This window comes from Mobula hypostoma, chromosome 12, assembly GCF_963921235.1.
Source record: "Mobula hypostoma chromosome 12, sMobHyp1.1, whole genome shotgun sequence".
In the NCBI taxonomy this organism is placed as follows: Eukaryota; Metazoa; Chordata; class Chondrichthyes; order Myliobatiformes; family Myliobatidae; genus Mobula; species Mobula hypostoma.
In genome coordinates this window covers 62402252-62474340 of record NC_086108.1, presented here as the reverse complement: position 1 = coordinate 62474340, position 72089 = coordinate 62402252, and the positions used below count along the sequence as shown (strand labels likewise).

Here is a 72089-nt window from a genome sequence, read left to right as displayed (position 1 = left end):
AGTGGCAAATGAATTTTAATACAGAGAAGTGTGCAGAGATAGATTTTGAAAGTCAAACCAGAGTAGGGCTTGTACTATGAATGGCAGGGCAAAAGAGACTGTAATGGAATTGATGAATTAAGTGGTCCAAGCACATAGCTCGCTGAAAGCAGAGTCCCAACTAGGCAGAGTGGTGGAAAGGGTGTTTAGTACACTGTCCTTCAGCAGTCGGGACACTTATATTGGAGTTGGAACATTATGTTGCAGTTGTATAAGTCCTTGATAGGGCCACACTTGGAGTACAGTTTTTGTCACTGCACTACAGGAAAGATGTGGTTAAACTGTAAACAATGCAGAAAGGACTTATGGTGATGTTGCCAGGATTAGAAGGCCTGAGTTATAGGGAGAGGTTGGTCAGACTAACTCTTTATTCTGTGGAATGTACAAGAACAGTGGGGGTGGGGCAACCTCAAAAATATTTAAAATTATGGAAGGTGTACAGTATCAGTCTTTTCCCCTGGGTAAGGGAGTTCAAGTCTTGAGGGCATAGATTTAAGCTTCAAGAGGAAGAATTTAAATGGGGCTTGAGGGGGAACTGTTTCATGCAGAGGGAGGTGAGACTGTGGAATGAGCTGCCAAAGGAAGTAGTTGAGGCAGGTTCAAGAGCATCATTTACAAAGCAATTGGATAGGTACACGGAAGGGAGGGACCTGGAGGAATAAGTGTTGAACACAGAAAAGTGGGACTAGCTAGGTGCAGAACACGGTCAGTATGGACTTATTGGGTGGAAGGGTTTATATCTGTGCTGCACTACTATGTGACTATGAATCTATTTGAAGCACTGGAACCTCAACATCCCCCTGGTCAATCTAGGATCTATCTAGCTCTCCTTCCTAGCAGACAGAATTTGCATTCCTCTTGTCAGCCTCTGATGCGGCATGTACCTTTAAGGATTACCATCCTCTTGGTATTGCTGTGCAAGCAATCATTTGCAAGTGCAGTACATTGGTTGAGGTCTCTGTAGGTCCTGTTTTAAAACTTGTTGACAAGTGCATACCATCCCAGACATTTTTTATAGCTGTTTTTAGTCGATTTTGTTATACATTGCTGGTGAACTAATTGGGCATTAACAAAATTCAGTGCATATAGAACTCTAAATATGAGTGAAATCCAATTTCTAGCAAACATATCCTTAATGGGTTAATGCTGTTAGCCATCAGGAGTGATAGGAGCAAGCTATCATTATATTACAGACCAGTAAATCATTAGTATATATTGGTGACAGTTCCAAGCAAAAGCACTTAAAGCATTGCTCTCAGTTCATCGTGTACTCATACTGCTCATTTGGACCTGATCTATTCTGGGATCAAGTCCAAATTGGCTTTATTTGTTAACTGAAGTCTTTGTTCAGATGGGAATTATTTGCATCTAGGCCCATAAACAGAAGGAGTGGATACCAGCCAATCTTGCCGAGCTTTTCTTCCCTTATACTTTCCTTCTTTATCTTTAACTTATGTTTGCTTTCAAAACCACTGATTCTGTTCCTTAGGCACTAGCTGCAGAACAGAGGTGACACTAAGGTTCTGGCAGTTTACTGGTATCTTTACTTTAGCATTGAATCTCTCCCCATCTCATAACAAATTGCCACCAAGCTTGAATGGATCGTAATAGGAATGGGAACCCCAAAGGAATCTTTCACTTCGTGCTCAGGAGCACAGTGAAGCTGCTTTATGTGCTTTATGCCAGTTAGTATTGCAGACTGGAAGATTGATTCCAAAATTTACTTTTCCATCCTAATAATTAAGAAATCAACAGCAACTAAAATAAATAAAGAGAAAGTATTGGACAATATCCCATTGGTCAAATGGTGCCTGCACATTTTGAGATTGTATTGGCAGATTTTTTTATTGGTGCTTATGGAGAAAGCTTTGATTGCACTTGCATGTCCAAATGATCAGGAAGCGGTAGCTATATACAGAATTTTGAATATCTCTTTTAACAAAATCTGCATCTACTCTTCAAAAGGTTCAAAGGTTCATTTTATTGTCAAAGTATGCATGTACGACACAACTCTGATATTTGTCTACTCCAAGTAGCCATGAAATACAGAAAGACCATGGGTGTTGATGAAAGAAAAGACATCAACTCCTCTCCCCAACATGAAAAAGAAAAGAACCAATACTTGGAGACCCCAAAAGGGTTTAATGATTTGGACAAAAGGTTAAATGATTATTGAAGTTTGATCTTCACATTTAAAGTTTGCTTGGGTGAAAGACCTTGCTGTCTACATAATAAAATTCTAGGCCTTTGGATCAGATTGGTAAACATAGAACATAGAATAGTACAGCACAGTACAGGCCCTTCGGCCCACAATGTTGTGCCAACCCTCAAACCCTGCCTCCCATATAAGCCCCCACCTTAGATTCCTCCATATACCTGTCTAGTAGTCTCTTAAACTTCACTAGTGTATCTGCCTCCACCACTGACTCAGACAATGCATTCCATGCACCAACCACTCTCTGAGTAAAAAACCTTCCTCTAATATCCCCCTTGAACTTCCCACCTCTTACCTTAAAGCCATGTCCTCTTGTATTGAGCAGTGGTGCCCTGGGGAAGAGGCGCTGGCTATCCACTCTTATCTATTCCTCTTATTATCTTGTACACCTCCATCATGTCTCCTCTCATCCTCCTTCTCTCCAAAGAGTAAAGCCCTAGCTCCCTTAATCTCTGATCATAATGCATACTCTCTAAAACAGGCAGCATCCTGGTAAATCTCCTCTGTACCCTTTCCAATGCTTCCACATCCTTCCTATAGTGAGGCGACCAGAACTGGACACAGTACTCCAAGTGTGGCCTAACCAGAGTTTTGTAGAGCTGCATCATTACATCGTGACTCTTAAACTCTATCCCTCGACTTATGAAAGCCAACACCCCATAAGCTTTCTTAACTACCCTATCCACCTGTGAGGCAACTTTCAGGGATCTGTGGACATGTACCCTGAGATCCCTCTGCTCCTCCACACTACCAAGTATCCTGCCATTTACTTTGTACTCTGCCTTGGAGTTTGTCCTTCCAAAGTGTACCACCTCACATTTCTCCGGGTTGAACTCCATCTGCCACTTCTCAGCCCACTTCTGCATCCTATCAATGTCTCTCTGCAATCTTTGACAATCCTCTACACTATCTACAACACCACCAACCTTTGTGTCATCTGCAAACTTGCCAACCCACCCTTCTACCCCAACATCCAAGTCGTTAATAAAAATCACGAAAAGTAGAGGTCCCAGAACAGATCCTTGTGGGACACCACTAGTCACAATCCTCCAATCTGAATGTACTCCCTCCACCACCACCCTCTGCCTTCTGCAGGCAAGCCAATTCTGAATCCACCTGGCCAAACTTCCCTGGATCCCATGCCTTCTAACTTTCTGAATAAGCCTACCGTGTGGAACCTTGTCAAATGCCTTACTAAAATCCATATAGATCACATCCACTGCACTACCCTCATCTATATGCCTGGTCACCTCCTCAAAGAACTCTATCAGGCTTGTTAGACACGATCTGCCCTTCACAAAGCCATGCTGATTGTCCCTGATCAGACCATGATTCTCTAAACGCCTATAGATCCTATCTCTAAGAATCTTTTCCAACAGCTTTCCCACCACAGACATAAGGCTCACTGGGTCTATAATTACCCGGACTATCCCTACTACCTTTTTTGAACAAAGGAACAACATTCGCCTCCCTCCAATCTTCCGGTACCATTCCCGTGGACAACAAGGACATAAAGATCCTAGCCGGAGGCTCAGCAATCTCTTCTCTCGCCTTGTGGAGCAGCCTGGGGAATATTCCGTCAGGCCCTGGGGACTTATCTGTCCTAATGTATTTTAACAACTCCAACACCTCCTCTCCCTTAATATCAACATGCTTCAGAACATCAACCTCACTCATATTGTCCTCACCGTCATCAAGTTCCCTCTCGTTAGTGAATACCGAAGAGAAGTATTCATTGAGGACCTCATTCACTTCCACAGCCTCCAGGCACATCTTCCCACCTTTATCTCTAATCGGTCCTACCTTCACACCTGTCATCCTTTTGTTCTTCACAAAATTGAAGAATGCCTTGGGGTTTTCATTTACCCTACTCGCCAAGGCCTTCTCATGCCCCCTCCTTGCTCTTCTCAGCCCCTTCTTAAGCTCCTTTCTTGCTTCCCTATAGTCCTCAATAGACACATCTGATCCTTGCTTCCTAAACCTCATGTATGCTGCCTTCTTCCACCTGACTAGATTTTCCACCTCACTTGTCACCCATGGTTCCTTCACCCTACCATTCTTTATCTTCCTCACCGGGACAAATTTATCTCTTGCATCCCGCAGGAGATCTCTAAACATCGACCACATGTCCATAGTACATTTCCCTGCAAAATCATCATCCCAATTCACACCCACATGTTCTAGCCTTATAGCCTCATAATTTGCCTTTCCCCAATTAAAAATTTTCCTGTCCTCTTTGATTCTATCCTTTTCCATGATAATTATAAAGGCCAGGGAGCGGTGGTCACTGTCCCCCAGATGCTCACCCACTGAGAGATCTGTGACCTGACCCAGTTCATTACCTAGTACTAGATCTAGTATGGCATTCCCCCTAGTCGGCCTGTACACATACTGTGACAGGAATCCACCCTGGACACACTCAACAAACTCTGCCCCATCTAAACCCTTGGAACTAATCAGGTGCCAATCAATGTTAGGGAAGTTAAAGTCACCCATGATAACAACCCTGTTATTTTTGCACCTTTCCAAAATCTGCCTCCCAATCTGCTCCTCTGTATCTCTGCTGCTACCAGGGGGCCTATAGAATACCCCCAGTATAGTAACTGCTCCCTTCCTGTTCCTGACTTCCACCCATATTGACTCAAAAGAGGATCCTGCTACATTCCCCACCCTTTCTGTAGCTGTAATAGTATCCCTGACCAGTAATGCCACCCCTCCTCCCCTTTTTCCGCCCTCTCTATCCCTTTTAAAGCACTGAAATCCAGGAATATTGAGAATCCATTCCTACCCTGGTGCCAGCCAAGTCTCTGTAATGGCAACTACATCATAATTCCATGTATGTATCCAAGCTCTCAGTTCATCACCTTTGTTCCTGATGCTTCTTGCATTGAGGTACACACATTTCAGCCCTTCTACCTTACTGTCTTTACACTGTTTATTCTGCTTCTCTTTCCTCAAAGCCTCTCTGTAGGTTAGATCTGGCTTTACTCCATGCAGTTCTTTCACTGCTCTATCGATCTGGGTCCCACTCCCCTCGCAAATTAGTTTAAACCCTCCCGAACCATGCTAGCAAACCTACCTGCAAAGGAACAGATAAGTTCCCTTAAGTATCTGACTGCCTTTCTGTCAGGTTTCCGCCAGGTTAAAATGCAACTGTTGTCCCAGCTGATCACATTTGGAGAATATTTTCTGAACAGCAACTTCCTTTCCTGCAAGTTTTCCAGCAGTCAATGCAAACATTCTCCTCGCCTTTCCTGACAATGCCTCTGGATCAAGGATAACTAGCCTCCATTCTAGTTTTATGAGACTTGAGCTAATTTGAGTGCCACAGTAGCATAGCAGTTAATGAAATACTCTTACAGATCTAAATTCAATTCAGGCGCTGTCCATAAGGAGTTTGTATGTTCTCATATTGAGCCACATGGGCTTCCTCCAAGTGCTCCCGTTTCCACCAACAGTCCAAAGACATACTGTTAGTAGGTAAATTGATCATTGTAAATTGCTCTGTGATTAGGCTAGTGTTAAATAGGTGGGTTGATAGGTGGTAAGACTCGGTAGGCTAGAAGGCATTGTTCTACACTGTATCTCTAAATAAGCACTGTAGGCTCTTTATAGAAGAGGCAGTAGATGTCTGTTGGGTTGGGCATATAAGAGATTGTTCATTCCTTCTGCCACTGATATGGGGATCTGTTGCTCCCAATGCATGGACTTGAAGTTCTTAATCCAGCCCAACTACGCCTTCTCCATGTCCAATATCATAGGTCAGTGATTTGTGATAGTCAATGGACGAAAAATCATGAAAAGTGTTGGGAGCAAAGATATAGCCTGTTTAACACCACTGGGATTGGTTCTGTTGCATTTAATTGGTAAATATCATGACTTGTGTGTCATCCTGAAGACAATTTTCTAAGGACAGCTGAATCTGAAGAGGATGTTCCATAGCCGATTCTATTTGGAGTTTAAGGCTTTAATGAGGCCTAGTCTGTGGTGGCTAGTGCTATCACGATTGCTGTTGTGTGCTGGGGCAGCAGGCTGAGGGTAGCAGACACCAACAGAATCAACAAACTCATTCGTAAGGCCAGTGATGTCGAGGGGATGGAACTGGACTCTCTGACAGTGGTGTCTGAAAAGAGGATGCTGTCCAAGTTGCATGCCATCTTGGTCAATGTCTCCCATCCACTACATAATGTACTGGTTGGGCACAGGAATACATTCAGCCAGAGACTCATTCCACCGAGATGCAGCACTGAGCGTCATAGGAAGTCATTCCTGCCTATGGCCATCAAACTTTACAACTCCTCCCTTGGTGGGTCAGACACCCTGAGCCACTAGGCTGGTCCTGGACTGATTTCCTGGCATAATATACATATTACTATTTAATTATTTATGGTTTTATTACTATTTATTATTTATGGTGCAACTGTAACAAAAACCAATTTCCCTCGGGATCAATAAAGTATGACTATGACTATAGTAAGACGTGTGGCTTCCTGAAATGTCTTTGGAGCTGTCACAGAGTCCACAATGCCTCTAGATGGATGGTTTATGCACTAATGACCATATAGTGTGTTAGTTCTATGATAGAGTGAGACAAATGGTCAGATGATGTTCAATAATTCTACAGGGGGAGTCACTGAACTGCCAGACCAGCTTATTCTGGACAGTGAAACACACTCTTAGACGGTGATGTTCGTCTTCCAGTTAATGGCTCCAGAACAAAGTGTACACACTTGTTATTTAAACTGACCATCTCCAGCCCAGCACTCACTCAGTGGATCAAGACTGGTGTCAAGATGTCTGTTGTCCCAAGCAATGAGCAGTTATGCTATATTTGAATACGAGTGGATCCCAGATTGGGAGATACATTACAGTCCACGTGCATCATTGCAACATTGAAATTCCTCTAAGTCAAACTATTCTTAAATACAAGTGATTGAAAGGAAACCATGCCTAGTAAATATATTTTGTGTATGTAGGCAATATTTTACATATTGCTTATGGACGTTGAAACTGAATCCAAAAATTTAGCCAAAAATAATTATGACTAATGTTTTCTACTTTTAGCTTTCAGTCTGCTTTACAGTAGATTTAACTGAAGAATAATTTAACTGAAATTACAACATAAAAATGCTGCGACCCAAATTAAATTTACAGAAATTGCCTGTATTATGTATCTGGCAAAAACATCAAAATAGCTAGTTCTCTTTTTCCCAGCACTCCCTTGCACCACATGGAATTAGTAAGTTGTGCTGAAATATAGTTCCATCAGCAGCACAGGCCTCTGTTATCTCACCTGAAACTATTGTCCACCAGTAGGCAATCTGTTTAGTAAACATTAACAGCCCTTTCAAGTGCAAGTTGAATCATAGCTGAAATGAATTCTTTGCACATCAAATGCTCAAGTAAATGCGACTTCCCAGTGTATGAGCAATTGCTCTGGCAATTCTGATTTCTGGTGCTCTCAGTGTGGAGTTTGTATGTTTTCCCTGTGAATATGAGGGTTTCCCTGGATGATCCAGTTTCCTTCCATTTTCCAAGGATGTGCTGGCAGGTTAATTGGCAAATAGAAACCATCTCTATTGACTCATATGGCGTACCTGGAGAAGGACTAAAGACCTGTGCTGATCAACTAGCTGGAGTGTTCACTGATATCTTTAACCTCTTGCTCCAGCAGTCTGAGGTACCCACCTGCTTCAAGCTGGCTTCAATTATACTGGTGTCCAAGAAGAACGCGGTGACCTACCTCAATGACCATCACCCAGTAGCACTTACATCCACAGTGATGAACTGTTTTGAGAGGTTGGTGATGAAACATATCAACTCCTGCCTAAGTAGCAACTTGGGTCCACTCCAATTTTCCTACCAGAACAACAAGTCCACAGCAGATACTTTCTCATTGGCTTTTCACTCAACCCTAGAACATCTGGACAGCAAAGATGCATACATCAGGATGCCCTTTATCAACTACAGCTCAGTATTCAGTACCATCGTCCCATCAAAACTAATCATTAAGCTTCAAGGCCTTGGCCTCAATACCTCCTTGTGCAATTGGTTCCTCAATTACCTCACTTGCAAACCCCAGTCAATTCAGATTGGCAACAACATCTCCACAATTTCCATCAGCACAAGTGCATCACAAGGCTGAGTGTTTAGCCCCCCGCTCTACTCACTTTACACTTATGACTGTGAGGTTAAGCACAGTTCCAATGCCATTTTTAAGTTTGCTGATGACAACTTTGTCACAGGCCAAATCTAAGGTGGTGATGAGCCAGCATATAGGAGGGAGATTGAAAATCTGACTGAGTGTTGCTATAACAACCACCTCTTACTCAATGTCAGCAAGACCAGCGAGCTGATTATTGACTTTGGGAGAAGGAAACCAGAGATCCATGACCCAGTCTTCATCAGAAGATCAGAGGTGGAAAGGGTCAGCAACTTTAAACTCCTCAATTTCAGAGGACCTGTCCTGGGCCCAGCAAAGAAAGCACATCATTGCTTGTACCTCCTTAGGAGTTTGCAAAGATTTGGCAAGACATCTAAAACTTTCACAAACTTCCATTGGTGTGTAGTGGAGAGTATATGGATTGGCTGCATCAGAGCCTGGTATGGAAACACCACAAGACCATAAGACAAAGGAGCAGAAGTAGGCCATTCGGCCCATTGAGTCTGCTCTGCAGACTATAACACCAATGCCCTTTAATGGAAAACCCTACAAAAAGTAGCAGATGATTCAGTCCATCATGGGTAAATCCCTCCTCACCACTGAGCACCTCTACATGAAGCGGCCCAGGAAAACAGTGTCTATCATCAGGGACCCCCATCACCCAGGTCATACTCTCTTCTCGCTGCTTCCATCAGGAGCCTTCAAACTCACACCACCAGATTCAGGAATAGTTATTACCCCCCAACCATCGGGCGCTTGAACTAAACAAGATAACTTCACTCAGCTCCACTTGCGCCATCACCGAGACTTTCCCACCACCTATGATCTCACTTTCAAAGACTCTTCATCTCGTGTTCTCAATACGTATTGTTTATTATTATTATTGTTTCTTTCTTTTTGTATTTGCACAGTTCGTTGGTTTGTGCACATTGCTTGAATGCCCAAGTTGGTCCGGTCTTCCATTGATTCTGTCATGGTTATTATTTAATTTATTGAGTATGCCTGCAAAAAAAACAAACCTCAGGGTTGTATATGGTGAAACATATGTAGTTTGATAATAAATTTCCTTTGAATGTTGAACTTTGTAAGCTATTGGCAAAAAAGAGTCAAAAGGGGAGATGTGAATATAAGAGGGAATATATATATAGGCATCCGTTAGTCTTGTGAGACCATGGATTTGCACCTTGGAAGGTTTCCAGGGCGCAGGCCTGGGCAAGGTTGTATGGAAGACTGGCAGTTGCCCATGCTGCAAGTCTCCCCTCTCCACACACCAAGGAAAGGCACTAGGGCCAATACAGCTTGGCACCAGCGTCGTCACAGAAAAATGTGTGGTTAAGTGCCTTACTCAGGGACACAACACGCTGCCTCAGCTGAGGCTCGAACCAGCAACCTTCAGATCACTGGACCAACGCCTTAACCACTTGGCCACGCACCAACACAAGAGGGAGTAAGATGCTGAGCTAAAGAGAAAATAAAGAGAAGATGATTGAGATTGCTCTTCTGGGACCAAATGGGCTTAATGGCTGCTTTCCCTGCTGCAGTCAGTTGAACTTCTACTGGTAAATCTTCAGCTGAGCTTATGTGGCCTGCATCACAGTGATAAAGTTCTGTTCGGATACAAATTTGCTCAGCAGTCTGTATGTATATATTTCTGTCACTGAACAAAACCCAATCTAATTACAAGTCCTGAGATCTGAACATTAACCTTCAGACAGTAAAACTGCCTTTGGGAATTCCAGGCAGACAAGACAGCAAATTGGCTAAATTTCTCCAAAGCTGATCAGTATCATTAAAAGCTTCTCAGGTAGAATTATGCTTCAATGCAATTTTGGTGCAGGGTTCCAAACAAAGAATAACCTGCATAAGGTATAGAAAGAAGCCAGCCTCAAATCAGCATCCTTACAACAAGAAAAGGGGAAAATAACAAAATCATAACAATAGAAAGTCTAATAACTCTTCCACTAAAATCAATGTTTTGAGCTTCTGCTCTTACCGAAGTTATCTATCAGTATTTTTTGGTTATGGTAAATCTCTGCTTTCTCCCATCACTGAATGACTGGACTGAGAAATATTGACTGAAATGCTCATGATAACATGTGCAGCAAAATATTTTCTTTCACTGAAGCCAAGGCAACTTGCCTCCGTGCATTCAGTTAGGCCTTATCAGGGTGGCCGGATGCTAGATTCAAATCATAAGCCATCGGTGGCTATGCTGCCAGAATTTACATTGGGTATGGGGCTCCTTTCTCTGTAAGCATGCATATCAGGGTCACTTGGTACAAAGAAGAATCAAATGAAAACAAACCTTGACATATTTGTAGAAACAGTTGCCACCTGGCACCAGCTTTATCTACTGGCATTTCTCAGAACCGCTTAACACAGCTCTCTGTGGCTGGCTGTACTCCTGAACTGATACACTAATGCTTTTTTTTCACAAAGCTCCCTTGTGTAATCTTTTGAACCTTTCAGTAGCATTTCCGAGTAAATAGTTTAATGGTGCAGAGATAAGCCAGTTTACTCATTCCTCAGGACTCATAGCTCATCCATATCAGTAAAGAACTGGAAACCATCATAACTACATTCTCCTCCTTAAGGAGACTTAAACAGTAAGTTCTTGGCTCACATTTCTGTCCAGGCCTGAAGGGCTATTGCAGGTTTAGAAATCCCATCTTTCTAATGAGGGATTAAACTGAGCACTGGTCTTCATTACTAATTGATTCTATGGTATAATTTTGGAAAGGGAGAGAAAGTTTATTCCTTGTGTACTCACCAATATTAATCCCTCAACCAGCATCTGGTTGTTGGTGTGAAACAAGAACAATTCTCAAGAAGCTCAGCAACATTAAGGACAAAGGGGGCAAATTTAACTAGCATCCCATCAACTACACTAATTAGTCATTATCTCCAACAGCTGCCCATTATGGCCATAGAGAATACCATCCATAAAATGCACTGCTCTTACTTGCCCTGACCACTCTAACAGCACCTCCCAAATCACAAACACATGGGCAGCAGCTACATGGCAACACCACCAGCTTCAAATTCTGCACCATTCTAATTTGTTCCTGTTCCTTTGTCATTACTGTGTTTAAATCCTGAAACACCATTCTCATCAGCACACAGGTATACATCCTCTAGAACAACATCAGTTCAAGAAGACAACTGAATGCCACTTTCTCATGGGCAGCTAGAGAGGGGTAATACAGGCTGGCCTTTCTGTGACAGCCAGATCTCCCCTCCCAAAAAAGACCCACAAATATATGAAAAGACCATCACATTGCTATTTGGGAAAGATAGCTATGGTCAAAATGCCTGGAATGTACAAAAACAATGATTGCCCTTACAAAAAGATGATTGCCCTTCAAGTGGCTGTAAAATAATTGGGATATTTTCTGAAAGGCATGTAAGAGGCATAATTTATTTGTTCTTCTGAGATGCTGTGATGAAGTTCATAAGTCCTTCATTTTATCACATCCCGCCCAATTACATTTCCATATACAGTATGTGGGACTCTATATTTCAGCAAGCTATTTTACCATGAGGTATATCACAGATAGGGTAGTCATAGTTTGGGAATAAAAGATTGATCTGATTTCAGCAAGCAATCCAGGCACATTAAAAATATTATGGTTGAGGAAGTGGAGTGACCATGATAGGAATATGGGAATAGGTAGAAGAAGGATGTCTTGGAGCCCTATCAGAAGTATTTCAGAAGAACTGGCATTCCTAATGATAGCTGAGCCAACTGTTCATGTCACTCATAGGTACTCTTGAAAGCTGTTGCAGGAAGGAATTTTCTCTAAGCCTCCTAAGTAATTCATATTCAGCAAGATTTTCCAGTATTTCTAATAGTATTGTGTTTGAATGTGAATGCACGTTTGACGGAATTAGCCCAGTCTGGCTCTGATTCTACTGCACTTGAGGAATGGAAAAGACATAACTCCTTGGAATTCCAGGTGACCAGTGATTGTTTTCTGGGCATCAAAACCAGCCAGCAGAGCAGGTTCATTTCCTTTGTCCTTCAGCTTGCCTTCCCAGTAAAAAGTCTAGTAAGACAGATAGCCCTTCAAAATTAAATGGAACTACAGAGTTTTTTTTAATTACGCATTTCCTCAACACGTAAATCAACAAATTTAACAGTCCATACAATGTGGTACTTCCCTGTGCTTCAGCTTCATGCCTTCCCAACTTCATGCCACTAATTAATTCAATTGCCTTAGCTGAGTTCTCAAAATTTAACACCATCATCCCCTCAAAACTAATCAGTAAACTCCAAGACCTGGGCCGCAATACCCCCTTGTGCGATTGGATCCAGGATTTCCTCACTTGTAGACCCCAGTCAGTTCAGATTAGCAAAAGCATCTTCTCCACAACCTCCATCAACACAGGAGCACCACAGGGTTGTGTACTTAGCCACCTGCTCTACTCGCTTTATACCTGTGACTGTGTGGCTAAGTACAGCTCCAACACCATATACAAGTTTGCTGATGACACCACTGTTGTGGGCTGGATCAAAAGGGGTGATAAATCAGCACACAGGAAAGAGAATGAAAAGTTGGCTGAGTGGTGTAATAACAACAACCTCTCACTCAATGTCAATAAGACCAAGGAACTGATTGTGGACTTCAGGAGAGGGAAACCAAAGCTACATGAGCCAGTAATCATCAGAGGATCAGAAGTGGAGAGGGTCAGTAACTTTAAATTCCTGGGTGTCTCTCTCACAGAGGACCTGTCCTGGACCCATCATATAAATATTATTGCAAAGGAGGCATGACAGTACCTTACTTCCTCAGGAATCTGTGGCGGTTTGGCATGTCATCGAAAACCTTAGCAAACTTCTATAAATATGTGGTGAAAAGTGTGCTGACTGGTTGCATTATGGCCTGGTATGGGAACACCAATGCCTTTAAGTGGAAAATCCTACAAAAAGTAGTGGATTCAGCCCAGTACATCATGGGTAAAACCCTCCAAACTATTGAGCACAACTATATGAAATATTACCATAGAAAAGCAGCATCCATCGTCAAGGATCCTCACCACCCAGGCCAAGCTCTTTTCTCCCTGCTGCCATCAGGTAGAAGGTGCAAGGGCCTCTGGACTCACACCACCAGGTTCAAGAACAGTTACTACCCCTCACCCATCAGGCTTTGAACAAAAGGGGATAGTTACACACACTTAAGGTCTCTTTTATCTTGTTATTTCATGTTTTGTTATTTATTGCTATTTGCTTGTCTCTGTATTTGCACAGTTTGTTTATAGTTTACAGTTACTGTTCTATAGATTTTCTAAGTATGCCTGCAGGAAAAAGAATTTCAGGGTTGTATGTGGTGACATGTATGTACTCTGATAATAAATTTTACTTTGAACTTTGAACTTTGAAAATTAAGAGAGGTTTGCACTGCTTCAATATTGTCTCTGCCTCTTCAAGGCAAACAGGTCCTTCTGAAGGGGGGGGGGTTACAAAGTAGCTAGAGCTAGTGGCAAATTTCCTTACTGAATCACTGGTATCTACTGTAAAATACCCCACTGAGATCCAGGTACGAGAATTGACCCGAGATATGCGGTCACCTGTAGACAGGCTTTTTCCCTGCTTTCCTCCCTTTTTCCCTTTCAAGTGCTATACTTATCTGTATTACATATGAAGCAACTGAATGTGCTTCTACCAAAGTCCTGGCAGTGCATTCCAGGATCCTAATCATGCACAGCAGTAAAACAAAAGTTTTATCTTGTGGCATTTTTGGTCCTTTTACCAATTACGCTCTCTGTTTTTAAATCCTTCCATCAATGGGAACAGTTTCTCTTTATCTACTCTGTCTAGACGCCCCATGATATTACATATCTCTCTCAAATCCTCCCACAATCTCCTTTGAGCTTCAAGGAAAACAACTTTAGATTATCCAGACTGTCCAGGTAATTAAAATTCCTTATACCTGCAATCATTCCAGTAAATCTTTTCTGCATTTTTACGTTGCTCCTGAAGTTTGGCAGCCAGAAGTGGACGCAATAAACATGCCGGTCCATGACCTCCTCGACAGACACAATGAAGCCACTTTCAGGTTGGAGAAGCATCTCCTTAACATCTATGTATGTGTATCTCCAACCTGATGTCTAAGCATCGATTTCTATAACTTCTGGTAATTTCTCGCCCCCTTCCCCTTTCTGGCCTCCCTCCTCCCCTTCTCTTCTCCTCACCTGCCAATGTCCTCTCTTTGCTGCCCCTCCTCCTCTCCCATCTTCCATGGTCCACTGACCTCTCCTCCACCCTTCTGCCCTTTACCTCTTTCACCTATCGCTTCCCAGCTTCTTAATTCATCCCCTCTCCCCCACCTTCCCCCTCACCTGGTCTCACCTATCAGCTTGTACTCTTTCCCCTCCCCCCACCTTACTATTCTGCTTTCTTCTCTTTTCCAGTCCTGATGAACAGTTTCGGACAGAAATTCACCTGTGAATTCCTCTCCATAGATACTGACTAGCTTGCTGCGTTCCTCCAGCATTTTGTGTGTGTTGCTCTGGATTTCCAGCATCAGCAGAATCTTATGCTTACAATAGTCCATTTGTGGCTGAAATGGCATTCATCAATACTACCTTGTCTTCCTTGTCTTGTGATGTCTGTTTATAGAACCATGTTTGGGAGCAGCAAAGTCACGCAAAAAGCTTTGAAGTCGGGACAAAGTCCTTCAGTACCTGGCAGATTGTTCCCTCTGGACTTCAGCAACTTTAAAGAGATCAATTAATCACCAAGCACTAATAGAAATACACGAGCCAAAAGCTAATAAAAAGCAACTTGGTGATCTCTCTAACAGGCACTGGTGAGGCCTGTTTCAAACTGTTGATCACATGTCCAGCAGTGCATCATTAAGTTAAGTTCTTGTCTTGAATTCCAATTTAGCAGAGCTGGCATTAGCTTTGTGTTGCATGTTGATGAAGGACATTATTCTCACACTAATAGCAACTTTTTCTATGAGAACATTTTCTCCATAATAGCACCCAACACCACCCATCCTATGAAATTATGAGTCAGCCATTTTTGATCTGACCATGTACCTGTATCACCAAAAACTAGAGCAAACAACGAGCTGTCAAGGAAACTCAATCGGTCAGGAAGAGTGTTGATACTTCGGGTTGAGTACTTTCACCTCAATTGAAAGAATAATGGGGAGTTAGCCAGTATAATGAGATTAGGAAAGGGCTAGAGTAGGAGCTGGCAAGCAGTATGTTGATCCAGGTGAGATGGAGCGATAGGCCGATAGAGGAGGGAGGAGTGGAAAAAGTTGCAGAAGCTAGGTGGTGATAGGTGGAGGCAACAAAAGGCTGTGGGTGAAGGAATCTGACAGGAAAGGATTGTGGAGTACAAACCGGATAAAGGAGGGGGAGAGGGTACATGGGGAGGGAAGTCAGTGGAAGGAGAGTGTGGATGATAGGCAGATGAAGTAAGCAGAGGAAGTAAAAGAAACAGGGTGGCTGGGGAATTTTCTGGACAGGGTGCAGGTTGGACGCGTGTGGGAGGAACTGGGTAGATTTGTAGGAGAGAGAAGAAAGACAGGACAGCAGGTTACCAGAAATTGGAGAATGCTATGCTCAAGTTTGTATTTTGCTCTCACTGATTGCTTCCAGCAGCTTTTGTTCTAGATTCCAGTGTCTGGAGTCCCTTTGGTTCCTCAAAACTATAGGATTCTGAATTTTGAATATCCTACTTTCACAATCACCTTAAAATTCGGGAGGAGAAGATGGCAGCGTGCCTGCGTGTGCGCAGCCCTCCGGTGAAAAATGATATCATATTTGTTAAATAGGGGCCATGGACAATTCTGATTTGATGGAGAATGGACGTGGAAGCACAGAGGAACACCTGGAGAAATCTCTGAAACGCGCGTTTGCTGCTGTCGTTGCTCTGTGGTCGTGAATTCTTTCGGAGGGTAGGCCTCAAAATCCCCGGCCTTGCCTGCTTTTGGCGACTGAGAAGGAGGTCGAATCGTTCGGACAGAGATGGCACTCAGTACTCGGTGTTGGAGAGCTGATCAGAGCTTGAAGTTTTCGGATGACTCAGAGTCGGATTGTGGTCGGCATGGCAGGAAGAGTTTTTCTTCCTTCTCCCGTCTGCGTGAGATGTGGGACATTTGAGAAACTTTGAACTTTACTGTACTCATGGACTTCTTCATCAAGTTATGGTATTGTGCACTGTTGTAACTATATGTTATAATTATGTGGTTTTGTCAGTTTTTCAGTCTTGGTCTGTCCTGTGTTTTGTGATATCACACTGGAGGAAATATTGTATCATTTCTTAATGCATGCATTACTAAATGACAATAAAAGAGGACGACGTGTCTTCATAATCTAAATATCACTGGAAAAGGCATATGGGATAAACGAAAATTAGATTCAGCTGGAAAACTGGGAATAGATGGAAGAATCCACACTTTTATACCTTGCACCTTGAAGACCCCAGTCAGTTCTGATTGGCAACAACATCTCCTCTTTTTCTCATTTCAAAAAAGAGAAGCTGAAATCTGATGTGTCAGTATTTCAGTGGAGTAAAGGAAATTATAGTGGCATGAGAGAGGAACTGGCTAAAGTTGACTGGAAAGGGACACTGGTGGAAAGGACAACACAGCAGCAGTGGCTGGAGTTTATGCGAGAAGTGAGGAAGGTGCAAGACAGGTATATTCCAAAAAAGAAAAAATTTTCAAATGGAAAAAGGATGCAAACGTGGCTGACAAGAGGAGTCAAAGCCAAAGTTAAAGCAAAGGAGAGGGTATACAAGGAAGCAAAAATTAGTGGGAAGACAGAGGATTGGGAAGTTTTTAAAAGCTTACAAAAGGAAACTAGGAAGGTCATTAAGAGGGAAAAGATTAACTATGAAAGGAAGCTAGCAAATAATATCAAAGAGGATACTAAAAGCTTTTTCAAGTATATAAAGAGTAAAAGACAGGTGAGAGTAGATATAGGACCGATAGAAAATGATGCTGGAGAAATTGTAATGGGAGATAAGGAGATGGCGGAGGAACTGAATGAGTATTTTGCATCAGTCTTCATTGAGGAAGACATCAGCAGTATACCAGACACTTAAGGGTGGCAGGGAAGAGAAGTGTGCACAGTCACAATTATGACAGAGAAAGTACTCAGGAAGCTGAATAGTCTAAAGGTAGATAAATCTCCCGGACCAGATGGAATGCACCCTCGTGTTCTGAAGGAAGTAGCTGTGGAGATTGCGGAGGCATTAGCGATGATCTTTCAAAAGTCGATAGGTTCTGGCATGGTTCCGGAAGACTGGAAGATTGCAAATGTCACTCTGCTATTTAAGAAGGGGGCAAGGAAGCAAAAAGGCAATTATAGACCTGTTAGCTTGACATCGGTGGTTGGAAAGTTGTTGGAGTCGATTGTCAAGGATGAGGTTACAGAGTACCTGGAGGCATATGACAAGATAGGCAGAACTCAGCATGGTTTCCTTAAAGAAAAATCCTGCCTGACAAACCTATTACAATTTTTTGAGGAAACTACAAGTAGGCTAGACAAGGGAGATGCAGTGGATGTTGTATATTTGGATTTTCAGAAGGCCTTTGACAAGGTGCCACACATGAGGCTGCTTAACAAGATAAGAGCCCATGGAATTACGGGAAAGTTACATACGTGGATAGAGCATTGGCTGATTGGCAGGAAACAGAGAGTGGGAATAAAGGGATCCTATTCTGGTTGGCTGCCGGTTACCAGTGGTGTTCCACAGGGGTTCGTGTTGGGGTCACTTCTTTTTACATTGTACATCAACAATTTGGATTATGGAATAGATGGCTTTGTGGCTAAGTTTGCTGATGATACAAAGATAGGTGGAGGGGCCGGTAGTGCTGAGGAAACAGAGAGTCTGCAGAGAGACTTGGATAGATTGGAAGAATGGGCAAAGAAGTGGCAAATGAAATACAATGTTGGAAATTGTATGGTTCTGCACTTTGGCAGAAGAAATAAATGGGCAGACTATTATTTAAATGGGGAAAGAATTCAAAGTTCTGAGATGCAATGGGACTTGAGAGTCCTTGTACAGGATACCCTTAAGGTTAACCTCCAGGTTGAGTCAGCGGTGAAGAAGGCGAATGCAATGTTGGCATTCATTTCTAGAGGAATAGAGTATAGGAGCAAGGATGTGATGTTGAGGCTCTATAAGGTGCTGGTGAGACCTCACTTGGAGTACTGTGGGCAGTTTTGGTCTCCTTATTTAACAAAAGATGTGCTGACGTTGGAGAGGGCACAGAGAAGATTCACTAGAATGATTCCGGGAATGAGAGGGTTAACATATGAGGAACGTTTGTCCGCTCTTGGACTGTATTCCTTGGAGTTTAGAAGAATGAGGGGAGACCTCATCGAAACATTTCGAATGTTGAAAGGCATGGACAGGGTGGATGTGGCAAAGTTGTTTCCCATGATGGGGGAGTCTAGTACGAGAAGGCATGACTTAAGGATTGAAGGGCGCCCATTCAGAACAGAGATGCGAAGAAATTTTTTTAGCCAGAGGGTGGTGAATGTATGGAATTTGTTGCAACGGGCGGCAGTGGAGGTCAAGTCATTGGGTGTATTTAAGGCAGAGATTGATAGGTTTCTGAGTAGCCACGGCATCAAAGGTTATGGTGAGAAGGCGGGGGAGTGGGAATAAATGGGAGAATGGATCAGCTCCTGATAAAATGGCGAAACAGACTCGATGGGCCGAATGGCCAACTTCTGCTCCTTTGTCTTATGGTCTTATGGTCACATTCTCCTCAGCACAGACATAACACAAATCTGTGTGCTTAGCCTCCTGCTCTACTCGCTTTATACTTATGACTGTGGCTAAGCACAGCTCCAATGCCGTAGTCAAGTTTGTTGATGACTTTCTGTCATAGGCTGAATCAAATTTGGTGATGAGTCAGCATATCGGAGTAAGATTGAAAATCTGGCTGAGTGGTGCCATAACAACAACCTCTCATTCAATGTCAGCAAGATCAAGGAACTGATTATTGGCTTCAGGAGGAGGAAACAAGAGGACTACGAGCCGGTTCTCATTGAAGGATCAGAGGTGGAGAGGGTCAACAACTTTAGAGCATAAGATGTAGGAGCAGAATTAGGCCATCTGGCCCATCGAGTCTGCTCTGCCATACGATCATGGCTGATCCTTTCTTTCGCTCCTCCTCAACCCACTTCCCGGCCATCTCCCCGTAACCTTTGATGTCATGTCCAATCAAGAACCTATCAACCCCTGCCTTAAATACACCCAAGGACCTGGCCTCCACAGCTGTATGTGGCAACAAGTTCCACAAATTCACCACCTTTTGGCTAAAGAAATTTCTCCGCATGTTTAAAGGGTACCCTTCTATCCTGAGGCTGTGCCCTCTTGTCCTAGACTCTCTCACCGGCCATATTGAATAGCGGAGCAGACTTATGGTCTAAAAGCCATCTCTTAGGCATTCAACAAAATCATTCTCTTGAGATCCATTACCCATCCTGATTTTCCCAATCGATCAGCATGTTAAAATCTCCCATGACTACCATAACATTGCCCTTTTGACATGCCTTTTCTATTTCCTGTTGTAATCTGTGGCCCACCTCCCAGCCACTGTTGGAAGGCCTGTATATAACTACCAACAACGTCCTTTTACTCTTGCAGTTCCTTAACTCAACCCACAATGATTCAACATCTTCCGATCCTATGTCACATCTTTCTACTGATTTGATGCCATTCTTTACCAGTAGAGCCTCACCCACCCCCCACCCCCACCTACCTTCCTATCCCTCTGATATAACGTGTAACCTTGGACATTCAGCTCCCAACTACAACCATCCTTCAGCCACGATTCACTGATGGCCACAACATCATACCTGGCAACCTGTAGTAGTGCAATACCTTAGTTCTTTTACTAAGCACATTTAGATACAACACCTTGAGTACCATATTTGCTATTCTTTCTGATTCTGTATCCCTAATGTTTTGATACCCATCCTACTGGCTGCAACTAACTCCCATCACCTGCCTGCCCTTCCTGACAGTCTGACTGCATGCTATCTTTACTTTTTTACTATCCGTCCTATCATGAGTCCCTTCACTCTGGTTCCCACCCGCCTGCCAATTTTGTTTAAACCCCGCCCCCCCCAACAGCCCTAACAAACCTGCCTGTGAGAATTTTGGTCCCCCTCGCGTTCAGGTGCAACCTGTCACTTTTGAACAGGTCATACCTCCCCCAGAAGAGACCCCTATGATTCAAGAACCTGAAGCCCTGACCCCTGTACCAGCTTCTCAGCCATATATGTATCTGCCAAATCATCCTGTTTCTACCCTCACTGGTGCGTGGCACAAGCAGCAAATCAGAAATTACTACCTGGGAGGTCTTGCTTCTCAGCTTTCTGCCTGGCTCTCTAAATCCTCTTTTCAGGACCTCTTTGCTTTTCCTTCCTATGTCATTGGTACCAATATGTACCAGGACGACTGGCTGCTCCCCCTCCCTCTCCAAAATGTTCTGAGACATCCCTGACCCTGGCACCTGGGAGGCAACATACCATCTGGGTGTCCCGTTCACGTCCGCAGAATCTCCTGTCTGTTCCCCTCAGTATTGAGTTCCCTATCACTGCTGCTCCCTTCTTCTGTCTTTCCCTTCTGCACCACAGACCTATGTTCGGTGCCTGTAACCTGGTCGCCATGGCATTCTCCCAGGAGGTTATCCCCCACAATAGTATCCAAAGCTGTATACTTGTTTTTGAGGGGAATGGCCACAGGGGTACTTCACTCTAACTGCCTATTTTCATTTCTCCTTACGGCCACCCAGCTACTTGCCTCCTGCAGCTTCGGGGTGACTATTCCCCTATAACTTTGATCAATTATATCCTCGCTCTCCTGTAGAAGCCGAAGGTCATCCAGTTGCTGCCCTAGCTCCCTAACACAGTCTTCAAGGAGCTGCAGCCAGATGTACTTCACGCAGATGTAGTTCCCCAGGAGACTCTGGGTCTCCCAGTTCTCCAACATCTGGCACAAAGAGCACACCACAGCTATTTTAAATGGTACAAGAGAGGGAAAAAACAGGAAACCTTAACAGACGCTTTACACAGAGCCGATGCCTCTTCTGTACTGAAGCCTATTTCGAACCAAATCCTGTCGCTTCTTCTCTCACCACTGGCCTACTCCCAACAATGGCCGCTCTGCTTATCCCTTCTGTACTTTTATTTAGTTCGCAGAGTTCTGCTGACACCGCTGATAGATCCGTACTTTAAATTCCTCAGCATTATTATTTCGGAGGGTCTGACCTGGACCTGGCATGCAAATGCAATTACAAAGAAAGCAAGGCAACACTTCTACTTTCTTAGAAGTTTGTAGAGATTTGGCATGACATCTAAAACTTTGACAAACTTCAATATATGTGTAGTGAAGAGTATATGGACTGGTTGCATCATATTCTGGAATGGAAACACCAATGCCCTTGAATGGAAAATCCAACAAAAAGTAATGGATGCAGCCGAGTCCGTCTCAGGTCATGCACATCTACACAAAGTATTGTTGCAGGAAATGCAGCGGCATCCATCATCAGGGACCCCCACCACACATGACATGCTCTCTACTATCTGTTGTGATCAGGAAAAAGGTACAGGAGCTTCACACCACAAGGTTCAGAAATAGTTATTACTCCTCAACCCTTCCAGTAAAAAAATTCCCTTCCCCTTCCCTCAACTTCTATTCCCCACACTGGCCTCTTACTTCTTCACACCCGTTTATCACCTCCCCCCCAGGTCCCCTCATCCTTCCCTTTCTCCTAAGTCTACGCTCCTCTCCTATCAAATTCCTTTCTCTTCAGCCCTTGATCTTTCAAACCAACCTGGCTTCACCCTTCCTTTCCAGTCCTGAAGAAGAGTCTTGGGCCAAAACATCGACTGTTTATTCATAGATGCTGCCTGACTTGCTGAGCTCCTCCATCATTTTGTGTGTGTAGCTATCAGCAGCTTTTTTAAATCATCTTTCAAGAGAGCTGGACAGAAGTATTAACAAAGGCATATTTTCCTTTGATAACTTCCCCTTTATCATCTTACTGAAAGCACTACCTTCCAGACCCAGATTAGTTATTGGATGAAATCATAAATTAACATTTGCACCTCGGGTCTGCACAAGAGGCTGGTTTGAAGTTGCTTGCTGTGGTGACAATTCATTGTTGCAATGAAGTGTTATTTTATTTCTGTGGAACACATGATGAAGGTTAATTAATGGCCTTGGGGCAGTTGTTATTTCCACCACACTTCTTCCAGCAATGCAACACATCAGGAGGGGTGCTACAAAAAATTCCCAGCCAGTGATTATCAGGATATTTTCAAAAATTTTAAACCACACAAAATGGATGCGTTCTTGAATTTCCAAGGCACAGGAGACAATGGATCAAGTGTTGGTGACAGAAATTGACAGAAATAAGTTCTGTCAACAGCACGGACACGGAGATCTGTTTCTGCGCTGTTGACAAAAATTGACAGGAATGTGTTTTGTATTTGTCAAAACTGAAATTAGATATTTTTATATTTGTTCCAAGGACCATTTGTTTCTCCACTGCATATTATGTAGCAAAAGGCCTGTTTATATATTTTGCAGCATTTTGTGGCAATTTGTGTACTTCATTTTACCTTTTCTCCACATTTTCTTTTCTGCCTTGTGATATTTAACTCATAAGCAAAACCAAGGTTACAGCACTGCCAGTTTCTGCAATCTCCCTCGAAACTCAATGGGCAGAAAAAAAGAACTGTTTACCTGTTCTTACATTTACATCCGAGGCTCAGCTTTACATCTTCAAGGCCTGGCAATGTAACGTGGTTAAATGCAGAATGATAGGTTGCCAATGGCAAATTCAGCACCTGGCACCATGCTTTAAATAATCTGTACGAATTGCAGTCACACTGTACTAAAGTTTCCCTGAGGCCTGGAAAATGTGACCTGACTCCAACTTTGGAGCCTTTGCTGGCTCAGGTGTAAATATATTGTCTAGTGTAGTTATGAATCCTGTAGACTAGCGCTGGAATCAGCCGCCGCTCTATTCAGCTGATCTCAGCAGACATGCTAATTGGTTATGTTGCAAACGATTTCAATGACCCAAGATGGAGGAGGGGAAAATCCAGCCAAGGTTTCTGCATTTGGTCACAAACTAGTGATGTCTGCTGGAAATCTCAACTGTCAGGTGAATGAAGGAAGACTCTCTGCCTGCCTGTACTTGTACATAGATGCCAGAATGTTCTAATGTGAAAGCAAAGCAGAACATGTCAGAAGTAGCCAACAGGTCAGGCAACATCTGTGGAGAGAGAAGGAGAGTAAGCATTTCAGTCCATGAACTTTCAGCAGACGTGATAAGGTAGGACTTCGGATGTCTTTGAAACTGTCAGCTCAGGAGGAGGAGAAAAATGGTGTTAAAAAAATTGAAATATTAAGAACAGATGGAGAACTTTAAGAAAAGACAGTGTACAGTCTTAGTAAGCAGTGAAATGAACATCAGTACAGATAAATATTTGCTCTTGATTGATTAAGTAAAGATTACTGTTACACAAGAGTAAAAAGCCCAATAATTATTGTGTGCATTAGTGAGACTGAAACTTAAACATTTCTTTGCAAATAATGCTATCCAGATCATGTTAGTCTTCACAACATACTTTGCCTATGATATAAACAACCTTAATTTCAAATTTTTAGTTAGCATGTCTCATTTCTCTCCATGCTTCTGTTGCAGACACAGCTTCAAATTTTATTCCACAAGGGTCACCCTCACCACCCCCCCCACCCCCTGCAGCGCTGCACCATAAATAGTCATGCTGCAGACGCAATACTTGGCATCAACACTCTGTTTCTTTCTTTTCTTACCTCAGAAGGACTAGGATACAACTTCAACAATGCTGCAACTCAGTTATACTCTGCCTGTTATTCTGGGACAAACCCATAGTGTATGAAAGAATCACCGCCAACAAATAAGAGACCATTTTCAGTAACAGTAGAAGTTGTACTACAGCCAACAGTGTAGAACCTGAAGGCATCATTTCCCATGCAATGAGAACATAGATTGAGCCATTGGACTGTACATAAGTCTTTAACCTTACTTCCATATAAGGTGCCCACATGCTGTCTTCACTTCCAAAATGGGCTTCAGGAACCCTTGACTTTAATGCCAGCACTGTAGTTACAAGGGAGGTAGAGGAAGTGGGGCTGCATGGTTTAATTTATATTGAGTCATCTATCTATGATATTGGTACAGGGTGACCTACTTGGCATGTCCTATAGCTCAGCATTTTGCAACTGATTACATTCCCTGGTATCTAGCTTCTCCCTCTGACATCCCCCATTAATCCATCGCCACCCTTGACTCACCATATCACAATGTTCTATCCATCCTGTATATCCCTCCCCAAGACTTGACCATAAGACATGGGAGCAGAATTAGGCCATTCGACCCATCAAGTCTGTTGCACCATTTCATCATGGCTGATATATTTGAATCAGAACCTCTCTCAACCCCAATCTCCTGCCCTCACCCCATAATATGTGGCACCTACATTAATCAATAATCTCTGCTTTAAATATATCTAGTGACTGGGCCTCCACAGTCATCTGTAGCAATGAATTCCACAGATTCACCACTCTCTGACCAAATGCATATCTCATCAACTCTGTTCTAAAGGGATGTTCTTCTGTTCTGAGGCTGTGCCCTCTAGGCCTAGACTCTCCACTGTAGGAAACATCCTCTCCACATCCACTTATTCTTGGCCTTTCACTATTGGATAGGTTTGAATGAGATCATCCTTCCCCCCACTCATTCTTCTAAGCTAAAGCAAGTACAGGCCTAGAGCCAACAAATGCTCCTCATATGTATGTTAACCCTTGTATTCCCGGGATCAATCGCATACAACTCTTCTGGACCCTCTCCAGCGCCAGCACATCCTTTCTTAGATAATGGGCCCAAAAGCGCTCACAATACTCAGTGCGGTATGACCAAGGCCTTATAAAGTCTAATCATTACACCTTTGCTTTTATATTCTAGTTCTCTTGAAATAAATGCTAACATTCCATTTGCCTTCCTTGCCACTGACTCAACCTTCATCAACACTTGCTCATCCATCCAGCTTTGTATTGTCTGCAAATTTGGCTAAAAGGCTATCAATTCCATCATCTAAATGACTGAGGTGTAATCTGAAAAGAAACGGTCCCAGCACCAATCCCAGCAGAAAACCACTAGTCACCTGCTCCCTTTATTCCTACACTTTGCTTCCTATCAGTCAAGCAATCTTCTATCCATGCTAGCATCTTTCCTGTAATATCATGGGCCCTTATTTTCTTTAGCAGCCACATGCATGGTATCTTGTCAAAGGCCTTCTGAAAATCATCAACTGACTCTCCTTTGTCTATCCTATCTGTTACTTCCTCAAGTTCCAACATATTTGTCAGGCAAACACTTCCCCTTAAGGAAACCATGTTGACTTCAACCTGTGTGCCTCCAGGTGCCCCAAAACATCACACTTAATAATGGACTATAACATCTCACCTACCACTGGAGTCCGCTAACTGGCCTATAATTTCCTGTCTGTTGCCTCCCTCCCTTCTTAAAGAGTAGAGTTCTATTTGCAATTTTTCAGTCCTCTGGAATCATTTCTGAATCTAGTGATTCTTGAAAGATCATTACTAATGCCTACTCAATCTCTTCAGCTAACTTGTTCAGAACCCAGTGGGGCAGTTCATCTGACCAGGTGAGTTATTTACCTTCAGACCTTTCAGCTTCCCAAGCACATTCTTCCTAGTAAGAGCAACTATACTCATTTCCACCCCCTGACACTCTCAAATTTTTGGCATACTGCTAGTGTCTTCTACAGCAAAGTACATATTACATTTGTCCACCATTTTTTGTCTCCCATTACTACCTCACCAGCATCATTTCCCAGCTGTCCAATATCTACCTGTCTTTTACTCTTTACTGTATATATCTGTTTAAAAAAAACTTTTGGTATCCTCTTGTATTATTGGCAAGCTTTCTTTTCCAGTTTTGAGAAAATATCTTTGATCTGAAACTTTAACTTTTTTTTCTTTCCACAAATGTTGCCTGACCTGCTGAGTGTTTCCACCATTTTGTGCTTTTATTTCAGGTTTTCCGTATCTGCAGTTATTGGAATTTCATATAACACTATCAATCTGTACATTGCTGCAACTCTATAGGTGAGCTTTTATGATATTTGTCATTTACCTACTTGATCTAAAAGCAGCTCTTCCAGTCACTGGATGTCTAGAATGAAAAAGCATTAATTTTGTAATATTAACATTTTAGACCTTAGAAGTATTTATTATAAATTTTGCCCCAAGCTGCTTCTCAAATACTAAGTAATGATGGATATGGAAATAGCAGAGTACTACATTAACCAGAAACTCGTAGGCACTTATTGTCTCCAATTTTCTTCTCTCATGCGCCTTTCAAGGTCACTTTGTATACTGAGCAAAACATTTGCCTTCCCACACAATTACCTACACAGACAGATGCACACAGGCACTTTGACTGTAGAGTTATGGAAAGTCCCTAATGTTTTCCTTTTGAACAGAAACTGTCCTTCAACAGCCCTAATGCCACTAACATTGAATCCACAGCAGACAGCCAGAGCCTTGCACAGAATCAGTTAACTACTTGAGTACTGGATTCTTCGGATTCTGTGGCATACTCATGCACTTCATGACCCTGAGCTCAAATTGATAGACTCAGGGGACTGAATTACAGCTCTGTAACTGTATCCAGAAGTTCGGATGGTATTACTTGAAAGATTGAAACACAAACCCTTCTTTCTACATCATCAATAATCATGATAACTAGGCTCTGATACTCACATTGTGATTTCACACATAATAAAAACTACCATGTAGCCCTTCTTCACTCAAAGAGGGAAGTGTGAGATTTGGGATTAGATATTAAACTGCAGTTCAAATAGAATGCCACAAATGCAAATTGAGTAGTGGAGACTGAATTAATGGCTGGAAAGGGAGATCAAATCCGTGGAGAGGGGGTACTCGTGTGGGGGTTGAAGATAATAAAATTGAAATTTCTTGTTTAACTGGCATTGTACAGTTGTGTAACAGTGCAGAGCCAATGGATGTGTTTAGAGTGACGGTGGGTAAGAATAGCTGAGTGCTAACAGCTTTCCTATAGATTTCAATCCCATCTCCAGGTGATTTTGCCAAGATATAAAATGTGGTGGGGAAGAGATGATGGCTCAGAGATACACCTTGGAAGTCTTCAGAGATACTGGATTAGGAAGAAAAACCTAATTAGGAATTTCCTGTGTTTGTGAAATTTACATGAATTCATAATAAATTTGCAAGTACAGAGTGTCTCCTCACTTACTAGTACAAGGGATTCTGCAGAGGTTGGAAATTCAGAGTAACTCACATAAAATTCTGGAGGAACTCAGCATATCAGGCAAGGAATAAAGAGTGGACATTCCAGGCTGAGAACCTTCATCAGGCCTGATGAAGAATCTCAGCCCAAAATGTCAACTGCATTCCTTTCCATTGATCCTGGCTGTCCTGTGAGTTCATCCAGCATTTTGTGTGTGTTACTTACCTCATTTACTTCTGTGTTGCTTTACAATTGCCACCAGTGATTTAATAACCAAATGACTCCCCAGCAAAGTTTCTGAAAATCTTCTCCTTATACCAGAAGGACAATTAACAAAACTGAACAATACCTGTCCAACCTCAAATCCTGCCCAATTCATCCTTGACCACCCAAAGCTCTCATCTATCCAGAACTAATGACAGTCTGGCACAGATCACACATCTCTGGAGTTCTTTGTAGAAATCTACAGTGTTTACTCTGGAGTCCTGCCAAACCATCAGAATTTGCCTTGAGCATGTGTGATCAGGGTATCCAGTTACTGCTGTCTTTGCAAAGATGCCACAGTAGCCTTTAACAGTTGAAACTGCATGCCAAGCATAACTTCAAACAAAATCTCCCTTTCAAGAACTGATACCACAACTATCGTATATATCTATAAGAATTTATCTTCTGGCATTTCAGTAAAATATATGAGGTAACATGGAAAATTTATTGATTCCGTTCCCATAGCAATGTCAGTTAAATTATTTAAGGAAGATACCATCTAATTGAAGAGCACATCAGGTTAAGTAAGTTTTGGGCGATGATCTTGATTAATTTGTATATTATTGCAACGTAGCATTTGTTACCCTTTCATGCAACAGAGCTGAATCTTTTCCTTATCACAATTAAAATGCAGCCAGTAACTGGTGGCTGTGCTTGGATATAAGTGAGGTAGTCGGCATTTCTCTGGGGCAAAAGGTAATGGTTGTTATTGGAGCTGCCGTGTTGACCTGTCCTGGGATGTGCTAAAATTATTCACATTGTTGGTTTCTATGGATCACCCTGTGAATTATAACTGCACTAATCCTGTGTGTATGCAGCTGTTCCAGTGCTGCTGACAGCCTCCAAATCTGCTTGACAGGATAAACGAGGCAAATATAGAACACAATTAACTGTGTTAATATATTGATGTAAGTGACAGGTCACACAAACTTCTAAAGACTCAGGAAACATCTTAAAGTATGTGTCAATAGGATAATTCTGATTTCCTGGCTAACTGAAAGATTGCAGGTCTTGGCGTAAAAGGTTTTGTTACTAAACAAGAAATCCAGAGAGTTCAAATAGACTCCTCTACATCGGCAATTCTAAGTGCTGACTCAGTGACCATTTCACATACACCTACACATTGTCCACAATGGCTATCCTGAGATCCCAGTTGCAGACAATTTCAACTCCCCTTCCCATTCCTACACTGACCTGTCTATCCTTGGCCTCTTCTACTGCCAGGATGAAGCCCATAAACAAACTGGAAGAACAGCACCTTATATTCGACCAGGGACATCTAAAACCCAATGGCATAAGTATTGACCAACACACAATAAATGCTAGGGGAACTCAGCAGGCAAGGCAGCATCAATGGAGGGAAATGAGCAATCAGTGCTTTACAGTGAAACCCTTCATCCGGACTGCAACCCTTTAACACTTCAGGAACCCTTTAACCTGGATAAGGGATGGTAGGAGGGGGAACTGCACAAGTTGGGAGGTGATAGGTGAATTCAGATGAGGGGAGAAGGTAGATAGGTCGGTGGAGGCAGAAAGTGGGAGTGATGTGGGAAGGTGCAAAGTGATAGGAGAGGCAAAGGGCTGAACATGATGGAATCTGATTGGAGAGGACAGAGGAGAAGGTGGGGAACCAGAGAAAGGAAGGTGTGGGTGATGGGCAGGTTGGGAGGGAGAGGGAGGGGAAAATAAAGGAATGAGGAATGAATGAAATAAAACTAAGGTGGAAGGGAGCAACAAAGAAGTTAAGGAAATCGACATTGATACCATCAGGTTCAAGACCCCCAAAACAGATATGAGGTGTTGACCCTCTAATTGGCATCTAGTCTTAACTTGGCAGTAGGAGAGGCCATAGACAGGAATGTCTGTATGTCTGTATAGGTGTAATTCCACCTGTAGTGGAATTAAAATGAGTGGCCACCCAGGATCCTGGCTGTTACACAGATGGAGCAAAAATGCTTGATGAAGAAGTCCCCAATCAAATGTTACTTTAAATTTGAAAATGGAGAATGTTATGCTAATATATATGATGGAAACTATGGAAATTTGGAGGAGTTAGGTTAACATCGGGAAAAATATTAGTTTATTATTAAGGATAATGTGAGCATGAAACTTAGCAGTGATATATAAAGAGTAAGTCTTCCATGATATACTGTATATAATGGGACAACAATCAGTGTCATTATTACAGACTTCCAGCAGACATTGGGAGATGGCCACATAGAAAATATGTTCAGAGTTCATGGATTTGAAGACACATTATCACCTGACCAAGAAATTGGCTGAGCTCAGGGGTCACACAGATGATCACCTTAAAATTTATTTTCTTTTGCAAACATGAAACATTCATTCATAATAGAGCTTGATTATTATATCTCATTTCCAATATTCAGTTACTTTGAAGTTAACAGAGGTAAATTTCAGAACCAGCTACTGCTATATCAGATGTTACAGACTGAGGATGAAAGTTCTGGATTCAGAATAAGAATCACGTTTATTATCACTGAAATTTGTTGTTTTGTGGCTGCAGTACAGTGCAAGTCATGAAAATGACTGTAAGTTATGTAAATGAATAAACAGATAAATCATGTGAAAGTGCTTATGCTGAAAGTAACTATATTAGACTACTGTATTTTTCTGGAAATTATATATTTAGAGGGGTGATAGAGTAGACAGAAACTACTTTGGCACTGGGGAGTCTGAGATTGCATCAAGAGCTTAGATCAACTCAAAAATAAGACTTTCCGATGTCAAGTCAGGAATACTCTATTCACAATATATGATGCTCATTTGGATGGGAATGCCCTAATACCAGGTGCAAAGCAGCCTGTAACAATGTCAGCTTCCACTCATCAACCAGAATATTGAAATGAAAATTACATTACATTACCAGGTTTTTCCCTTCCCTACCTTCACAGGCAAGGCTCTGTCAGGAGTGCAGTGCAGAACAAGATCACCTCTTCATAAACAGTGTAATTATGCCTTCAGGCAGCAGTCACTAGATAATGATTAAAAGGGCGGGAAGCATAGCTAACTCAGCCTCACCAAAAAGTGCTTTGTCCACTTTGACGGTCCTGCTATCCATCCACCGTCTCAACAAGTTTTCTGGGATTTTTTGGGTTTACTGGATGTCTGTAAGGGAATGCTGCACACTGGTACAGTCCTGGCTCCAGGAGTATTTTGAGTTTTTTGTTATAAGTACATGTACATATATACGCGCAAGTGCAATGAAAAACTTTCTTGGAGCAGCATCAAAGGTGCAGAACATCATATAAGCAGCATTTACAAGAAAAGCATTCATTAAACATAAATTAGACACAATTTTTACCAAAAAAGCACACAATTAAAGTGAAAAAGAAGTCCATTTTAGTGTGAGGTGATAAGACTGATGTTGTTAAAATTGTACTGGTGATTAGGGTTTTTCTGGCTGGTTCAACAACTGAATGACTGAAGGATAGAAGCTGTTCTTGAAACTAGTGGTGTGGAACTTCAGCCTTCTGTACTTCTGCCTGATGATAGTTGAAAAAGATGGCCCAGATGGTAGGGACGTTCAATGATGGATATTGCTTTCTTGAGGCTGTGCCTCATGTAGACACTACCAATGGTGGGGAGGAACATGCCAGAGATGTATTGGGCAGAATCCACTTCTCTTTGCAGCTTCTTGCATTCCTGAACATTCAAATTACCATACCAGAGTATAATGCAACCAGCCAGGATACTGTCAACAGTACATCTATAGATGTCCGTTAGAGTATTCGGTGACAAGCCTCACTTGCTAAATCTCCTTAGGAAGTAAAGGCACTGGTGAACTTTCCTTATGATTGCCTCTATGTGCTGGACCCAGGACAGGTTGTCTAATATGCTAACATCCAGGAGTTTAATGCTGCTGGCTTTCTTCATCACTGATCCTTCAATGTAGACTGATACATGATCGTCCTCCTTCACCTTCCTTCAGTCAGCAGTCAGCTCTTTAGCTTTGTGGACAATGAGCAAGAGATTGTTGTTCTGGCATCACTTGACCAGCTATGCTATCTCACTCATGAAGGCAACTCAACACCACCTGTGATTCATCCAACAGTAGAAGTGTTCTCAGTGACTTTGAAGATGACTTTGGAGATAATGCAAAGCCACACAGCCATTTATGTATAGAGAAGAGAGTACGGGCCTAAACATGCAACCTTGAAATGTACCTGTGTCGCCGACCGGCAAGGAGGAGATGTTACCAATTCTCATTACCTGAAGTCTGCTGTTGAGAAAGTAAAGTATCCAGTTGCAGAAGGAAGCACAGAAGCTTGAGTTTGAAGATCGATGATGATAAGTTTGGGTGGGATGATAGTGTTGAACACTGAACTGTGGTTGATAAACAGCAGCCTGACATATGAGTTTCTGTTGTCCATACAGTCTGGAGTAGAGTGAAGAACCAGCGGAACTTGCATCTGCTATTGACCTATTGTGGTTGTAGACAAATTGCAGAGGATCTTGGTCACCTCTGAGACAGAAGTTGATCTGCATCATAACCAACCCCTAAAGCACTTCATCATGGTTGATGTAAGTGCTACCAGATGGCAGTAACTGAGGCAGGTCACCATGCTCTTCCTGGCCATCAGTACAGCAGTTGCCTTTTTGAAGCAAGTGGGAACTTTGGAGTGTAGAAACGAGAGATTGACTTTGTACGTAGATACTCCAGCCAGTCGGTCTGCACAGATGTTAATACTTGTTTAGATATGCCCTTGGTGGATTCACCCTCTTGAAGGATGCCTGGACATCATCTCCAGAGACAGAGATCACAGGGTCATCTAGAGATGTATGAGTGTGCCATAGTTCACCCCATCAAGAGCACATAAAATGCATTGACTTCATCTTGGTGCCCTGTCACTTATGCTACCCAATCTCAAATTGGGAAGACTTGGAATGTTGGTTGGGTACACACTCATCCACACCTGTCCTTATGAATTCAGCAACAACTTCAGCATATTTATTTAAAACAATTGTTGAACACAGTCCAATCCATTGTCTTGAAACAATCCCAAATTCAATCCTCTATTCCTGGCATCTAGCCTTTCAAAGTCTTCTTTACCAGACCACACTCTTCAGTCTGTATATACAAGCAGAAGAGGTACAGCCAAGTGGTCAAATTTGCCAAAGCGTGGGTGAGGGATGAAGCGGTAGGCATTCCTGATGGTGGTGTAGCAGTGGATGAGTGTGGTAAATCTTCTAGTTTTGCAGGTGATGCATTGATAGTAGTTAGGATGAGATTTTTCTAATCCTGCTTGATTAAAGTCTCCCAGCATGATCTGACAAGTGTCGGAATATGCTGCTTCATTCTTGTTGATCACCGGACTTTGTTCCAATGTGCTAGCTAGATGTCTGCCTGCGATGAGAAGTAGACTGCAGTCAGGATGAGGGCAGAGAATGCCTGTAGAAGCTGGAACAGTTGGCATTTCACTGCCAGTTGTTTCAGGTTGAAGGAACAGATGTAGGACAAGACTACGTCTCCAGAAGCTGAGGGACGCACTGAAACTTGGTGCTACCAATGCTAAATCTCTGTGGGGAGGGACGGCAATCTAGAATCAATCCTTTTGCATGTGCATGAAAAGGCAGAATTTAGATGCAGAAGTCCCTCAAACTTTGAAAAGAACATAGCGCCTCTGGAGGGTGGGGGCAATAAAAGTTGTTTGTGCTATGTTTGTTTATTGAAGAAAAAAGTTTACACTACTGAATGTAATGGCAATGAATGTAAAAGATTTTTTTGCAGAGTTTCTTCTTTTGTCTACCTTTTTTATTTTGAATAAGTTCAGGTTTGAAATAAAAAATATTCGTGCTGGAAAAGATTCTATATATATGAAGGCAGGTGAGCAGTAATCTCATATCTTCTGCATTCCATACTGGCAAAGATGCCAGTTAGAATATTTTCCTCAACAACACACCGTTCAAATTTGTTTTTAAAATTCTCTCCTTGGGAATGGCTAGTGTCTAGAGTTTAGTCCTCAGGGCAAGGAGGGGGAGAAATAATAGCTTAGGATCATTTTATTTTGAAAGCAATCTGACACCGTGGCATGTACTTGCTCTCTGCCGTGTGTGCAGGTTAATTAGCTGAGCAATACAGAGGACGTGAGCCCAGTTCTTACTGCAATTATACAGGGGATATGAGGGTCATTGGATTATTTTATCAGACACCTTGCTTACATCCCACCCTATCAACCCTTAACTGTGCCAAGGTAAATCAAAAATGCTCAAAATAATGCACAGGGCAAGCTTTTTAATTGAGGAGTTGGTTTTCATACAGGATTTTATTTGCTTGAAACAATTTTACTCTTGTACTTCTTTGTAAAAGCCAGGTTCTGAAAGTCCAGCACAGTAGTCCAAACAGTAAAAACAAATCACACATAAATAGTAGATCCTGCAGATACTGGAACACTCACAAGTTACTGGAAGAACTCAGCAGGTCAGGCAGCATCAATGGTGAGGAAGAAACAATCGATGTTTTAAGCTGACACCCTTCATCGGGGCTGGAAAGGAAGGGAGAAGAAGCCGGAATAAGAAGGTGGGATTTCTTGCCCCTTCCTTTCCAGTCTTGATGAAGGGACTCAGGCTGAAACTTCAGCTGTTTATTCCCCACCATAGATGTTGCCTGGCCTGCTGAGTTCCTGCATCACTGAAAGATTGGGCAGTAAATCTGCCTTTTACAAAAAGCCAGCAAGTGGTGTAACTTAGCTTACCAAAGGAAGTACATTTTGAATAATTTATTCTTCTACACATCGCATTCTTGTGTTCGTTCTCTTACTCCCATCTGCATGGTATTGAAATGAAGGCTCATCACATGGGCATCTAGTGGGGATGTGGTCAGTTGTGCAACATCACCACATCAGCTGCAGAACTGACCAAGACGAAGTTTTACCCCACAGATAGAAAATAATTCATGGATTAAATGAGGAAATATTCGGCCTAGTCAGATACAAACACCCTGATACTTATGAAGAAGCATGTGGGACCAGGGTAGTGAGAAAGAGGTCAGCAAAGCTGGAAATTGCAGAGGTCCAGATTTAACAACTGGGCCTCTATGGGTTCTTAATCTTGCTTCCCTTTTGGCTTGCTGCCAGTCTGTAAAATCCTGTGGGAGAGGTCTGAAGGCTGCCAGGATCATTTGCAGTGATCATTGAAAGTAAGGATGCTGAGAATTATAAGACACAAGATCATAAGACACAGGAGCAGGATTAGGCTGTTCAGCCCATCGAGTCTGCTCTGCTACTCGACCATGGCGGACACATTTCCCCTCTCAACGCCATTTTACTGTTTTCTCCCATAACCTTTGACAGTCTTACTAATCAAAAACCTATCAACCTCCACCTTAAATATATCCAGCTGCCTGTGGCAATCAGTTCCACAGATTCACCACCCTTCGGCTACAGAAAATCCTCTGCAACTCAGTACTAAATCCTTCTATTCTGAGGCTGTGCCCTCTGGTCCTAGACTTACCCCACAATTAGAAACATTCTCTCCACATCCAATCTATCTGGGCCTTTCAATATACATTTTTCTAAATTCTAGTGAGTATAGGCCCAGTGATATTAAATGTTCCTCATAGGTTGACCCTCTCATTCCCAGTAACATTCTTGAGAACCTCCTCTGGACCCTCTCCAATGTCAGCACGTACTTTCTTAGATATGGGGCCTAAAGCTGCTTGCAAATTGATCAGACCAAATGTGGTCTAACTAATACCTTATAAAGCCTCAGAACGTACCAATCACTTGGGAACACACACAAAATGCTGTAGGAACTCAGCAGGCCAGGCAGTATTATGGAAAAGAGTACAGTCGATGTTTTAGGCCGAGACCCTTCGGCCCGAAATGTTGACTGTACTCTTTTCCTTAGATGCTGCCTGGCCTGCTGAGTTCCTCCAGCATTTTGTTTCTGTTGCCTGGATTTCCAGCTTCTGCAGATTTTCTCTTGTTTGTGATTGAATTACCTGGGAAGGAGACTTGTAGTCTCTGATTAGTACATAGGAGTTGGAAGCAAAAGGGGAGAAGAAGTCATTCATGGCTCCAAAATCAAGTCCAGCAGGATTCACAGAGGTGCTGAGAACCAGGGTCGAGGTGGAGGGGGGAAGTCGATTTTCTTTTCATCACTGCAGCTGGCTGCTCAAACCTGTAGTCATCACATTGTGGGAGCTTAATTTAAATGTCATAAAATGTTAAAGTGTCCCAAGAGGTGCAACACATCAGAATAGGGTTACATTTTTCAGTTTTAAATTTGTAACCATGGCCCCCCACCCCGATCTAATAAAGCCCATTGTGTGGGGTTAACAGCAATCCCAGAGGTTCTACAATTACCAAACAAAACCTACTGACAAAAAGTAATCTGCATGTGCTTAAGAACCATCTGGTTCAGATGACTTATAAAGGTTTTTGTGAAAAAATAGTGGGCGCTCTGTAAGGGGAAAGCAGCATGAAATACCCAATGCTAATTGAAAACAGATCCTTTAAATGAAACCGGAAAAGAAAATAAGAAAAATAGAAACTCTAGGAATTAATAATACCTCCAGATATTGTGTTCCCTGATAAGCCATGATATTAGAGCAGCTATGGTACAACTCTGTGATTTTTCTTTTCTTTGAAATGCTTCAGAGTTTTCATTTCGTGAGGCAAGTCCTCTACTTCAGTGTTAGGATTTACTTTTCCTGCAGATCTGTAAGCACTGACTGGGTTTGATTCCCCAAGTATGAAGGAAGGAGGAAGTGAGGTAAAAGAATTAGCCTTAAGATATATGTATTCCAGCAAAGACAGAGAGCAAAAATCATTCACTTACATTCTAATCTGTACATTTCATTATTATTTCAGATGGCTTTGGGTTCAGCTCTCGCAATAGGTAGCTTATGGCGGCTTCTGACATGGTGTCTTTGGGCGAAATAATTCTGCAAATCCTTCCACGCTTCTGCCCTTCATCTAGAATAAAGAAATTGTCAACATTGTCTTTCTTGAAAGTTCCTAAATTACTAGTTTTGTAATTGATTTAAATTTAGTTGCAATGTCAGAGTGATGTGACATAAATTATTAATGTAGAACATAGAACATTACAATTTTGCATCAGGCCTTTCAGCTCACCATGTTGTACCAAACTAAGTAAACTAGTAATGAAATACCTAACTATATCAACTTCTTCACTTTCTGCAATAATCCATAACCCTCTGTTTTCTGCACATTCATGCGCCTATCCAGGAGCCTCTTGCATGCTAGTACTGTGTGGAATTTGGTTCCTAATTCAATTCCATGACAATTGCATTGGTATTAGGAGACCTGCATTTTTCTAATTTATTTTTGTGCACATGATGAGCCATGCCATACTGTACCTTTGCACTGAATTCCTGCCACTGAGAATCTCTATGCCAACAGCAAGTTCAAAACAATTTTGCATGGAAGTAAAGTAAACATATATTTTAAAATCAGAACATCACACAAGAGATGAGTTAGGCATCCATTCGACTTAGTGTCTTTCTGACATATATTGCACCAAACTTTAGTAACACAAAGTTGCTGTGATTAGCAGGGACACCTTTTTTCCTCTTATTAGGGAGCGAGAGAGCCTGTGGTATGTCGAATTACTGGGTGAACGAGTAGTCTTTGGGGTACTGCAAGTATATGTCTTAATTGATGCTTTGCTGCGCGTTTCATACTCTGTGGAGGGTGCAGTGCTGGTGGGGGAGGGGCTCCATCATTTGCTGCTGCTTACACGTGGGAGGGGGAGCTGGGGGGTTTGGGGTTCTAACATTTAAAAGTCATTCATTCTGTGGGGCACTCCTCTGTTTTTGAGGATGCTTGCGAAGAAAAAGAATTTCAGGATGTGTATTATATGCATGTTTCTGACATTAAATGTACCTATTGAGACCTATTAAAATCATTAACAAATTGATTTTAATTAACTACTTGTATGAAGCGATAACCATCCTTTGTATCCAGCTTTATATTGATTTTTGTTTAATGACATTTGCACATCATATAAAATAAGATAAAACATTATTTATCCGGATGGAAATTATTGTAGCAAGGTTGCTTAGTCAGAAATATATACTTTAAAATGCAAAATGTAAGCATTGAGGTATGAAAAAAATACAAACATTTGTACAAAATGTGCAATGAAACCATATACTTATACACTTGAGGAATTGTAGAATCTTATTGCCACAGGGAGAAAGGATCTCCTGTGGCGTTCAGTGGTGCACCTCGGTGGAATCAGTCTGATTCTAAAAGTGCTCCTGTGTTTGTCCAGTATGCATGGAGGGATTGTCCATAATGCTCCACGGCTTCTGCAGCATCCTCCTCCCAGACACAACCACCAGGGAATCCAGTTCCTTCTCCAGAACAGAACCAGCCTTCCTTATCGATCTTCTTGGCATCAGCTGCTCTCACCCTGCTGCCCCAGTAGACTACAGCGTAGAATTAATTGAAAATTAATGATGAGACTAGATCAGTTTTGAAGAAATTTGGTCTAGATTCCACTGACTGTCAGAACCAAGTTTGGGATTCACAAGGTCATGAACCATCATCACTTCCACTAATTTTGTCTAGATCTGCAATCTCTTCAAATTGAAGAACTTGCCATCATTTTGACATTCAGCATCTCCAAGCCAAGAATAACCTTGGTGCCATGGTCACACTTGGTTTCCATGGGCAAAACCGCCTGGTGTGCTTTAGCGGGTGATATGCGAACATGGGGAAGTACAAGGGGTATTAGCTGACAGAAGAAGATTTCACTTAATAAAAATGCAGTAAATACTCAACAGGTCAGACAGCATTTTTTGGGGAGAGACGTTATTGCTTAGATCAGGACTGTACTGAAAGGCTATTGTACTGGAATGGTAACAATGCTTCTCTTTCCATAGATGCTGCATGGTCTGCTGAGTATTTAGAAGCACTTTCTGATCCCACTCAAGACTTTCAACACATGCAGCTGTTTGTTTATCAGCAGATCTAGTTGCCATTTTTGCTATCAACTTTGATGTGTGCATGTAAAAACCTGGAGGTGACACACTTTGAGCTAAAATACTTTCACATGAGCGGTTAGAGGAGATTGATGATGGTAAAACAGGAGGATAAGGTAAGATCCCAGACACTGAGGCAGGTAATCCAAGCACCTACACTCTGCTGATGAGGTCACAGCTGGGACGGCAAATTGAATTACCAGGCCATGACAAAACAACACAGACCATAAGACCACAGGACATAGGAGCAGAATTAAGGCCATTTGGCCCATTGAGTCTGCTCATTTTTTTTTATCTTCCTCTACCCCATTCTGCCTTCTCCCTGTAACTTTTGATATCCTCGCTAATCAAGAACCTACTAACCGCCGCTTCAAATATACTTAATGACTTGGTCTCCATAGCCATCCGTGGTATGAATTCCACAGATTCTTCACTCTGTGCCTAAAGGAATTCCTCTTCACCTCTGTTCTAAAGGCAGGTCCTTGTATTCTGAGGCTGTACCCTCTGGTCCTAGACACCCTTACTATAGAAGACATCCTCTCCACATCCACTCTGTCTAGGCCTTTCAATATTTGTAGATTTCAGTGAGATAGCTCCCCCACCACACACACCCCCGGCCCATTCTTTCAAATTCTAGCAAGCCAGGCCCAGAGCCATCAAATGCCCCTGATATGTTAACCCTTTCTTTCCCAAGCTCATTTTCATGAACCTTATCTGGACCTTCTCCAATGCCAGTACCTTCTTTCTTAAATAAGTTCAAATTTCAAAGTAAATTTATTGTCAAAGTACATATATGTCACCATATACAACCCTGAAATTAATTTTCTTGTGGGCATACTCAATAAATCCAGTAATCATAATAGCATCAATTAAAGACCATACCAACACGGTGGACAACCAATGTGAAAAAGACAACAAACTGTGCAAATACAAAAAGAAAGAAAAAATAAATAATAATAATAAAGCAATAAATATCAAGAACATCAGATGAAGAGTCCTTGAAATTGAGTTCATAGGTTGTAGGTACATTTCAGTGATGGGGTGGGTTAAGTTGCGTGAAGTTACCCCCTCTGGTTCAAGGACCTGAGGGGTAATAAATGTTCCTGAACCTGGTGGTGTGGATCCTGAGGGTCCTAACCCTAATGCGAGGTACTTCCTTCCTGATGGCAGCAGTGAGAGGCGAGCATAACCTGGGTGGTGGGGGTCCCAGATGTCTCCTGCGACAATCCTAAACTGCTCAGTATGTTTCAATTGCAGTCTGAGCAATGCCTTTTAAAGCATCAGCATTACCTCCTTTTATATTCTAGTCCTCTCAAAATCAATGCTAACATTGCTTTTGCCTTCTTTTCTACCGACCCAAATTGCAGGTTAACCTTTAGGGAATCCTGCAGTAGGACTCTCAAGCCCCTTTGCACCTCTGCTCAGACTACCTTCTGCAGAGAAAATAATTTGAGCAAGAACATTTGTGGACTCCTTCAAGCCATTATTGAAATGACTTTACATTGACACAAAGACTTGGAAAGCTATCAGTCACCATTGATCCATGTGAAGCTACATCCTACTGAAGCCACAGTCTACGCAGTGCAGAGGGACAAGCGGAGTAAATCTCAAGCACCAAGTGTACACTGTATTACATACAAAGCAATGTCGCATCTCCTGTACAAAGTACTACTTCATTTGAACAGCTGCAAGTTGGAGGAATGGGAAGGAGATAAACATCAAATGAATCCAACTTTAACTGACAGCAGCATCTTCTTTGTTTAGGATGCAGAGATCAAAAGTAATTAATGTTCTCTAGTCTTTCTTTTAAATGTACAGAACTTTACCTAATGACCTCTTACTAGTAAGAGAACTTTTCTTCCAAACCTATTTTTAAACTACATTGTTTGTTATCTTTCAGAGAGATAGTAACTTCAAATGTAGACTTGAGCAATAAGAATTTGTCACCAAGATTTCTAATAAACAACTGGGACTACAGGCACCCTGGAAAGCATCAGTTACTCACGTGCGAAACTGTATGTAGTTTTCCTAAAACAGTTTCTCCATTAGATGAAAGTGCAAATAGTTTATAATCATTGGAATGTATGTTTATCCATCTCACAGAACTTGTTATGATTCCTCCCATCTGTTCAAAATATCTCACACAAAAATCAGATCAGGATGAAAGTGTCAATACCAGATGGAGGATAAGGTACTTATTGTTTAAAGACAGACTGTTGACTGATTGCCTTAATTCTAATATTATATTCCCACTGAATTTTGTTATTATAAGAGGCATCAACAATTTAGCATTCCGCATCATTTGACTCACCTATTAAAGTGTCAGCTTTGCCTCACTGCAACTTCCAAAGTAAAAGTTTATGGTTTCAACTCCACTCCAAAAACTTAAACAAATAACCTGGAATGATATTCTAGTCTAATTTTCGAGTTACACACTGGGAAGGATGTAAAAAACTAAGCATGTGTTTGCTTTCTCAAAAAGCATTTCATGGTGCTATTCAAAGAACACACCAAATTTTTCTTCTAAAACCACTTTACAAAGGTGGGCAGCAAAATAAAGATGCAGGCTAACCTTGAGAAGTTAGCAGACACAGACAAAAAGTTCCTGCTTCAGATGAAATAAAGAACTTCTCCAATGAAAAAAGATTTCATGCTTTCCCAATGTATATGATGCATAAATTCTTCTCGGGCTTCCAGGTGAGTCCAGATGTCAATTTTAACCAACATTTCAATGACAAACTCCACCATCTTCATCAGGGATGATACCTAGGCATGTCTAGTCTGGTGGTATACATACTCAACTCTGTTGTGCATCCCTCCTGATTGGTTAGTTCTCAACCAATCAGTTTTCTGCTATCTGACCTTGTTTAAAATAGTATTCCAGTTCTTACTTAGAGCAAGACCTTCAGCTTTGTTGAAATTCTTATTCTCTCATCTTATTTCAAAGGCTTCCTTCACCAGGCGCTCCTAAAGGTCTTTGGCGTAGCACAGTATTTCTAGACGGTAGACTTGGGCATGGAACTTCAGTCACACAGACTTGTATCTCAACAATAACAGCCACCATCACGCTTCCCAACATAGAGTAGTTCATTCTACTTTGATTAACCATCTGAAAACAATTTCGGATTTAGAAATTCTCCATAAGGAAATAAGACAATTACACATGGCATTCCTACAGAATGGCTACAAGGTGAAGGAAATCAATCAGGCCCTTAAAAGGGTCAATGGAAAAACCAGGAAACCTAACAACGAGGAAGAACGCATCACCTGTCTTCCCTTATTTCCACGGTTTTTGAAAGGATCACTAGGGTCCTGTAGAAATAACGGATAAATACCATCCACAACCCCATAAGGAAGCTCAAATCACAGCTTATGCAGGCCAAAGATGATCTGGGACTCAGGACAGCTGGTGTTTACAAAATTCCCTGTGAATGCAGGCCAGTGAATATCAGCCAGACGGAGCGCACAGTAGCAACCCAGATCAAGGAGCTTAGGAGGCGTATCCATTTGGATTACCCAAAGAAATCAGCAGTAGCAGAACGCTGCATTCGCAATGATCACACGATTGACTATGATGGCACAAAACTACTGTGTCACACCAATGGCTTTTGGGACGGCCTGGTGAAGGAAGCCATTGAAGTAAGACCAGAGAATAAGCATTTCAACATGCATTAAACTTCTCCAATCAGTGGATGTTCTGCAGAGGGATATAGATAGGTTAAGTGAGTGGACCAAAGTCCGGCAGGTGGAATATAATGTCGGTAAATGCGAGATCATCCACTTTGGAAGGAATAATAGAAGAGCAGATTATTATTTAAGTGGTGAAAGATTGCAGCATGCTGTTGTGCAGAGGGACTGGGAGTGCTTGTGCATGAATTGCAAAATGTTGTCTTGCAAGTGCAACAGGTTATTAAGAAGGCAAGCGGAATATTGGCCTTCATTGCTAGAGGTATTGAATTCAAGAGCAGGGAGATATTGCTGGAACTATACAAGGTACTGGTGAGACTGCACCTGGAGTACTGGTTGCAGTTCTGGTCTCCATACTTGAGGAAGGATATACTGGCTTTGGAAGCAGTGCAGAGGAGGTTCACCAGGTTGATTCCAGAGATGAAAGGGTTAACTTATGAGGAGAGATTGAGTGGCCTGGGACTATACTCACTGGAATTCAGAAGAATGAGAGGGGATCTTATAGAAACATACAGAATTTTGAAAGGGATAGATAAGATAGAAGTAGGAAAGTTGTTTCCATTGGTAGGTGAGGCAAGAACTAGGGGACATTGCTCAAAATTCAGGGGAGAAGATTTAGGACGGAGATGGGGAGAAACTGTTTTCCCAGAGAGTGGTGGATCTGTGGAATTCTTTGCCCAGGGAAGCAGTTTAGGTTTCTTCACTAAATATATTTAAGATACAGTTAGATAGATTTATAATAGTAGGGGAATTAAGGGTTATGGGGAAAAGGCAGGTAGATGGAGCTGAGTTTACGGACAGATCAGCCATGATCTTATGGGAGCCACGAGAGTATTCGGGCGGTGGGCAAATCAGCCCTCTTGTGTTTTTTTTATCTCGTCACTTGAGATTCAGTTTCATGCAACCCTGCCACTTTGATCTGGCCCACGCATTAGGTTTAGGGTTAGGGTTAGGGGTTAGGGGTAGGTTGACAGTATTCAGGCAGTGGGCGAATCAGCCCTCTTGTGCTTTTTTGATCTTGTCACTTGAGGTTCAGTTTCACGCAACCCTGCCACTTTGATCTGACCCATGACGTCTTCATTTACCAGGTCCAACACTTGCCTTTCTTGGATCTGGCCCCTCCTGACAAAGGTGATCGGGTTTGTGGGGGTGTGCCCAGGTTTAATCGGGGTGTGCCTAGGGTTTGTAGGGGTGTGGCCAGGGTTAATTGGGATGTGCCTAGGGTTTGTGGGGGTGTCTTCCCCCTGGACGTTAGGATTAGGTTTGAGTGTTGGGCTGGTGGATGTATATGTGTGGCTGGGAGAGGTAAGGCTGCAGAGTTTTGAGTGATGAGGTATCAGGTGCTGTGGCGGATGGGCTCGTGTGGGAAAGCCAGGCTGAGCTTGAGCCTGTGGCAACCCAAAGCCACAGGTCCCAAGGAGAAGATAGACTGGAAGGCATTATCCTCACAACCTATTCTTCATGTCCAGTACACAGTGGAGGTGAGAAATCGCTCCGGCCCACTGGAAGGGGGGGAAGGAAAAGACTGCCACCAACCACTAACAACGGCTCATAGACGCACACACAGATGCAACAAAGACTTTGCCTACTGTGAAGCGAATCAAGAAGAGTTGGATCTCGAAACATCCTGACGTCGTCGCAGCAAGAGGTGTGGTCAGTGCTTGTCATGCCGAACTTAGAAGGAGCGAAACAGAAGAGCTAAGAAACAAGTTCAAAACAGCAAAGAAGAACCTCTTTGCCACCTATGACTGACTGAAGGTAGAGGAACTAACTGAGAGGATTAGAGAGATAGAAGCTGCTAATGAAGACATACAGCGTGGAGAAGCATGGCGCCTAGTCAATGAGATCAGTAGAATGAAGAAGTCCCCATCAGGTCAAATAAGTGGTAAAACAGCAGAGGACCGTGTCCTGATATGGTTTACCCACTTTAAGAACCTGCTGGGAAGCCCTCCAATGATCACGGAAGAAGAAGAGGACATACCCACGATACTAACGCAAGTCGACATCAATGACAGCCCATTCACCACTGAGGAACCAAAGAAGGCCAAATATGCACTCAAACAGGGCAGGAACGCTGGACCAGATGGGATACCACCAGATGTCCTGAAGAACTGCGACCTGGACGACATCTTGCTGGACATATGTAATATGGCACTGATGAAAGGCAACAAACCAGAACAGTGGTCATTCTCAAACATTATCCCAGTACCCAAGTCTGGATCCCTCACAAAGACAGATAACTACCGCGGTATCAGCTTGACCTGCATCTTAGCAAGGTTATACAATCGGATGATCTTGAACAGGATTCGCACCGCCAATGACCCTAAGCTAAGATTCAATCAGAATGGTTTTCGGCAGAAGCACACAACTGTAATGCAAATACTTGCTCTCCGTAGGATCATCGAGGAAGTCAAGAAGAACAACCTACCAGCTGTGCTTACTTTCATCGATTTTCGCAAAGCTTTTGACTCCATTCACCGAGGTAAAATGCTGAAGATCCTGAAAGCTTATGGAGTGCCAGACCATCTACTAAGAGCAATAGAGTCCAGCTATACCAAACCCATGGCGAAAGTTGTATCACCAGATGGAGAAACAGCAGTGTTTGAGCTCCTAGCTGGTGTGCTGCAAGGAGACACTCTGGAACCCTACATCTTTATAATCGCCCTTGATTATGCTCTGCGTCAAGCTACCAAAGATCATGACAAGCTTGGTTTTACCATAAAACCAGGACGAACCAAAAGGGTCAGACCAGTTACGCTCACTGATCTCGATTTTGTAGATGACATAGTCCTGCTCTCTGACCAGATGGAGGAAGCACAGCAGCTGCTGACAAAAGTGGAAATTGAGTGCAATGAAGTTGGACTTCACCTAAATGCTAAAAAGACAGAGTACATGGCATTTAACTGCGACAAAGGTACTCTCAAGACCGTAGAGAATGATACCATTAAGAAAGTCTTTGACTACAAGTACCTCGGGTCAAGAATGATGAGTTCAGAGAAGGACATAAAGATAAGGAAGGCACTGGCGTGGAGGACTATGAACGACATGAAGGAAATCTGGAAGTCAAACCTGACCAGAAGGCTTAAAAAGAGGATTTTCATAGCAGTCATAGAGTCCATTCTCACGTACGGATGCGAGACGTGGACACTCAATCAAGATGATGCGAAAGTCTCTAGATGGTTGCTATACACGAATGCTCCGGATGGCTCTTGACGTGATTTGGCAACAGCACATGACAAACGTTGAGTTCTGTAACAACATACCGATGCTCACCACTAAAATCGAGGCGAGAAGACTGCAACAACGGGGCACTGTCTACGCCACTCCGAGCTACCTGCCAGCCTAGTCATCACAGGGGAGCCCAAGCAACTGAACACACTGATGAGGGAGAGGCAGAAGTGGAGAGTCCGTCATCGTGCCTGACGCCGGCCCCCTAGGCCTCAGTCGACGTAATAGTAGTAGCCATGATCTTATTGAAAGGTGGGGCTGGTTTGATGGGCCGAATGGCCTACTCCTGCTCCTATTTCTTACATTCTTATGTTCTGATCAGGAACAAAGCAAGGATCATTTTTCAACTCAATATGCAATCCATTGTGGGAATAAATGGATCCTTTTCTGGTTGGCTGACATTGACTAGTGGTGTTCCACAGGGGTGGGTGATGGGACTGCTTCTTTTTATGCTGTATATTAATGATTTAGATGATGGAATAGATGGCTTTGTTGCCATGTTTGCAGATGGTACAATGATTGGTGGAGGGGCAGGTAGTGTGGAGGAAACAGGTAGGCTGCAGAAGGACTCAAGCAGATTAAGTGAATGGGCAAGAAAGTGGCAAATGAAGTACAATGTTGCAAAATGCACGGTCATGAGCTTTGGTCATAGAAATAACTGTGCAGACTATTTTCTAAACAGGGAGAAAATCTAAATATCTGAGATGCAAAAGGACTTGGGAGTCCTTGTGCAGAATACCCGAAAGGTTAACTTGTATGTAGAGCTGGTGGTGAGGAAGGCAAATGCAGTGTTAGCATTTATTTCAAGAGAATACAAGTACAGGGATGTGATGCTGAGGCTTTATAAGGCACTGGTGAGGCCTCACCTTGTGTATTGTGAACAGTTTTGGGCTCCTCATCTAAGAAAAGATGTGCTGGCATGGAGGGGGTTCTGAGGAGGTTCACAAGGGTGATTCCAGGAATGAAAGGGTTATCATATGAGGAACATTTGATTGCTCTGGACCTGTACTCTTTGGAATTTAGAAGGACAGGGGACGATCTCTGAAACCTTTTGAATGTTGAAAGGCCTAGAGTAGATGTGGAAAGGATGCTTCCCATGTTTGGGGTGTCAGGGACAACAGGGCACAGATAGAGGGGTGTCCATTCAGAACGGAGATACGGAGAATTTTCTTTAGTCAGAGGGTGGTGAATTTGTGGAATTTATTACCACAGCCAGCTGTGGTGGCCAGGTCTTTGAGTATGTTTAAGGCAGAGATTGATAGGTTCTTGATTGGCCATGGCATCAAAGGCTGGAGAGTGGGGCTGAGGAGGAGGAAAGAGGGATCAGTCATGATTGAATGATGGAGCAGACTCGATGGGCCAAATGGTCTAATTCTGCTCCTATGTCTTATCGTCTCATAAACAGGAAGGAGATATCTCAGCAATACACTCTGCTACTCCAAATCAAACATCTGGCTTAAACATTATTGCTAGCATTCTACAGTCAAGCCAGATAGCTAAGCAAAGAGAGATGGGCTCAGGAGTGAACAGCACAAATTCTCCTCGTGCCAATATCCATCTTGTGATCAATAGCACAGAAAGAAATTAACTGGCCATTTACCTTTGAACTTCCTGAGATACCTTTGCATATACAGTACTTTCTGTCTGTTGTTTCCCAAACTTGCAGCTGCAGCAGGAGAGCATGTTTGAAAGTTTTCAGCCATGCAGCATTTGGGGAGTTGCCTCAACTCTGAGTGCAGGAAGTCAGTCACCATCTTGTTTCCATCAACTTGGGCCTCACCCAATAAAGCCTGACATGGAGTTAAGGAAGTAGTATCAGTTGATGATACAGCTGTTTGGTGTACCTGAAGCAGTGTCTTACTCAGCCAAATGAAGTGGCGGGAACTCTGAAAATGGAGAATGGCACTAATAGCTATCTTTTTAATAAAGTCTCTTGAAATCAGGAAGATTGGCCTCAGCAAACTTGGGGTGATCTCATGACATTAATTTTAACAGTTTTTGGGCTGTACTCTATGAACCTATTGGCAAAAGAGCCAAAAATCTGATGCAAGTGGATAAAATTGGTCCCAGAATGAATTTCACATGTTTTTAATTCGTGGTGCCCTCATATACATAAACGCTGAGGCTTCCAAGTCGTTTGATCAAAATTTCTGCCATTTGCTGTCAGTGGGAAATAAAATCAATGTGCTGTTACTAACTTTGCCCTTCTGGTGACATTTAAACTCACCCAGTAGTGTGAGCATGAGGTATCATGTGTCTTTTCTCTTGTTTGGGGTTGAGGAGGTCAGGGAGCAGGAGTTTAACATCCTCGCTTGAGGTGTAATCCAAGGATTGTAGAGGAAATGAAGGCCTAGAAGAACAAGGTTTGTCGAGTACTTCATTAGGTACACTCAAGTCTGTGCCCTTTGTACAGGGGAAAGGTGAAGGGGATCAGTTCACGTCTGTGCCCCTTGTACAGGGGGAAAGGTGAAGAGGAACAACTCAAGTCTGTGCTCCTTGTACGGGGGAAAGGAGAAGGGGTTCAAATCACATCTGTGCCCCTTGTATAGGGGACAGGTGAAGAGGAAAAACTCAAGTCTGTGCCCCTTGAACTTGGAGAAAGGGGAGCAACTGATGGAAGTTAACATTTTTATGAGGGACAAGGGGAAAACAGGAAAGTATTGAACTCAGCTCTTGAACCAGAGTGGGTAACTTCACATCCTCATTCACCCTATTACTGAACTGTTCCCACAACCACTGGGCTCACTTTCAAGGACTCTTCATCTGATGCTCTCAATATTTATTGCTTATTTATTATTATTATTATTTTTGCTTTTGGATTTGTACAATTTGTTGTCTTTTGCACATTGGTTGTTTGCCCGTCCTACTGAGCGCAGTCTTTCACTGATTCAATTATGTTTCTTATATTTAGCGTGGGCACGTGGCCAAGTGGTTAAGGCATTCGACTAGCGATCTGAAGGTCGTGAGTTCGAGCCCCAGCCGAGGCAATGTGTTGTGTCCTTGAGCAATGCATTTAATCACACAGTGCTCTGCGATGACACTGGTGCCAAGCTGTATGGGTCCTGATGCCGTTCCCTTGGACAACATCGGTGGCGTGGAGAGGGGAGACTTGCAGCATGGGCAACTACCGGTCTGCCATACAACCTTGCCCAGGCGTGCGCCCTGGAGAGTGAAGGCTTTCCAGGCGCAGATCCATGGTCTCGCAAGACTAATGGATGCCTTTAATTTAATATTTACTCCAAATGCCAGCAAGAAAATGAATCTCAGAGTTGTATATGGTGAAATATATGTTAATTGATAATACATTTACTTTGAACTTCAAAATTTCAGAAACAGGAGCAGTCTACAGATGGAGAGTATATTGTGGCAAGCGGAGTACTAAAAGTCTTAGTTTATATGGTTCAAATCATACATGCAAATCACTTCTGGAGAGATTTCAGCCAAACTACTGATGAATTTACAACAGCAGGCTGAGAGAAATTCACATGGAAACACCATTCTGTTGGCCGGAATCCCAACCTTCAATCATTAAGCAGAATCCATCTAAACTGGTCATGATTTCTCCTGCAAGTTCAGTTTGTTCATCAGCCCTATTCTGGCATTGGATCCAGGCTCCAGAGCCTCACATTTAAAATTCTCATGTCTATGCTTACATTGTTTCAGCCTATCTCTGTGATCTACAACACTGCAGCCCCCGGCTGTCAATGTTTGTTCCTGTAACACTGATCTCCTCATCTGCCCTTTCCTTCGTCTCACAGTTGTGGCTCTGCCTTCAGCTGCCCAGCTCCCCATCTGGAAGTCCTTCTCCAAACCTGTTTAGCCATCAAAGAATTTTCTCTGTCAGAAGAGCCATTTAAATACACATTGTTTTGTTGATGTTTTTTGTTGGAATTCACCACAATTCATTCAGGAAGCCAGATTAAGCAAAAGTTATAAAGATCAAAGACTAAAGTAACGCAAACTCAGATTTAAATATCTCTTATCCAGAGGAGGTTGTACTTGTCTTCCTCCCCATCCTTAACACTGCAATCTCTTTCCAGTTACTTGAAAACTCAACACTGAAAATAAACTGTTGCTCCTTGCTCAGTGATCTTACATTTCTGTTTGTGGCGGAGTATAGTTCAAGTTACTGCAGTGCATCCTCCAAGTAAATCTGCTTCCACATTTCAATAACATTAAACAAGTGCAAGTTAAGGTCAGAAAGTTACACATCCTTTCGATCATATCAGCAAGCTTCGCTTGCCTGGAGGGCATGTGTTTGACGGTCGGAGCACCACTTTCTATGCAGTCCTCATGCAAGAACAGGCGCATGTTTCAAACACATGATGTCTTGATTTTTTAACTGCTTACTATTAAATGAATGTCATCAACCCTGTGAGACTGATCCCGTGCTGCTCAGTGTCTGATATCCAGCTCTTAAAGTGCAGGCGGACTTAAGTCTACCCCAGCTGCAGGAATTGTTCAGGGGTTTACACACTGCCTTGACTGGAGAGGGAGGGGATCCCCAGTTTAGAGACAAGAACCTTAATAGTCTCAATGATAAGGTGGAGAGCAGAAAGCTTTGTCTGGAGAACCCCACGAAGTTCTCAGTGGAAGAGGCACGTACAGGGAAGAAGTCTAAATATCAGGAATGAATCATTGTAGACCTGATGCTGGTGGCATGAAACATTCAATGATATCATTCATCTGGTTAAGATAATACTGTGGCACACTCCAACCATCTGAAAGCATTCACTTGAGCCAAGGCTTCACAATCACCAGCATAATAGCCATGCCTGTGTACACACTGAGAGACACTGATTTGTGATTTGGATGTAAAATACAAAGAGTTATCACTTTGAGCAGTAAATCAAGGGATCTACAACAAGGTAAAAAGATGAGAAAACATTATCAATATTAATTATGCAAACAACAGGAATTCTGCAGATGCTGGAAATTCAAGCAACACACATCAAAGTTGCTGGTGAAGGCAGCAGGCCAGCCAGCATTTCTAGGAAGAGGTACTGTCAACGTTTCAGGCCGAGACCCTTCGTCAGAACTAACTGAAGGAAGAGTTAGTAAGAGATTTGATTATATTGGTTTTCATATGTTTGTGAATGATCTAACTTTGTAAAGATTGGACTGTTACAAAGCTCAGGCTTTGGCTCAATAGGCTTTGGTGAAAATGGGCAGAGGCTAAGGGTGCTGAGTGGTTTGATATCATTTGTTTTGATTGTAGAACCTGGGCTTGAGAAGGTGGAGATGAAAATATAAAAAGCTCGGGAAGAGGACACTGAGTAAGTGGCCTCGATGAGTACAAAACATAATGTTTTCAGAGGGAAGGCACAGGTAAGAAGAGGTAAGCTATTTTTATTGTCTGTAATCCTCAGTCCTTTGTTCAATGTGGGCAAGATGGTTAAGGGAGTGGAATGCTTCTCTTGCGAGATGTGGGACTTCAGAGTACCTGACAGTCTCACTGATGACTACACGAAGCGCACCCAACGTCAGCTCCTGACTGACAAGGTGAAAGAATTGAAGCTGGAGCTGGACGGACTCAGGGGGATCCGGGAGGCTGTAAACCTCATAGATTAAACTTGTATTGAGTTGGCCACGCCCAGAGCGTAGGTTTCAGATCATGGATAGGTGAGCACCAGGAGACATAATGGGAGTAAGTAGTCAGTGCAGGGTTCTCCTGTGGTCATTCCCCCTCAGTAACCCTTTGGATACTGCTGGGGGGAATGGTGTACTTTGTCTCTAATGATGTCATCAGAAAGGGGAAGTGGTCCCGCACAGAGAGTATATGGAGTTAGGAAAGAGGCTGAAGAGTAGGACCTCCAAGGTAGTAATCTCTAGATTAGTCCTGGTGCCATGTTCTGGGCAGGAATAGGATACTAGTATTGATGAGTAAGTGGCTGAGGAACTGGGGCAGGATCAGGGTTTCAGGTTGTTGGATCATTGCTACATTTTCGAGGGCAGAGGTGACCTGTATAATAGAGACAGTATTCAGATAAACTGGAGGCGAGCCCATATCCTGGCTGGGAGGCACACTAGGGCTACTCGGGAGGGTTGAAATAGTTTGGCAGAGGGATGGGAACCAGAGCATAAGATCCCGAAGTGGAGGAATGCAGAGGAAAGTAGAATCAAGGCCAGTAAAAACAGGCAAACGCAAAGTAATAGATATGATAGATATGATCAAAACTTCTCCATGGACGGCTTCCAGACTGTTCCGGCTGACCGGAAGTGCACTGAGAGCTGTAAGCGTAAAGGAGTTGGGTGCTTACTGTTCTGGTTAACAACAGATGGTGCAATCCGGGTCATATTACGATCGAGGAACATGTTTGTAGACCTGATATTGAACTTTTTACTGTTGGACTTCGGCCACATTCCACCGAGGTACAACACTGGGTGGCACGGGGGGGTCGAACGCAGCCCCTCCCGTGGAGGGTCAGACACCCTGAGCCAATAGACTGGTCCTGGATTTTTTTCCATCTGGCATAGTTTGCATTTTGTTGTTTGATTGTTTGTGGTTTTTGTATTGCTATATTTATGCTCTATTCTTGGTTGGTGCGGCTGTAACGAAACCCAGTTTCCCTCGGGATCAATGAAGTATATCTATCTATCTATCTATCTATTTTAATGCTGGGAATATTTTATGCTAAGTTCATGACCTGGGAGTACAGTTCTGTACATAGAACTATGATGTTGTGGCCATTACAGAGACTTGGTTTAGAGAGGAACAGGAATGGGCTCTGCATGTCCAATGGCTTTGCTATTTTCGACAAGGCATTCAGCAAGGTAAAAGAGGTGGCGGAGGAGTTGCACTATTAACGAGGGACAATATCACTGCTGCGCCGAGGACGGACATATTGGAAGACTCGTTCATCGAATCTATATGGATAGAACTCGAAGATAGGAAAGGTGCAATCACTCTGTTCTGATTGCATTATAGACCCTCCAGGACATTTGAGGATATTGAGGCAAATCAAAGAAAGATGTAAAAACAATAGGGGTGTTGTCATGGGCGAGTTCAGAATCCCTAAAATAACACTAAACACTAGACACTAGACACTAGAATACTACAGCACAGTACAGGCCCTTCGGCCCTTGACGTTGTGTCAACCAACATATTCCTCAAAAAAAGTACTAAACTCACACTACCCCGTAACCCTCTATTTTTCTTTCATCCATGTGCCTGTCCAAGAGGATCTTAAATATCCCTAATGTTTTAGCCTCCACCACCATCCCTGACAAGTCATTCCAAGCACTCACAACCCTCTGTGTAAAAAACTTACCCCTGATGTCTCCCCTGAACTTCCCTCTCTTAACTTTGTACATATGCCCTCTGATGTTTTCTATTCGTGCCCTGGGAAACAGGTACTGGCTAGCCACCCTATCGTGCCTCTCATAATCTTGTAGACCTCTATCAAGTCCCCTCTCATCCTTCTACAGTCCAAAGAGAAAAGTCCCAGCTCTGCTAACCTTGCCTCAGAAGACTTGTTTTCCAATCCAGGCAACATCCTGGTAAACCTCCTCTGCATCCTCTCCATAGCTTCCATATCCTTCCTATAATGAAGTGACCAGAACTGAACACAATACCCTAAGTGTGGTCTCACCAGAGATTTGTAGAGTTGCAACATGACCTCTCTACTCTTGAACTCAATCCCCCTATTAATGAAACTCAGCATCCCATAGGCCTTCTTAACTATCCTATCAACCTGTGCAGTGACCTTGAGGGATTATGGATTTGAACCACAAGGTCCCTCTGTTCATCCACACTCTTAGGTAACTGACCATTAACCCTGTACTCAGCCTTCTGGTTTGTCCTTCCAAAATGCATCACCTCACACTTATCCGGATTGAACTCCATCTGCCACTTTTCTGCCCAACTCTGCATCCTGTCTATATCCTCTTCGACAACCTACAGCTCCATCCACAACTCCTCCAATCTTCATGTCATCCGCAAACTTACTCACCCATCCTTCCGCCTCTTCATCCAGGTCATTTATAAAAATCACAAAGAGCAGCGGTCCCAGGACCGATCCTTGCGGCACTCCACTAGTCACCGACCTCCAGGCAGAATACTTTCCTTCCACTACTACCCTCTGCTTTCTTCCTGTAAGCCAATTTTTTATCCAAGCAGCCAAGGTTCCACTGATCCCATGCCTCATGACTTTCTGGATGAGTCTCTCGTGGGGGACCTTGTCAAATGCCTTGCTAAAATCCATGTAGACCACATCTACCGCCCTATCCTCGTCAATTTCTTTTGTTATCTCTTCAAAAAACTCAATTAGGCTCATGAGGCATGACCTTCCCTTCACAAAGCCATGTTGACTATCCTTGAGTAGACTGTACTTCTCCAAATGCTCGTAGATCCTATCCTTAAGAGTCCTTTCCAATAGATTGCAGACCACCGACGCAAGACTCACCGGTCTATAGTTCCTAGGATTTTCCCTATTACCTTTTTTAAACAAGGGAACTACATTTGCTATTCTCCAATCCTCCAGCACCAGCGATCTCTTCTCTCACTTCCCACAGCAACCTGGGGTATATCACGTCCGGCCCTGGGGACTTAGCAATCTTGATGTTTTTAAGAAGACTCAACATTTCTTCTTCCTTAATCTCCACATTGTCCAGCATACAGACCTGTTCAATTTCTACATCACCCTGATCAATGTCCTTTTCACTTGTGAATACGGAAGCAAATTATTCATTTAGGACCTCCCCAACCTCCTCTGCCTCCACGCACATGTTGCCTTCTTTATCCTTTAGCGGCCCCACCTTCATTCTTGTCATCCTTCTGTTCACATACGCACAGAACGCCTTGGGATCATCCTTAATCCTACATGCCAAGGCCTGCTCATGGCCCCTTCGAGCTCTCCTAAGTCCTTTCTTAAGCTCCTTCCTGGCTACCCTGTATTTCTCATGAGCCCCTCCTGCTTCCTGCATCTAACATATGCTTCCTTCTTCCTCTTGACGAGTTGCCTCACGTGTTTCGTCAGCCAGGGTTCCCTTTTCCTACCATTTTTGCCTTGTCTCAGTGGGACAAACCTGTACTGAACCCAGCACAAGTGGCCCCTAAACTTCCTCCACATTACTTCTGTGCTTTCACCCTTGAACATCTGTTTCCAATTTACTCTCGCTAGTTCCTGCCTCGTCCCTTCATAGTTAGCCCTTCCCCAGTTAAGCACTTTCCCATTTTGTCTGTTTTTATCCTTTTCCATAGCTTTGCTGAAGCTAAGGGAGTTGTGGTCAATCTCACCAAAATGCTCCCCCACCAAGAGGTCTGCCACCTGACCAGGTTCATTACCCAGAACTAGATCCAGTATGGCCTCTCCTCTCGTCGGCCGGTCCACATACTGTGTCAGGAATCCTTCTTGAACACACCTGACAAATTCAGCCCATCTATCCCCCTTGCAGTCAGGAGGTGCCAGTCAATATGAGAGAAGTTGAAATCACCCATAACTACGACCCTGTATTTCCTGCACCATTCTAAAATCTGCCTGCTTATCTGCTCCTCAGTCTCCCATGGGCTATTTGGGGGCCTATAGACTTCTCCCAGCACAGTGATTGATCCCTTCCTATTTCTGACTTCCACCCACACTGACTCAGTGGACACTCCCTCTGCAGCGTCCTCCCTTTCTCTAGCCGTGATAATATCCCTGACCAGTAATGCTACACCCCCCCACCCCTTTTCTACCTCCCATCCTATTCCTCTTAAAACACCTAAACCCCGGTACCTGCATCAGCCAATCCTGCCCTTCCTCCAGCCAAGTTTCAGTAATGGCCACAACATCGTAGTTCCACGTACTGATCCATGGTCTAAGTTCATCCCCTTTATTCCTAATACTCCTAGCACTGAAATGGACACATTTCAACCCCTCTAACTGGCTACATTTATGCTTTGTCCCTTGCCTGTCCTTCCTCACCAACTCAGAACACATAGCATCATGCCCTTGTCCTTCTACCCTAATCTCTGCACTCACATTCTGATTCCCACCCCCCTGCCAAACAAGTTCAAACCCTCCCCAACAGCTCTAGCAAACCTGCCCGCCAGGATATTGGTCCCTTTCCAGTTCAGGTGCAGCCCATCCTTTTTGTACAGGTCAGACCTTCCCCAGAAGAGATCCCAATGATCCAGAAATCTGAACCCCTGCCTCCTGCACCAACTCTTCAGCCACACATTCATCTGCCATAACTTCCTGTTCCTACCCTCTCTGTCTCGTGGCACAGGCAGCAATTCCGAGATTACCACTCTTGAGGTCCTGCTTTTTAACTTCTTTCCTAACTCCCTATATTCCTTCTTCAGGACCTCATCCCTACTCCTATCTATGTCATTGGTCCCCACGTGGACCACAATATCTGTCTGCTCACTCTCTCTCCTGAGAATACCGAGAACTCGATCCGAGATATCGCAGACCCTGGCACCAGGGAGACAACAGATCATCTGGGATTCTTGATCTCTCCCACAGAACCTCTTATCTGTCCCCCTAACTATCGAATCCCCTATCACTACTGCTCCCCTCTTTTCCCTCCTTCCTTTCTGAGCTGAGGGTCCAGTCTCGGTGCCAGAGACACGACCATTACAACTTATCCCTGGTAGATCATCCCCACCAACAGTATCCAAAACAGTATACTTATTGTTCATGGGAACAGCCACAGGGATGCTCTGCTCTTTCTGTCCATTCCCCTTCCCTCTCCTGACAGTCACTCAGTTACCTGTCTCCTGACTTTTAGGGGTGACTGCCTCCCTGAAACTCTGATCTATTACTGCCTCTGCCTCCCGAATGATCCGAAGTTCATCCAGCTCCAGCTCCAGTTTCCGAACTCGTTTTAACAGGTGCTGCTGTTCTCAGAGACAACTCCGCCGTCCCTGACTTCCCACATCCGACAATCGGAGCACTGGACTGCCCTATCTACTGCCTCCATTACCAACTCCTAAGTTAATTAAATTCATTAAATAACTTCCCCGGCATTAGCACTCTTGGAGAAAGCTCGTCTCCGCCTCTTCTCGCCGAAGCCTCTCAAGCCAAAGCCTCAAAGCTCCACTCCTTCACTGGCTGCTCTGCTTGAGCTACCTCTCTTTTTATTTGTTTGAGCTTTTCAATTTTCGATTGCCCAATCAAACTGCTTGGTCACCTGACCTCGATTGCCTGTTCAGCTACTTTCTGCTGAGTCTGAGCTATTCAAATCTTGATTAACTTGATTGCACAATCCAACTGTCTAAACTGCTCGAGCTAAAGCCTCAAAGCTCCACTCCTTCACTGGACTTATAAATTGGGATTTTCATAGTGCAAGAGGTTTAGATGGAGCAGAATTTGTTAGGTGTATTCAGTAGGGTTTCTTCAATCTATATGTAGATAGTCCAACAACAAGAGGGATTGTATTGGGCCTGCTACTGGGTAATGGGCATGGCCAAGTGACCTACTTTTCAGTAGGTGAGCAGTCAGGGAACAGTGACCACAACTCTACAAGTTTCAAGGTAGTTACAGATAAGGGTATGCATGGACCTTGTGGAAGAGTATTATATTGGAGCGGGACAAATTATGGGAGCATTAGGCAGCAACTAGGGAGAGGTAATTGGGAACAGCCATTTTTGGGCAAGTCCTCAACTGACATGTAGAGGGTCTTTAAAGACCAATAGTACAGGACAGTTATGTTCCAGTCAGAAGGAAAGACAAGGATGGCAAAGTAAGAGAATATTGGATATTGAGGGAGGTGAAGAATTTAGTCAAGAAGTAAAATGAAAATATGTAAATCTTCAATCTGGTTCAAAGTACATATATTTCATCATGGATCCTAAGATTAACTTTCTTGTGGGCATACTCAATAAGTCTAATAGCCATAATAGAATCAATGAAAGAGGGCACCAACAGGGCAGACAACCAGTGCACGAAAGACAACAAACTGTGCAAATACAAACAGAAAGCAAAAGCGAAATAGCAACAATAGTAATCGAGAACATGAGAGCGAGAGTCCTTGAAAGTGAGTTCATAGGCTGTGGCAACAAGTCAGAGATGGGGCAAGTGAAGTTGAGTGAAGTTATCCCTCTGTCTCAGAAAGGCAGCGTCCATTATTAAGGACCGCCAGAACCCAGGGCATGCCCTTTTCTCACTGGTATCATTGGGTAGGAGATATAGAAGCCTGAAGGCACACACTCAGCCACTCAGGAACAACTTCTTCCCCTCTGTCATCCGATTCCTAAATGGACATTGAATCTTTGGACACTACCTCACTTTTTTTTAATATACAGTATTTCTGTTTTTGCACATTTTAAAAAATCTATTCAATATACATAATTGATTTACTTGTTGTTCTCTCTGCTAGATTATGTATTGCATTGAACTGCTGCTGCCAAATTAACAAATTTCACGTCACTTGCCGGTGATAATAAACCTGATTCTGATTCATGAACCTGATGGTTGAGGGGTAATAACTGTTCCTAAACCTAGTGGCTCCTGTACCTTCTCCCTGATGGCAGCAGCAAGAAGAGAGCAGGTCCTGGTGCTGGGTCGGGGGTTCCTGATGATGAATGTTGCTTTCCTGCAACAATGCTCCATGTAGATGTGCTCAATGGTGGGGAGGGCTTTACCTGTGATGAACTGGACTGTATCCACTACTCTTTGTAGAATTTTCCATTCAAGGGCATTGCTGTTTCCACCCCAGGCTGTGTTCAGCCAGTCACTATAGGTTCCACCACACATCTATACTGCCCCCACTAATGTGATGAAGTGTAAGTCTGCCCAAGTATACCTTGCCAAAACTTAACACAAGACCAATTCATTTTAATTATTTCCTACCCCCAAAATTTCTGTTGAATCACCATTGAAATAAGGACAATGTAAAACAGTACATACTGTTCAACAATCAGCTTAGGGCAGCTCAATTTGGACTTTGCTCTGCTCCCAGGGATTTCAAGAAGAGAGGTGAGCGTGACTGCCCCTGAAAGTAGGGCAGGAAAGGATTGTGTGAACAAATGTTAATCACATTGATGTCAGTGGAAATCTGGGGGATAATACTTCACTGGCTGGAGTTATACTCAGAACAAATGAGAGTGGTTGCGAGTGATGGAGGCCATTCTCTTCAGGGGTTCCTCTGGGCATTGTTCTATCCCCCAAACATCTTCACGCGCTTTGTCATTATAAATTTTCTCCACCATAAGCTCAGAAGTAAAGGTAGTCACAGATGGCTTCACAATGTTGGTTTCCATTTGTAGCTCTTCAGAAAATAGAGCTGGCCATAGCTGCATGCAACAAGCTTGGGTTGGTTAAGTGGCAAGTAATACATGCCGCGCAAGTTCCAACCAGAGACCACCTTCAGCAAGAGGAAGTCCAACCAGATCTGCCTGGTTTTCAATGGCATGGTTGAATAACTCAAAAGTCACCAGTGGTGAGAACTTTCACAAGTCTAGCCACATAAGCACTGTGCCTACAAGAGCAGATCAGATGGCTGGGAGCCTCACTGATCTAGAAGATCAAAAGAAGATAGATACTATTGAAGACAAAGCAGGATGTTGATGATCCTTCTTCCATTGGAAAACAAGGACATAACAAAATAGGATAAGGAGTAGGTTACTCTGCTCCTCAATCCTACCCTGTCATTCAATATTGTCATGGGTGATCTGTCCGAGGCTTCATTTTCTCTTCTGTCTCTATTCACCAGTGCCTTCAATTCCCTGGTGTTTCAAAAATGTATCTACTTCCTGTATAAGTACTTCCAGTGATCTAGCCTCCACAACTATCTGGAGTTGCAATTTGCAGAGATTCATCACTCCCCGTAAGAAGCCCTTATGTATCTCAGTTGTAGGTAATCTTGTGTTGAGATGCCTTCACCCACTCCCTTACAAAATAGACTGCAACAAATTGTCAAGACAAGCTGGACCAGAATCTCTCAAAGACATGACTTCTACCATTAACAGAGTCAAGGCCTGCAGGAGCTTGTGAGGGCCCACCTGAAGGTTCCAGCTGCCGCCATAGTGTGTTGTGACCCCAAAAAATACTGCCCATTCCCATTTTAAATCTGGATCTAAATCTGTGACAGAACAAGGTTGGCAACGCTAATTCTCCTGCTTGCTTTGCCCCTTTGCCCGGTTAGTCACTCCTCCTTGTTCTGTCCTAAGTCTAGTTTCCTCAGTAGTTCACACACTTTGCCCTCCCATTCTGCCGTTCTTGGGAGTTCACTATTTACACACGACAACAGTAAAACAATCACTAGCTTGGCTAATCAAAACAATCCCTTCAGTTAACATGCTCTACTGGTTTATAACTCATAAAGATAAGGATTCTGGACGCAGGCGTTCCAAACAGTTTCATTTATTTTCTCTCATACTGTTACATCGGTTTGTAGACAGCGGAACGGACCCAAAAGGCCTGAGGAACAGTTTGGGGCATCCTAAAATAAGGCCTGGGTTAGTGGTGGCAGGCGCACTACACCCTACGCAGGCAACACCACTGGTGGGGAGGCATTATTCTTTTGTATTCATCTGACCACGTGGACACATGTGGCAAATATGAGGGCAAAGTAGCCAATAATATAAAGCAGGATACCAAAAGTTTTTTTCAGTTATATAAAGAGTAAAAGGGAGGTGACAGTTGATATTGGACCATTGGAAAGTGATACTGGTGAAGTAGTAATTGGGGACAAAGAAATGGCAGATAAATTTAATGAGTACTTTGCATCTGTCTTCACTGTGGAAGACACCAGCAGTATGCCAGAGGTCCATGTCACCTGGGCCAGATGGACTACATCCTAGAGTCCTGAGAGAGGTTGCTGAAGAGAAAACAGATGCATTGGTCATGATCTTTCAAGAATCACTTGGTTCTGACATGGTCCCGGAGGACTGGAAAATTGCAAATGTCACTCCACTCTTTAAGAAGGGAGGAAGGCAAAAGAAAGGGAATTATAGGCCAGTAGGAGACTAATGATAAAAGGGAAACCTTGCCTGACAAATCTGTTAGAGTTCTTCAAGGAAGTAACAAGCAGGTTTGACAAAGGAGAGGCAGTGGATGTCATTCACTTGGATTTTCAAAAGGCATTTGATAAGGTGCCACACACGAGACTGCTTAACAAGATAAAATCCTGTGGCATTACAGGAAAGATACTGGCATGGATATAGAGGAATGGCTGACAGGCAGGAGGCAGTGAGCGGGAATAAAAAGGGCCTTTTCTGGTTGGCTGCCAGTGACTAGTGGTGTTCCTCAGGGGTCAGTATTGGGGCCGCCACTTTTCACATTGTTTGTTGATGATTTGGATAATGGAATTAATGGTTTTGTGGCAAAGTTTGACGATGATACAAAGATAGCTGGAGGGGTGGGTAGTGCTGAGGAACCAATGCAACTGCAGCAGGACTTAGACAAACTGGAAGAATGAGCAAAAAAGGTGGCGATGGAATATAGTGTTGGGAAATGTATGATAATACATTTTGGTAGAAGGACCAGTAGTACAGACTATTATCTAAATGGGGTGAAGGTTCAAACATCAGAGGTGCAGCGGGACTTAGGAGTCCTCGTGCAAGACTCCCAGAAGGTTAATTTACAGGTTGAGTCTGTGGTAAAGAAGGCAAATGCAACGTTGGCATTTATTTGAAGGGGGATAGAATATAAAAGCACGGAGATGATGCTAAGCCTTTGTAAGACACTACCCAGGCCGCACTTGGAGCACTGTCAATAGTTTTGGTCCCCATATCTCAGAAAGGATGTATTGTCATTAGAGAGAGTCCAAAGGAGGTTCAGAAAGATAATTCCAGGAATGAAGGGGTTAACATATGACCAGTGTTTGGCCGCCTTGGGTCTGTACTCACTGGAATTTAGAAGAATACGTTGGGATCTCATTGAATGTTGAAAAGAGTAGATAGGGTGGGTGTGGAGAGGATGTTTCCCATGGTGGCAGTATCCATACCTAGAGGGCACAACCTCAAAATTGAGGGGAGACTTTTTAGAACAGAGGTAAGGAGGAATTTTATTAGCCAGGGAGTGGTGAATCTGTGGTATGCTCTGCCACAGACTGTGGTGGAGGCCAAGTCCATGCATATTTTTAAGGCTGAAGTTGATCATTTCCTGATTGGTTAGGGTATCAAAGGATATGGCGAGAAGGCAGGTGTATGGGGGCTGAGTGGGATCTGGGATCAGCCATGATGAATGGCGGAGCAGACTCGATGGGTAGAATGGCCTAATTCTGCTCCTATGTCTTATGGTCTATGGCCTAAGGGAGAGGATATTAAGAATTTTCTCCTGTGGTTCAAACGACTGGCCAAGACATGGCACGTCGACTCATCCCTCTCCTGACTGGTAGAGCATTGGAAGTCGACTCAGCCATGGATGAGAAAAGGTCCAACTGTTGCCCTGAACTGAAGGAGGCCCTCCTGGCAAAATTCGACATGTCACCAGAGACCTATCAACTGAGGTTCTGGGGGAGGTCTGTGCCAGCTGGAGAGATGCCAAAGGAGACCTACCACCTGGCACTAAATAAAACCCTTTGCACTAACATGCTGATGCACTTTACCATTTTTGTTTTTCCAGCTGGTAATCGTCGTCCAGCACACTTACCCGCACCTGACAGTGAGGTGTGACAAGATCCTAGGAAGTACCGTCTAACAGCACTGCACCACACCCACTGCAGCAGTTCAAGAAAGGGGCTAATGTGCAGAAAGAAAATGATCATAAATGCTGGGTTTGTCAACAGCAAATGGCCCTGCCCTTGAATGAGCAACTGAAAAATAACATTAATTACACAAGGTTTCGACCGTCAGTCTGAGTTCAAAAAGTGGAGCTCACGAGATATCGGAGCCTTGTGATATAACAAAGGTCATAAAATAAAGTTCGGTTAAAGGTATCGAGATTTATGGCTATCTCATCAGATGTCTAATACAGCGTTCTCTTTGTATCTGATAAATTACTAACAATGTGTATAATCAAATAAAACAGATGAGCTCTTAATAAGATGCAGTATAGTAAAACTACCAATAGCAATTATTGTATATTTGCACTTAAAAGTCTTCTCCAGCTTATGAACACCTAACTTAGGTGCAACTAATACAGCTCATATACACAAAGAGGTGTTTGGGAGATGTGTGGTATGGTTTTACTGACTGTAATGGGTTACAAGCATTTGGCAAGAAGAGAACTGTGCTGGAACCTGGGGTCCACCTGAATTCATTTTCAGTATCTGGGCAACATTTGATGCTCAGTCCTGATTACCCTTGTGGTAAGCTACCACTCTGACCTTTCTGGTGAAGGTACTGTACTCCTATAGTGATGTTGGATGTTGGATTTCGACGATGAAAGACCGGTGGCGTATTCTCCCGTCAGGTTGGTTTGTAATTTGAGAGGGGATTCTGTAAATTGTGTTGCTCCCATGAACTTTCTACCCTTTTCCCACTTGATAGTAAAGGTCTTACGCTTGGAGTGCTGTCGGTAATTCATAGAGGGCAAATCAAGTGGACACCTTGTCCTAAAGTGCTGATTGGTGTTATTATTCTTGAGAGTTGTTGGTGATGCACTCAACTAGACAAGTGAAAAGTATTCCATCATAGTTCTGATATGCCTTGTAGGTGATGGAAAAGCCTCAGGATGTCAGGAGATAAATGACACGCCACAAAATCTCAGCTTCTGCCATGTCCTTGTAGCCACAGCACTGATGTGGCGAGTCACATTGAGTTTCAACTTATTGGAGATGTCCAGGATATTGATGCTGGTCACGGTGTGGATGCAGCAATAATAATAAAACCATTGACTGCCAAGGGGAGGTGGCTGGAATCTCTCTAGTTCAAGATCATCGTTGCCTAGCACTTTTGTGGTGTAAATGTTACCTTCATGCCTGAGTGTTGTCCAGATCTTTTGTGCAATTGATTCATTTATGAAGAACTGCAATTGTAGCAGCAAACATCCCCATTTCTGACTTTATGACAGAAGGAAGGTCAGCAATAAAGCAGCTGAAGATGGTTGAGCCAAGGACACTGCCCGAGGAGCAGCTGCAGTGATGTTCCCGGGACTGGGATGATTGATTTTGGATCACACCAATTTCCTTTCATGTTCTCCCCTTGATTTCCATTGATCTCAGTGTCATAGGGTGCTTTGACACCATCCTTGATCAAATGTCATCTTGATGTCAAGGACAGTCACTCTCACTTCACCTTTCAGTAGGTACTCATTGTTCCACGTTTGAATTTAGACTGTGATGTGATCTGAACCCAAATGGTGCCAGTGAGACGCAAACTGGGCATCAGCCCATAGTTCATGATAAGTAAATGCTGTCTGATAGCACCATCAGAGAACAGCTTCCATCACTGTAGACGTTTCCAAGCGGGGTGCTTGGAAGCTTATTAGCCGGACTGGAGTTATCCTGTGCTTTTAAATGGGGAAGATGTGGGCAATATTCCACATTGTCAAGTAGTTGTAACTGCACTGGAAAAGTTTGGATGGACGTGCAAATGGTTCTAGATGCAGGTCTTCAGTACTACAGTTTTGATGTTGTCTGGTCCTGTAGCATTTGTCAGATCCTGTGTTCTCTGCCTTTTCTTCATATCATATAAACTGCTTGTCTGGATATTGCCTTCTGCAATGGCGGGAATCACAGTACATCATTCCCCTGGAGCCAGAAATCATTGGCCAGACTCGGACAGTAATGAGATTATAGAGGAAAATATAATGCGAAAAGCAGCAATGACATCTGTTTCTTCTTCTGACTTTGGTCAGAATTGATATTCACTTGGAAAGGGAGAGAAAGCAAACTGTGGAGATTTTTCTCAGAATTAGAAAAATACTTGGATTAGCAAAAAATAATCCAGTACTGTATCTTCTTCATCTGGAAATAACATCAATCATCATTATTTTAGCTTGTAGTTTTCAGTGTGTTAGATTAAGGAAAGGTTAAAAAAAGTTTCAAATAAAAATAAAAAATGCAGGAAATACGCAGCGAATCAGCCGAAATGTTAATCACTTCATGTATCTGCTGGCTGTTTCTAGTGTCTTCTGTTTTAATTTTAGATTTCCAGCATCTGCAATTTCCTGATTTTCAGTTACCTAAGAAATTTTACATATGCCTAGAAGAACACCACTGCAAAGCAGCTAAGAATGATAACATCATCAAAGCTCATCACAAGAAAGGTGCAATCCATTATATGGGGGTCACTCAGGAACAGATATGCAGGCAGATTAAGCAAAGGTGCAAAGGCAAAAGCATAATTGTAGTGGGTGACTTCAACTTCCCTAAAATAGTCTAGGACCTACTTAGTGAAAGAGATTTCATCAAGACACAAATTGCTAGGTGCATCCAGGAGGGTTCCTGAAATCAATATGTAGGTAGTCCAATAAGAATAGGGGACATACTAGTCCTGGTGCTAGGTAATGGTCTGGCCAGGTGACTAACCTTTCTGTGGAGAACAGTTAAGAAATGGCCATCACAACTCCTTACGTTTTAATATAGTTATAGATAAGGCCAAGCATGGATCTTCCAAGGAAGTATTAAATTGGAGCAGGGCAAGTTATGGGACTATACCCAGGAACTAGAGAGAGTTAATTGGGAACAGCTCATGTCCACATCCGTCGTACGGAAGGTGATTAAAAAACAAGTGCAGAGTACAGGACAGGTATGTTCCTGTGAGAAGGAAGAACAAGGATGCCAAGGTAAGGGAAACTTATTAAGAGAGGTGATGAATTTAGTCAAGGAGCAAAAAGGAAACATATGCAAGGTATGGGAAGCTAAAATCAAACAGAGGCCTTGAGGATTATAAAGAAGCCAGAAAATAACTCAAGAAATGAGTTAGGAAAGCCAGCAGGAACCATGAAAAGCCTTGGCGAGTAAGATTAAACAGAATCTCATCATTCTGGCATTTATATGTGCATCAAGAGCAAGGGGATAACTAGAGAGAAGGGAGGACCATTCAATGATAAAGGAGGGAACAAATGCTTGGAGGTGGAGTTTGTGGGTGAGGTCAGCTGAGTATTTAACCAATCAGTAATCAGTATTTAACCAATGAGAAGGACATGGATTGTAGGGTGACTGGCATGGTACATAATAATATGACAGGACACTGGAGATAAACACTAAGGTGGATAAGTCCACAGCGCCTGAAGGGTTACACCCCAGGTTACTGACACAGTTAAGAGAAGAGACTGCTAGGGACTTGGCAAGTATTTTTGTGTTTCTCTTGCTGCAGATGGGGTACCAGATGACTGGCAAATATTAGATTAGATTAGATTCAACTTATTGTCCTTGTGCTGAGTACAGATACAAAGCCAATGAAATGCATTTAGCATCTGACCAGGAATGCAAAGAATAGTGTTATTTACAAAATAACTGCGAATAAAAAGTAAGTGCTACAGAACACAAATATAAAAGTACTGAGACAGTACAATATGGGTGCAATACTGCTTAGCGCTGTGATGTGAGGTTCAGCAGGGTCACAGCCTCAGGGAAGAAGCTCTTCCTGTGCCTGCTGGTGCGGGAGCGGAGGCTCCTGTAGCACCTACCAGATGGGAGGAAAGTAAAAAGTCCATGGTTAGGGTGAGATGCATCCTTGATAATGCTTTTTGCCCAGTCCAGGCAGCATTTACAATAGATGTTCTCAATGGTGGGCAATTGGGTGCCGATAATCCGCTGGGCAGTTTACACCACACGCAGGAGTGCTTTGCGGTCCGATATGGGACAATTGCCATACCACACTGAGATGCAGTTGGTGAGTATGCTCTCAATGGTACAGCGGTAAAAGTCCGTCAGTATCCTGGGACAGAGGTGAGCTTTCTTGATGCTCCACAGGAAATAAGGGTGCTGTTGTGCCTTTCTGACCAGGATGGAGGAGTTCAGGGACCAGGTGAGATCCTCGGAAATGTGGACACCAGGGAATTTGAAGCTTGATACACGCTCCACTACAGCTCCGTTGATGTAGATGGGGACATGAGTGTGGCTGCTAGCATGCCTGAAGTCCACAATGATCTCCTTGGTCTTCTGGGTGCTAAGGGCCAAGTTGTTGTCGGCACACCACGCGACCAGGTGCTGGACCTCGTCCCTGTAGGCCGGCTCATCATCCCCTCTGATCAGGTCAATCACAGTGGTGTCATCTGTGAACTTGATTATGGAGTTAGAACCAGGAACGCAATCATAGGTGAAAAGGGAGTACAGAAGAGGGCTCAGCACACAGCCTTGAGGCACGCCGGTGTTCAGGGTGAGAGTGGAGGAGGAGGGGTTGTCTAACTTAACTGATTGGGGTCTGTTAGTCAGAAAGTCCAAGGACCAATTGCAGAGAGATGAGCTGATACCAAGGCTGTGAAGTTTGGCGATCAGCTTGGAGGGGATCACAGTGTTGAATGCCGAACTAGAGTCAATGAACAGCATTCTGATGTAAGAGTTGGGGCTGTCCAGGTGGGTCAGGGCAGAGTGAAGTGCTGTGGAGATGGCGTTCTCTGTTGACCTGTTGGTGCGATAGGCAAATTGATGGGATCCAGGGTAGAGTGGTCAGACAGGATTTCAGATGTGATAGAACCAGTCTCTCAAAGCACTTTGCAATGATGGGGGTGAGTGCAACTGGGCGGAAGTCATTCCGGCTGGTGGCAGTGGAATGCTTTAGCACTGGCATGATGGTGGTGATCTTGAAGCTTGTGGGGACAACTGCCTGGGCCAGGGACAGATTGAAAATGTCCGTGAAGATCCCGGCCAACTGCTCTGCACAGACTCTGCGCACATGGCCAGGTCTTCCATCTGGACCAGCTGACTTCCGTACATTCACCCTGCTCAAGGTGGCGCAAACATCAGAGGTGGAAAGTGAGAGAGGCAGTTCACCAGGTGGGAGATCCGCTTTGAGGGTGACCTCCTTGTTCTCCTGGTCAAAGCGAGCGTAGAAGTAATTGAGCTCATCAGGGAGGGAAGCAGAGCTGGAAGAGGGCACAGTACTAGGTGGTTTGAAGTCTGTAATGACCTGTGTGCCATGCCACATGCACCGGGGGTCCAAGGAGTTGAAATGCTCCTCGATTCTCTGTTTGTATATGTGTTTAGCCTGAGAGATTCCTCTCCACAGGTTGGCCCTGGCTGAGCTGTAAGCCTCCCGGTCTCCAGACCTGAAGGCTGAATCTCTGGCTTTGAGCAGGAGGCGAACTTCTCTGTTCATCCGTGGTTTCTGATTGGGGAAAACTTTTACTTGTTTTTGTCATGTCACTCTATCTACACACTTGTTGATGTGCTTAAGGACAGAGTTGGTATATAAATCAATGTTAATCTGAGAGTCTTTGGAGGCACGGGCAGCAAATGCGCTCCCATGGAACATAATAGCTAATTATGTTCCACTATTCAAGAAGGGTAATGGACATAATCCTTGAAACTACAGACCGGTGAGTCTTACACTAATGGTAGAAAAAATTTCAGGGCTCATGATTCTTAACCTCCAGTTGATTGATGTTGTTGTCGGGGTCTTGATTGCCATTGTTGTCAGGGGAACTCCGAATTCCGACTTGTGAAATCACGCTGAGTCCGTCCTAGGCACCGATCACAATCTCTCGGTCTAGGAGAAGTTCCAAGAATGGAGGGAAAGGTACCTCAATAAATAGGGGTTCAATCCACAAATGTAGCGAGAGACACTCAGACACAGAGAAACCCTTTGATCTTCTGTTCTCATGCCACTAACTCAGCATCATTTCTTCATTCAAACAACTGAAGTGTTTATCGACAAACATCCTAATGCTAGTGGGCCTTGAGGCCAGAAAAGACTCCAGCCACTACCTGCAATTGCTTTAACAAGCCTACAGTGTTTAACTTGTACAGACACCTCACATGCTGCCAACTCACAATCTGCCACTTGGAAATGTTTACACTTTCATCTAATGTTTTCGCAAAATTTAATACACCACAACGCAAGTGTGGTAAAGAAGGCATATGGTATGCTTTCTTTTATTAGTTGAAGAATGGGGTTCAACAGTTGAGAAGTTATGCTGCAGCTTTATAAAACTCTGGTTAGGCTACATCCTGACTATTGCATTCAATACGGGTTGCTCCATTATAGAAAGGATGTCAATACTTTGTAAAGGTGCAGAAGAGGTTTACCAGGATGCTGCCTGGATTAGAAGGCATGAACTATCAGGAGAGGTTGGACAAACTTGGGTTCCTTTCTCTGGAATGGTGGAGGGTGAGGACAAATCTGGTAGGACTCTATGGGGCATAGATAGCGTAGGCAGCCAGTATCTGTCTTCAGGGGTTGATATTTCTAATTCCAGACAGTCGTCGACAGACAGTATGCATTAAAGGTGAGAGAGGATAAATTCAAAGGAGATGTGCATGGCAAGTGTTTACACAGAGTGTGGTGAGTGGTTGGAATGTGATGCCAGAGATGGTGGTAGATACAATGGTGGTATTCAACTGCAAACAACAGGAATTCTGCAGATGCTGGAAATTCAAGCAACACACATCAAAGGTGCTGGTGAACGCAGCAGGCCAGGCAGCATCTCTAGGAAGAGGTACAGTCCATGTTTCAGGCTGAGACCCCGAGGGTCTCGGCCTGAAACATCGACTGTACCTCTTCCTAGAGATGCTGCCTGGCCTGCTGCGTTCACCAGCAACTTTGATGTGTGTTGGTGGTATTCAACTGGCTGTTAGGCACATATATGTGCAAAAAGTTAAAGGATATGGACATTGTGTTGGTAGAAGGGATTAGCTTAGTTAGACATTTGATTACTAAATTAATTAATTCAGCATAATGTTGCAGACCAAATGGTCTGTTCATCTGCTGTACTGTTCTATAAAATGCTGGTTAGTCCTCATGTGCAGTATTGCATTCAATTCTGATTTTATAAAACTAACAAGGCACAAGTGATTGATTTGGCACATTATCCAATGGTCAAGAAATATAAGGGCCAACAGATAATACAGGTATACCACATATGTCAAAGTTTTCATGCCTGATCAGCACGATTCTGGGAACAATGTGTCAGTACAGCCCTAATCTCTAAGTTTTAGCAAAACTGTGACCACTTTAATAACTTCACATTAAAATTGATTTTTTTGCTCTGATTGTGCTTTTTCATGTAAAATTGTCTTTAATGTCAAATGTTTTTCTTGTGAGTGCTGCTTATATGATTCAATGTGTCTGTGATGTTTCTGCAAGTAAGTTTTTCATTTCACTTGTGTATGACAATAAACTCAACTTCAACTTTGAAACTTCAAAGTAAATTCAAAAAAAAAGTCCTGGACAAGATTTGGCACGGCGTTCAGCACTAGAAGGGCCTAGATGGCCTGTTTCCATGCTGTAATTGCTATATGGTTATAAGATAAAATAATGATACACAGGAGACACAAGAGGCTGTACATACTGAAATCTGGAGCAAAGGCTCCCTGGAAGAGTTCAAGGGGTTGAGCAGCATCTGCGGGGTGAAAAAGAATTGTAAATGTTTTGGGTCAAAATCATAATGCAGAGTTTCATCCCAAAGCATTGACAATTTCTTCCCCCCCCCTGCCCCCCACAGGTGCTGATAAACGACAATAGAATGGGTACTGCAATACTGCAATGAGGACTAACCAGGGCAAATTTGAAACTGATTTCAACAAATTCTTTTTCACTTAGAGATTTGTCACAGATGAGATACACTTCAAGAAACAAAAATTAGTTAACTAGACAAGTGAAAGCAATGATGAGGGTGTATAGATTTTCCGGATTGATAGGCTAAAATTGACTCCTGAACAATAGACCTCATTCACATTCATCTTCTGACTGGGAGGATTAAGGGACAAGCTATCTGTTACAGACTTCATTACAATTTACAGCATTTGTTGTTGTTGTTGCTTGTTGTTCGTCCTTCGTAGTCGAAGATGACCATGGCTTCAAAGTCAAATGGGAGATTGGCGGCTGTGGGTCCGGAGGTGACTGATGAGGCCAATCTGGGCCCTGAAGGCTCGCCCACATGTGGGACACAAGTGGGTGGGTGCTGTCGTGGCAGTGGATGCTGCTCGGGCCTTGCGCACAGCACGCTTTCGTTGCGCCTCGATGATGCGCCTGACTTCAGCTGCACGGGCTCCTGTGGTGATCTTGCTGCGCCAAGCTGGACGGTCGAGGGCAAGCGTCTCCCACGTGTTGATGTCGACACCCAGGCCTTTGAGGGACGCTTTCAGGCAGTCTTTGTAACGTTTCTTCTGCCCCCCGACTGAGCGCTTGCCCTGACACAGTTCTCCGTACAGCAGCTGCTTAGGCAATCGGCTATCTGGCATTCTGACCACATGTCCAGCCCACCTGGCTTGGGCTTTCAGCAGGAGGGTGTAGACGCTGCAGAGCCCAGCTCGTTCTAGGATTTCCGTGTCGGGGACTTTGTCCTGCCACCTGATGTGGAGGAGTCTGCGGAGACAGCTCAGGTGAAAATGGTTGAGCTGTTTGGCGTGTCTGCTGCAGACAGTCCAGGTCTCGCTGGCGTAAAGGAGGGTGGTAAGGACCACTGCACAGTAGACCTTCAGCTTGGTGGTAAGGTACAGCATTTAAAAATATGTTAAACTGCAACTTTTAGTTATTCTAATTTCTTTGACTTTGGAGCTTGGTTAATACCTGCAGGCAATGGGTGCCCTTCTTCACTGCATACCCCAAGGATATAAAAAAATTAATGTGAGACTTTAGTCACATGCAGACCGTAGCAGATAAGGAGGCAGATTCCTCCCTCCAAAGGACAACAGTGCACTCAACATACACAAAATGGAAAAGAGTAAGCAGTTGACATTTTGGGCCAGGACCCTGTAATGTCGACTTTTTACTCTTTCCCTTAGATGCTGCTTGGGCTCCTGACTTCCTCCAGCATTTTGTGTGTGCTTTGGATTTCCAGCATCTGCAGATTTTCTTGTGTTTATGACAATAATTTATTAGTCCATTGCATTGACAGGAATTGCTTCACAGACTGTGGTCAGTAAGTTAAACTCATAGAGGTACAATGTCTCTAGGAAGAGGTACAGTCGGCGTTTCAGGCCGAGACCCTTCATCAGGACTAACTGAAGAAAGAGCTAGTAAGAGATTTGAAAGTGGGAGGGGGAGGGGGAGATCCAAAATGATAGGAGAAGACAGGAGGGGGAGGGATGGAGCCAAGAGCTGGACAGGAGTTGGAGGAACAACACCTTATATTCCGCCTGGGTAGCCTCCAACCTGATGGCATGAACATTGACTTCTCTAACTTCCGCTAATGCCCCACCTCCCCCTCGTACGCCATCCGTTATTTATATACACACATTCTTTCTCTCACTCTCCTTTTTCTCCCTCTGTCC

General features: G+C 43.3%; 1 long non-coding RNA gene across 1 annotated transcript; it reads right to left on the bottom strand.

Moving 5' to 3' along the window:
- Positions 1-26697: 26697 nt before the first annotated feature.
- On the bottom strand, positions 26698-36947 carry LOC134354861 (uncharacterized). The gene is made up of 3 exons (XR_010019905.1): positions 36815-36947; positions 35976-36154; positions 26698-33380 (listed from the first exon to the last, which is right to left on the bottom strand). It is a non-coding gene; the product is annotated as an uncharacterized LOC134354861 (long non-coding RNA).
- Between the last annotated feature and the right edge of the window lie 35142 nt (positions 36948-72089).